The following is a 72089-nucleotide window of genomic DNA, read 5'->3' as shown; positions in this document are numbered from 1 at the left end:
GTGTTTTGAAGATGTGCAGTAGGTCTATCAGGGTGGAGTCTGACAATGTCTTACATGCCAGGCATCGATCTCCCCTCAACAGCCTGTAGGAAACAGAATACAGAGATGGGGTTTTGAAGTGATCTTCATGGGACATATTACTTATGCCCTGTATTCTTTTAGTGAGGATCCTCTCTGGATGTTTCAGTTGTTGGATATGTCAGGTTAGGCACATACCAAAGGGAGCATTGTACTCAATGATAGGTCTGATGAATGCAGAATACAATGGAAAAATTACCTCTTTGGACATACTTTTGTTTACAAGCATACCTTTGTTTACAAGCATCATCGAACCACATTAAAAAGAATCATGTAAAAGCAAACTATGGCATGTACAGCAAACAGCAGCTACTGACACATGAATGCAGCTAGCTGCACAATGTATTAAACTACCCTCGTGCATTAAGCTGTTTAAAAAATTACATATAGTGTAGCAGTTAGAGATGAACACAGCATCTGTTAGCATGTAAAGCATGATTTCAGATATAAAGCATAGTGTCATCCATAAAGCATAACTCTTAAATCATGGTTACTGTAGGTCAAATTCACTGAAAAATAATATCAGGAGGTTGACTGGCCAATATTCAGCATAGATGATGTAACGAACAAGAAAAAAATTATTAAAACAAAAAGTAACGTACTCTAGGAAATCAGATTATTAAGTAAGACAGTTCGCAGTATAATCAGCACACTGCAACTACAGCTTTTCACTGCAATACAGTGTAGACAAAGCAAGTATTTAAGGCCTGAAAGCTGCCAGAATGACCAAAAATATCAAGTGATGGCAGAAACTGTTCCAAAATGTGCCAACACCAAACAACTATAGTCACAGGCACTGAAATTCATAATATTACTACAGCTGCCAATACCAAACAACTACAGTAACAGGCACTGAAATTCATAATATTACTACAACCACCTGGCATCAGATCACAGTGTTCAAAACTAGGTACAAAAAGCACTGACCAAGCTGTAGTTTGTGACTGAAATTCATGCCATTATAGCTTGTGACTGAAATTCATGCCAATAAGCAAACATTTAAAATAGGGAAACATCTGGCTGAGCTAGCAACATTGGGAATGGAGAGGTAAACCAGGAGAACACCAAAGCAAACACTGACCAGAAGTGAAGGATGGGGAGTAGAAACATAAAGACATGCAGGCCTTTGAGACACATAGCAGACAATCTAAGTGGGGACCAGGCAAAAACTTAGAAGTAGACAAGAAATGAACTAGGAAGAATAAAAAGGAAGGGCAGATAGTCAAAGTCAAAGTAAACTTTATTGTCACTTCGATTCACACAAGTGTGAACTGAGCGAAATTATGTTTCTCTGAACTCAATGTGCATACAATACATAGACTACATTTAACATGATGATAATACACAAAAATCTATAGACACAGACGACAAACACAGCAGTAATAAATACTTGCATTATTGCACTGATTTAACAGATTGTCACTCATTTCTAGGTTATTAGCTTATTTTCACTGGAAAAATTGCACTTAAGTGATTGATTTAAGGCCTACATTTATCTTACAGCATAACAGTACAGTTTGATTACTGCTGACTTTGCTGTCTGGGTGCGGCTAAGACCTTGTTACATATTGCACTATAAAGACTTTTCAGTATTGTGGATTACTGCCTTAATGTCCATTGTGAAGGGTACTGTTCCTAGAGTTCAGTAACCTGATGGCTAGTGGAAAGAAGCTGTTTGTGAATCTCATGGTCTTGCAGCATATGCATCTAAAGTGCCTTTCTGATGTTAAATGTGAGAACAGCTTGTAAGCAGGATGAGTGCTATCCCTGGTTATTTTCCTTGCCCTGCTGAGACATCTGGACATGTGCAGGTCTTGTATGGATGGGAGGGAGTTTCTGAAAATCCTTTCAGCTGCTTTCACTACCGTCTGGAGGGACTGGTGCCTGGAAGCAGAGCAGCTTCCATGCCATACTGCAAAACTGTTTTGTCAGTATACTTTCGATGGTGCCCCTGTAGAAGGTTGTGAGACCCGTTATTGGTAGGTTTGCTATCCTCAACCTTCGCAAGAAGTGAAGCCATTTGTGCACCTTCTTAATGATGGCATTTGTGTTGGCTGACCACATACAATGTGCACCCCCAGAAATGTTGTGCTTTTTACTCTCTCAACAGTTTCTTCATTGATTATGAGTGGAGAGTGCCCTCTGTTGGTCTTCCTGTAGTCCACAATTATTTCTTTGGCCTAGTTGACATTTAGTGCAAGATTATTACTATAACACCAACTTATGAAGTGATTCACCTTCTCTCTGTAGGCTGTCTTATCATGATTCCCGATGAGACTCCCAACTGTCGTATCATCTACAAATTTAATGGTATGGTTTGAGCTGTGCTTAGCAGTACAGTCATGGGTTAGTATGGTGAAAAGCAGGGGGCTGGACACATCCCTGTGGAACTCCAGTGTTCATGGTGATGCTCTCTGATGTATTCTTGTCTACGCACACTTTCCGGGTCTATCTATAAGAAAGTCCAGAATCCAGTTGCATAGTGGAGTGCTGATGCCCAGCTGAACCAGCTGATCAGATCAGATCAGATTTTGTGGGATGACTGTATTGAAAGCTGAATTGAAGTCAATGAATAGTAGCCTCACATAGCTACTTTTGTTCTCCAGGTGGTCCAGTGATAAATGGAGTGCCAAAGAAATAGCATCTTCTGTGGAGTGATTGGGTCTGTATGCAAACTGGAGTGGATTGAAGTGTACAGATAGTTTGAATGTTATTACATCATTGACTATTCTCTCAAAGCATTTAATCACAGTGGAGGTGAGAACTATAGGATGATAGTCATTTAGGCTAGCAGGTGGTGACTTCTTTGGCAGTGGTATAATGTTTGTGTGAGTACATTTGTTAGTTGGTCCGCACAGTCTCTGAGCACTCTTCCAAGAATGTTATCAGGTCCAGCGACTTCATAGGGTCCTTCTGACATCAGCAGGGTTGAGGCTGAGCTCTTCCTCGCTCTGGTTGTTGGTAATTTTCTCTGCTGCTGTCTTGTTCCCTTCCTCAAACCTACTGAAGTAGATGTTGAGCTTGTTTAGGAATTCCTTATCATCATCACACTGTGAAGACGGGGACCTGTAATCTGTTATAGACTGGATGCCCTGTCACCGGTGCCTGGTGTCCTTTTGTTCAGAGAAGTGGCTCATGATCTTTTGAACATATTTGTGTTTGGCCTCCCTCACTCCTTTGTTTAATTGAGATCTGGCCAATTTGAGAGCCTCTTTATCACCAGACTTAAATGGCACATTCCTTGCTTTCAGGAGCTTGTACAATTCACTTGTTAGCCAGGGTTTCTGGTTGGCTCTTGTGATGATGCTTTTGGTGACTGTCACATCGTCAACACATTTTGAGATGTAACCCATCACTGATTCAGTGTACTCCTCCAGCTTGATATGTTGGTTTACTGTGGTCGCCTCTTTGAAGATGTTCCAGTCCGTACTCTCAAAACAGTCTTGTAGTGGTGAGACTGGTCTTGTAGTGGTGAGACTGCTCCCTCCGGCCATACTGTCATTTGCTTCACTGATGGTTTTCCCCAGTCAGCAGTGGTCTGTATGATGGTAGCAGCATAATGCCAAGGTGATCTGTTTTACCCAAGTGGGGGAGCGGTACTACCTTAAATGCTAGCTTAATATTTGTATAGACCTTGTCCAGTGTATTCGCCCTTTTGGTTGCAAAGTCTACAAACTGGAAATATTCAGATAGGACTGTTTGCAGGCTTGGCTGATTGATGTCACCTTCTGTTATATGTACCCCGTCAGGATTTTGATTTTGCAAATCATTTATAGACTGATATAGTTTAGCTAGTGCTTCATTTGTGTTGGCACTGGGAGATTTATATACTGCTGTGATGCTGACACTGTTAAATTCCCTTGGTAGGTAGAAGGGTCTGCATTTCAGTGGCATAAACTCTAGGTCCTCAGACCAGTGTGTTTTACCACCTCACAGCTGGTGCACCAATTGTTATTGATGTAGATGCAGACACCACCCACCTTTGGTTTCCCATAGAGAGACTGTATTGTATCTGCACAAAATAATGATAAGTCCCTCCACTTGAACTGCCATTTATGCTAGAGCTCAACCAAGTCTCAGTGAAGATAAATACACAAGAGTTTCTCACCTTACTCTGGTTAGTTAGTTCTAGCCTTATGTGGTCCATTTTGTTTTCCCAGGGAGTGAACATTAGCCAGTAGAATGGATGGTAGTGCAGGCCTGAAGGGGTTAACTTTTAATCTTGTGATGATTCCATCCCTGGATCCTCGTTTATGAGTTCTTTCACATGTCTTTCTTTTCCTTCTCCTTCCCTGAGTAATAAACATTGATTCCACCTTATCTGAGCAGTTTGGATTGTGTTTCAGTATAACTCCTAGCTCCAGTAGCTCATAGAGTGTATTAGGCCTTGCAGGCCCTCCAGCCAGAAGTCCATCAAACCTATGGCACATCGAGCTTTGTAGATGAATTTCCTAAAGTCTCTCCTTGCTGTATGTTAGCTTATCATATGTTTTTGTCCCTGATTTGGTTGTTTTACTGAAAAATACAGTCACACCTCTCAACTGTACAGATTTTCACAGAAGGTCCAGATTTTTGCCTCAAAATTTTGGTCTGCTCCTCATTAACATTTTGGTTTTCTGGCAAATTACTGGGTTGAGCTAAGAAATGAAATTAGTAAATAATGACATACATTTGAGTTTCAGACTTCAAATCTTTTAGAAAATGCATTTTAATACATTCCCTGTTATTCTAGCAACTTTCTAATTTTATAAGAGCAATAGTTAGAATCAGTCAATTTTTGAGCCTTTGTACTCCCATTATGTCAGGCTTTGCATATATTTCTTGACCTAAGAGGTTGAGAGGTATGAATATAACACATGATAAACATATAGGAGGCAATAAGCAAAGACTACAGAAAAGGTGAAGCCTCAGCCATTGAAATGAAGGGGTGAAAATAAAACAAAAGTAAAAAGGAATAGAAATATGGGTTACAAAAGCAACTGATACCATATAGTAATGAAACGATCAAAAAGAAAAGGTAAGTAACCAGTATGTATCAGATGTAGAGTAGACAAAGAAAACAAACAAACAAAAAAATAATTATCAGCAAAAGTGTAAAAGTGGGAGGGATGAGATCATTGATGGGGCTACATGTAAAACAAGAAGAGGAAAAGCAGTGAAACTGATGGGGAAGCAACAAGAGAACTGTGGAATGTAAGAAGTAAGGGAGGGTCCTTATGTTGGTAAAAAGCTCATGAAGCTATGCAGGTGCCTGTGTCTTCAGTTTCGCAGGAGGAAGACTGTTGTTTGTAGTGGGGCTGGGGGAATGAAGGGATGGAGGGTGTACTGAAAGTTAAGCAACAAGCCACACTATGTTTAACCCTTCCATTAGGAATTCAGAACCTTTCCTAGCAATCACAGCTGTAGGGAAAAAGTTCATGTAGCATGTTGGTGTCTGCATCCATAGTTTCTGAGTCTGAAGACAGCTGGTTACAGTAGGAAGGCCAAAGGACTGATTGGTGTACTGGGAAGTTCAACAAGAAAGCTATATTGTGGTTAACCCTTCCATTCAGGAGCAGGACCCTTTCCTTCATAAGCCAGCCACATTGGAAAGGCAGATGTAGCAGAACAAAGTTCACTGTCTTTACCTTGAGAGATGGGGATGTGGCTTCAAAACTGAAACAAGAGAAAAAATAACTCAAAGCAACTCAGGGCACACACAGCACAACTGATATATTCACCAATGCAGGGCTGGCTTATGTGTTCTTCTTCAAGAATGACCACACTTGTGAGAACTAAGACATACTAATTTGGAAGAAGAAAGTGGACTCAACAAGAACATGAAAGGATTTAACTGTCATTGTCTCTAAGCCGCACTTCTGACACCAGTACAATGAACTAATATTGATATGCTTGTCCCAAAGAAGGAAAGACTCTCAAAATCAAAGGCAACAATACCTTACATTCTCTTCTCAAACCTTTATTTGCAACTGATTTGAGATGTGAATGGATACAAACCTATCTTACAAATAGGTGGTAAATATTAGGTGTAGCTTTATGAAAACTGATGGAAGTGCACAGATAACTGTGGCTGATAGTTAAGTGAATATTAATGCATACTATAATCATATACATCATAAAACATTACAGAGAATGGATCTGTGACTCAGAAGAAAACACAGAGTAAGCCATATCTGAAAATAAATATTGTATTCACTAGCAGAATAAGCTTGGTGAATAAGGTCTTTGTAGCTACACGCTATTTCCACTTCAGGAAATACTAATTTTAAAATAATACTGGTTATTTTAACATTTTTTAGGGACTATTGCAGTATTCCTTTACAAAACCAAGTATTTTACATTTATCAGGATCTTACCTTTATATACTTTTATGTATAACGTTAAGAGTTTGTAATTCACTGACCTTAGGACATGCCTGGAAAAGTGATCAGCTTTTTAAGTACTGAGCTTTTTATGCTTAGATTAAGTAGTAAAGTTTTTTGTTTCCTTTATGGAAAGTTAGTGCTAGTGGCAGTGGGTGAACTTGCAATAAATGCTACAAGACGTTCTGAGCAAGCGCTGGATTTAAGATCTAATATGAGTGCTCAGAGGTAAAGGATTACAAGGTCTAAGGGAAAATTTGAAGAGCACACTTGAAGGCACCGGTAATGGTTTTACCTTAGCTAAGCGGCGCTACGTGCTGTGCAAACCCGTGCAAGCACATTTTTTTAAACAGAAAGATGAAAGGGATAGAAATAGCCCAAAATGGCCAACAAAAATACAATTTCTGAGCTGAAACCACTCTTTTAGCGCCAGATAGGCTGCTCAGAGCTTACCACTCCCACTGATAAGCAGAGAAGCTTCCCTCTATCTCAGTAAGGTCTGGGCAGCACAGAAACCTCAATACAGTCCTGAGATCAGCAAATCTGAAATCCAGACTATTCTAGTTACAGAAAGGTGGGAAACGAGCAAGGAGATATTATTTTTTTCTTTCAAAAATACAACAATTAGAACTGCAAAAACACTATTTTAAAGCAGAATAACAACTAGCGCACTTGAATGTGTAGCCTACAACAGTAAAACAGTTGAATTTAACTTAAAATGAGCAAATAAAGTGCAAACAATAAAACTTAACAGAATACAGTTGAAATAAGTAGCAAGACTTAATAAACGGCTAGAATAAAGTGTGGTAAGCAGAAAACAAGCAAAAGAAGCAAAATGGCGGCACTTAAATCACTGAAAGTCTCTCCTCTTTTTTTCTGCTGCTGTAGAACTCTGCAGGACGCCCAGTCAGGATCTTGCTGAGATTAAGCAAGCTCAAAAACCGCTCAAACACATTTTTTAAACAGAAAGATGAAAGGAATAGAAATAGACCAAAATGGACAATAAAAATACAATTTCTGAGCTGAAACCACTCCTTTAGCGACAGATAGGCTGCTCAGAGCGTACCACTCTCACTAATAAGCACAGAAGCTTCCCTCTAGCTCAGTAAGGTCTGGGCAAGTCAGAAACCTCATTACAGTCCTGAGATCAGCAAATCTGAAATCTGAACTATTCTAGTTACAGAAAGGTGGGAAACAAACAAGGAGGTAGTATTTTTTTTTCAAAAATTCAACAATTAGAACTGCAAAAACACTATTTTAAAGCAGAATAACAACTAGCACACTTGAGCGTGTAGCCTACAACAGTAAAACAGTTGAATTTAACTTAAAACGAGCAAATAATGTACAAACAATAAAACTTAACAGAATACAGTTGAAATAATTAGCAAGACTTAATAAAAGGCTAGAATAAAGTGTGGCAAGCAAAAAGCAAGCAAAAGAAGCAAAATGGAGGTACTTAAATCACTGAAAGTCTCTTCTCTCTCTTTCTGCTGCTGTAAAACTCTGCAGGATGCCCAGTCAGGATCTTGCTGAGGTTAAACAAGCTCAAAAACCGCTTGAGCACATTTTCTTAAACAGAAAGATGGAAGGGATAGGAATAGCCCAAAATGGCCAATAAAATACAATTTCTGAGCTGAAACCACTCCTTTAGCAACAGATAGGCTGCTCAGAGCTTACCACTTCCACTGATAAGCAGAAAAGCTTCCCTCTATGTCAGTAAGGTCTGGGTAACACAGAAACTTCAATACAGTCCTGAGATCAGCAAATCTGAAATCCGGACTATTCTAGTTACAGAAAGGCGGGAAACGAGCAAGGAGATAGTATTTTAGTTTTCAAAAATACAACAATTAGAACTACAAAAACACTATTTTAAAGCAGAAAAATGGCTAGTGCACTTGAGTGTGTAGCCTACAACAGTAAAACAGTTGAATTTAACTTAAAATGAGCAACTAAAGTGCAAACAATAAAACCTCACAGAATACAGTTGAAATAAGTAGCAAGACTTAATAAACAGCTAGAATAAAATAGGGTAAGCAGAAAACAAGCAAAAGAAGCAAAATGGTGGCACTTAAATCACTGAAAGTCTCTCCTCTTTTTTTTCTGCTGCTGTGGAACACTGCAGGATGCCCAGTCAGGATTTTGCTGAGGATAAATAAGCTCAAAAAAACGCTCAAACACATTTTTTTCAAACAGAAAGATGAAAGGAATAGAAATAGACCAAAATGGACAATAAAAATACAATTTCTGAGCTGAAACCACTCCTTTAGCGACAGATAGGCTGCTCAGGGCTTACCACTCCCACTAATAAGCACAGAAGCTTCCCTCTATCTCAGTAAGGTCTGGGCAAGTCAGAAACCTGAATACAGTCCTGAGATCAGCAAATCTGAAATCCAGATTTACAGAAAGGCGGGAAACGAACAAGGAGATAGTATTTTGTTTTTCAAAAATACAGCAATTCGAACTGCAAAAACAGTATTTTAAAGCAGAATAACAGCTAGCGCACTTGAACGTGTAGCCTACAACTGTAAAAAAGTTGAATTTAACTTAAAAAGAACAAATAAAGTGCAAACAATAAAACTTAACAGAATACAGTTGAAATAAGTAGCAAGACTTCATAAACGGCTAGCATAAAGTGTGGTAAGCAAAAAACAAGCAAAAGGAGCAAAATGGTGGCACTTAAATCACTGAAAGTCTCTCTTCTCTCTTTTTGCTGCTGTAGAACTCTGCAGGATGCCCAGTCAGGATCTTGCTGAGGTTAAACAAGCTCAAAAATTGCTCACACACATTTTTTCAAACAGAAAGATGAAAGGAATAGAAATAGACCAAAATGGACAATAAAAATACAATTTCTGAGCTGAAACCACTCCTTTAGCGACAGATAGGCTGCTCAGGGCTTACCACTCCCACTAATAAGCACAGAAGCTTCTCTATCAGTAAGGTGAAGGGTAATAAAATGAAAAGTCCTATCTCAATAAAGTCGAATCAAAACTGAAATAATTTAAAGAAGTGAATTTTTTTTAAAAAGGACTGAAAAAAACAGTAATTTTATAAAAATAACATATTAACTGAAAACACAATTAAAAGTTGAATTAACTAAAATAATAAAGTGCTAAAAAAATTAACAAAAACAAAAAAGTAAAGAATCATAAATAGTAAAATTGTAACATAAAAAGAAGAAACTAAGGCTAAATCATGAAATGTGCCTTAATACTAAATGTGAACTTCTGAACAGGAAAGTTGCTGAGGTTAAAAGCTCAAAAGGCTCAAAACATTTCTCAAAAAACATGAATAAAGAATTGACCAAAATGGCCAAAAAAATACAATTGAAGAAAACATCCTTTAGCCAATAGGCGATAAGTCAATCCACACAACACGAATCCCTCATTCAGAAGGCGTCTCAGAAACTAGAACAAGATCCTAAAATCAATGAATGAAACGAATTTAAGGAGATACATTAAATTAATTTAGAAAACTGAAAACAGATTTAATGCAAAAACAATAAATGAACTAAAACTAAAAAGTATTTAAACAGAAAGATAGCAAATTAATAAAAAAAAAGTTGAAAAAAATAACAAATAAAAATAATAAACACTAAATAAATGTAAGTTGAAAAAGAAAAACAAAAGGAGCATAAATGGAGATAAAACTAAACTTCGCTCTATAAACCGTAGGTGCAAGGTTATTGCTGCTCAAAAGCAGAATCTAACATAGTTAAAATAGAAACAGGATGCCAATTTCAAAATGCAAGATGAAACATCTAGAAAAGTGCCTAGAATAACTCTACTGAAACATCTCCAATCAGTAAGTTCACCAGAAACTAATACGACAGAATATAATTATCCAGATACAAATACAAAACCAAACATCTAAAGAAGATTGAATCAAAATATATATAATAAAACATAATTAAAAAAAATTCAAAATTAAAATAAAACTACAGAAAATTTAAAAAAACAAGCTAATAAACTTAAAACTAAAAAGCAAAACAGTTGAAATAAGCAAAAGATAATAAAGTCAAAAAAACGTAAGCAAAAAACGTAAATAAGAACAGAGTATAAAGTAAAAAGTCTCAATCAAATGCACTAAAACTTTTTGATACCAATCATGAAATGCTAGGATTACAGTTAAAAATGCTAAAAATTTTACAGAATAAAGGTAAAATAGCCAAAATGCCAACAATCAATTTTAATGAAACTCCTTACGATAAAGGTGCCAATACCACACAGATACAATCTGAATCCCTCTTTACAGAAGGTGGACAAGACCATGCACTGAGATCAGAAATCTAAACAACTATCTAGTAACAGCAAAGCGAAACTCAAGGAGATATTATTATGAAAATCAACAATTAAAGTTAAAAAATTGAAACGACAAAAAATAATTTTTAAATCAAAAACATAAACAGTGAATTAACTTAAAAAGGCAAATAAATGCAAAAAAGCAAAAAACAGTAAAATATGAATAAGCTATTAAACGAAATAAATTGAAGCAAAAAACAGGAAATAGCATTGAGTAGTAAAACTAAGTACGCTCATAAATTGGCAGAAATTACAGGAAGCCAATAAATGTGCTAAATCAAAAGCCAAATTGCTCCATTCTGTTAAACATTGAAGCAATCAGGATTCAAAGGACAACAACTAAAAATTGCTCAAACCATCCTTTAAAAAAGGTGAGAGAAACCAATACAACAACACAAATTCTACCAATCTCATAAGCGGAAGCAGGACTATACGTCCTTCACAAAGCAAGAGCTCCTTATTCAGAAGGACGAACAAGAAACTGTGTCCAAAAATCAGCAAATTGAATTCAAAAAAGTTATTAAAGCAAAGAAAAATAATGAAGCTACATTAAAAAACAATTACTTAATAACAAAATTTAAGCAAAAAAAAACAGACAAATAGTGAACTTAAACATAAAGTTAATTAAAATGTGGTAATCAAAAGCAAGCAAAAGAGCAATGAAACATTAAAAGAGAAGTCAATTCTTAATCGCTATAGTGTGTAGAAAGGCAAAAGAAAATTGGCAGTTAAAAATAAAATCTCAATTTTTTCAAACTAGGAATAGCAGATTGCCAAATGCAAAAAACAAAAGAAACCATCCTTTCAAAGGTCTGAGAGTACAACCACTCTAGACAAAGTCAATCTTATTCAGAAGGTGGAACAAAGAATAGCAGTGCTAGTACAGCAACTAAAGCAAAACTGTCGAAAGCAAAGAAAGTTGCAATTGAAAAATACAGATTGAATCAAATTATTTTAAAGAAAATAAAGTGCAAACTAGAACTAATATATTTAAAAAGTTAAGAACTTAAAACAGCAAAAAAGTAAACAAAAAACATAGCACATTGAAAAGTCAAACTAAAAAGCTAATTAACTTGTAGCAAAAAAAAAGAAGCAAATGATACTTAAATACAGAAAAACTTGCTTATACAGCTAATAAAATCGAAAGAAAAAGCAAATGAGCTTAAACAGCTAAAAACTCTTGCAATTTCTTACGAGTGAAAGTGATAGCCCAAGGCAATTCAAAAGATAAAAAGCTAAAACTTTAGCACAGACACAATAATAATGCTGAAAGCAAACCAACCCATAAAATAAGTTCTGAGAAACACTAACAGATAGCTGTTAGTATTAAAATCAACTATACAGAAACTGGATCAGCAGAAAGTTCATTAAAATACACATCGAACAGAAATAAATTAAAAATAAAGTTACAATGAAACAGCAAGAAAGTAATTTTATTAAAATTAAAAAGTAAATAAACAATAAATAAGCAGAAACAGTTAAATTGAGTAAAACTAAAGCTGAAACAGTGCTTTAAGCAAAACAAGCAAAAAATCAAAAGAGTAAAATCATTAAAGTTAATACTTAAAAACCTTAAAAACGCCATAAAGGCTGTAAGTAAAAAAAGCCCAAAAAGCATATAATCTACTGAAACAACGTTATGGAAGAAATAGCTCAGAGCCAACAACATTTCTGAGAAACCAGCTCAGAAAGTGGCAACCAGAACTTACACCAATGAAAGCAAGAAACCCTCTATTCATAAATTGGAAGCGAAACCATCTTAGATAGAATCTTAAACATACATCTAACTCAAAAGATAAGAAGATATATATTCTTAAAAACAACATGAACTCATAACTATTAAACGAAAAAAATTGCATAGTTACAAAAGGAGAAAAGAGTAATTAATTAAACAAAATAAAGTGCAACAAACAAAAACATTAAAAAGTGCAAATTAAAAATGTGATTAAGTTGCTAAGAAACAATAAGAAAATAAGAGAATGTGACTTGAAGTAATAAAAGCTACAATACGTTGAATATGTGAAACTGAAAAATGCAAAAGGATGGTAGATAAACAAGCAAAACTAGCAATTTGACTGAAACATAGAAAGATTTGCCAAATGGCAACTAAACCCCAACGAACTTTCTGAGTAAACGACTTAAAACAGAAGTCAACTTCCCAGAAAAATGAAAGGATATTCCCTAATAGAAAAAAAAATTCATCTGTCCAATCTACAAAAATCGAATCTATTACACCGAAAGCAAGAGTCCTTTGTGTAAATACGCAACAAAAAATTAATATCTAAATCAGCAAATTAAGTCGAATATTTTTACAAAAGTGAAAAAGAATGAACTTAAAATTGTTAAGAAAACAAGCAAAAGGAGCAAAATGGTGGCACTTAAATCACTGAAAGTCTCTCTTCTTTTTTTCTGCTGCTGTGGAACTCTGCAGGAGGCCCAGTCAGGATCTTGCTGAGGTTAAACAAGCTCAAAAATCGCTCAAACACATTTTTTCAAACAGAAAGATGAAAGGAATAAAAATAGACCAAAATGGCCAATAAAAATACAATTTCTGAGCTGAAACCACTCCTTTAGCGACAGATAGGCTGCTCAGAGTTTACCACTCCCACTACTAAGCACAGAAGCTTCCCTCTATCTCAGTAAGGTCTGGGCAAGTCAGAAACCTGAATACAGTCCTGAGATCAGCAAATCTGAAATTCAGATTTACAGAAAGGTGGGAAACGAACAAGGAGATAGTATTTTGCTTTTCAAAAATACAGCAATTTGAACTGCAAAAACAGTATTTTAAAGCAGAATAACAGCTAGCACACTTGAGCGTGTAACCTACAACTGTAAAAAAGTTGAATTTAACTTACAAAGAACAAATAAAGTGCAAACAATAAAACTTAACAGAATACAGTTGAAATAAGTAGCAAGACTTAATAAACGGCTAGAATAAAGTGCGGTAAGCAAAAAGCAAGCAAAAGAAGCAAAATGACGGCACTTAAATCACTAAAAGTCTCTTCTCTCTCTTTCTGCTTCTGGAGAACTATGCAGGAAGCCCAGTCAGGATCTTGCTGAGGTTAAACAAGCTCAAAAACCGCTTGAGCACATTTTCTTAAACAGAAAGATGAAAAGGATAGGAATAGCCCAAAATGACCAATAAAAATACAATTTCTGAGCTGAAACCACTCCTTTAGCGACAGGCTGCTCAGAGCTTACCACTGCCACTGATAAGCAGAGAAGCTTCCCTCTATCTTAGTAAGGTCTGAGCAACACAGAAACCTCAATACAGTCCTGAGATCAGCAAATCTGAAATCCGGACTATTCTAATTACAGAAAAGCGGGAAACGAGCAAGGAGATAGTATTTTTTTTTCAAAAATACAACAATTAGAACTGCAAAAACACTATTTTAAAGCAGAATAACAGCTAGCTCACTTGAGCGTGTAGCCTACAACAGTAAAACAGTTGAATTTAACTTAAAACAAGCAAATAAAGTGCAAACGATAAAACTTAACAAAATACAGTGGAAATAAGTAGCAAGACTTAATAAACGGCTAGAATAAAGTGTGGTAAGCAAAAAAACAAGGAAAAGAAATAAAACGGAGGTACTTAAATCACGGAAAGTCTCTCCTCTCTCTTTCTGCTGCTGTAGAACTTTGCAGGATGCCCAGTCAGTATCTTGCTGAGGTTAAATAAGCTCAAAAAACGCTTGATCATGTTTTTTTAAACAGAAAGATGTATAATTGAGTTATACCTTTAATCTTACTTTACAGTTGTTACTATGTATGTAACAGGCTGTGCTTGCAAATGGTCAAATTTAATTAGCACTCTACACAGGTAAACAAAGTCAAATAAATAAATGTAATAATTAATAAATAAATAATAGTTTTATGAACAGCACTGTAGAAGTCCTTAAAGAAGTAACATGACTTATTTTGAATGACCCAATGATACATACTAGGCTTGGTATACATAGAGGGAGGGTGAAAAGAGATAAGAATATGAAAGAATAATTAAAGATTGACATCATATTCAGTGACCTTTAGCCTGATAAGGCCAAGAGTTACGAGTGAGCTATATTCTCTAGTCTTGGGTTTGATTACCTTCGTTTCTTCTTGCACAGAAGCAAATCATTTAATTAGATACTACTCCTGAGTTGATCCTGGAAAGATGCTGGTTAGCCTTGTGGACTTATCAGCATAGCAATCGATAAAAAGGAATTTAAAGTAATAAAAATGCAAAATAAAATCCAAAGTATGGTAATGGATGGGATGTATCTGCAATAAATAATGTGCCAAGGAACTTAGGATAGTCACATTAAATCACTTAGAGGTAAATAAAGGTGATAAAGTAGCAAGAATACTGGAATGCAATGAAATGTTACATACAGCAGCTGAAAATTAAGAAGGAGTAGTTAAACATCTTTCAAAAGTCCATATCTATGAGGAAAGAGAGGGAATGGATTAAATCTATATGAAGGCAACAGTACAGGTACAGCATCGGCATTAGACAAAATCTGCAGACTGGAATACAAAAATGCCAATGGAAGAACAAGGAATGGTATTAAAATAGAGTTATCAGTCTTCAGTGACGCGTTGGATCTTTTTTTAGTGAACTCAGTTTGATTAAAATAGAGTTATCCCAAAACTGTACTCTTACACAGTCAATTATTTCTAGTTACAGGAATGCAGTCTAGGAGATCACTGAGAAGCCAGCCTCAATTTCCCAATTTGCCCCAGAGCACTTCCAAGTTGCTTGCCGAGAGTCACACAGTAGGTGAATCAAACCCAAGATTACAGGAAGCAACTCATTAACAACTCTTAGCCTTAATGCTCTGCACTAACTGCCAGAAACAAATTAAGGGTAACTGTTTAAGGATGTCAGAATATAGTATCATAGGATCATAGAAAATACAACGCAGCTGGGCCTTGTGGGCACTTGCAACTTACCAGTACCCTTCTCTTAGACCTTACCTCCTCTTTCAAGGAGTGTTAAACCAGTCATGGTGGGAGTGAATTTGTGAATACCCACCTGATTGTCTTTTTCCTTTTTAAAGGAAGGCAGTGTGCCATGTTTGATCTGGACTGGAAGTCTGTTTCAGAGAAGGGTAATTATTGTGTGTTGAATCTGTCACTCCACTGAGATTTGTTTATTTGTCGAAGGAGGTTTAGCTCTCTGGACGGTCCTTGTGTTTGCTTGATTGTTTGATTTGTGGAGATGTAAGAGATCTTAGACTACCACATCCATAGTGACCCAAAAGACAAAGCACAGTTTGTCACTAAGGAATCTAGAGGACACTGAATACAGGGACAAGAGCTTCCAGACTTTTTCTGTGATTTTCTTTTTTTTTTTGTTAGGATCTCTGAGGTCTCTCCAACTGCCTAATATTTCCAGTAAGATGCATCCCAAAGGGGGCATTGCATTCTATGACAGACCTAATGAGTGCAGAATATTGAGGTTAGGGACTTCGATCTATTGGAGACACCATTTATGATCAACTATGCCAAACAGAAATATTTCCAAATTATTGTTGCAACATGATGATCAATGGAGAGGGAATTATCCATGCATGTTTCAAGGTCTCTCACAACATCTTCATTTTGGAGTGGGGTGTTTTCTATACTACAAGCTGCTTTGAGGAGTTGTTTACCAAATGCAGCAGTTTTGTACTTCTTAGTGTTTAGTTTCAGTCCATTTTCTGTGCAACAGTTATTAACACGTGTAAGTTCAAGCTGTAGTTTCTGCATATCAGAAGTGGGTTTAGGATGACACCCAGTTTACAGTCATCCACAAACTTTGTTAATCAGAGATCCATGTTTTTAATTTGGAGATCAGATAGGTATATGCTGAATAGAAGAGGTCCTAGTATGAGTCCCTGAGGGACTCCAGTCGTTTTCATGCTGTCTGAGGATGCACCTGCCACCTCATTATGTGGATTTTGTCCCTCACCAATTTGCTATCCACCTAGCTGCATACAGATAAATTTGGAACACATTTAGTTTGTTAATCATATTAGCATGTGTTAAAGTATCAGATGCTTTGGTGAGGTCATGATATGCTGCATGAACTGCACGACTGCTGTCCACGGCTTCTGTTACTCTCTCAAAGAAGTTTACCAGATTCATTAGATGAAATCTGCCCTTAGCAAATCCAAGCTGCTGGGGGTCAAGTCTTATAAGATTTTTAATATCGTAGTTTTTCAGACCAGTTATGACTCATTCCATGGCCTTGCAGATAAGGGTTGTCAAGCTACTGGGTTTGCAGTTTCAGGGGTCTATGATGGAGCTGCCCTTGTAAAGTGGCATCACACATGTTGTGTGCCATAACTCAGGGACAAAGCCAATGGCTGAGCTCAGACTGGATAGCTGTAGGAGCAGGTACACCAGCATGAGTTTATTGCTGTTGAGCAGGCATCCAGGTATCTTATCGGGTTCCATGCCAAGCTATCTATTTCTGTCCCTAAATACTCTGTACTGTAAATGTAATCATTATGTCTGATATAACTATATCTGTCTAGCTGATAAAACTTTCCTTAACAAATAGAAATGATCTGAAAAAGTTGTAAAACACCTGTTTCTTTTCTCCTGACTCCATCTTTTCTTTGCTGGTCATTTCTTTTAATTTAAGATCTATCTATCAATATATATAGTCATTTCTTTTTTAGGATATATCTATCTATCTATCTATCTATATATATATATATATATATATATATATATATATATATATAGACATTCTCTTTGCTCATAGTATCCTGTACTATATTTTCTCTATTATGCCTGTTCTCTATTTGCGCATTTTTTATTATTTTTGTACAATATACTTATGTTATTGTCTTTTTCCTATCATGTACATATATTGTAACTTAGAATTTTCTGTTTTATTTTGATGTTATTTTGAAATGTTCACAAAATATTATTGAAGTCTTTCTCTCTAGGCTTCTGCTGAAAATGAGTTATGTGCCCTGTTGGACTTTCTTGGTAAACAAAAGCAATGGCTAAAATAAATAAATAAATAAAATAAGTGAGAGTAGAACAAGTTTTGAAAATATTTGGGCAATTCTTTAGATTAAGATACAGTAAGATGCGCAGTGGCAAGCTATGCCCTTGACATGACATTTTCATTGGAAATTACAAGTATTATCATGTCCATAATATGCACTATGCACTACTTTGCCTAAGTGCGTCTCCTTACTTAATTTCCTAACTAATATTATGTTTCTCCACATATATAAGTTCAACCATATATTTGTCTATATTCAAGTGTTTAAAGCCTTGTTCTATTTGATACTATGTATGTATTTTTGTTTTTAAATTTTTATCCTGTAAATGTGTTAACACTCATTTTTTTTGTCTATAATTTCTGTTACTTGAAGTGATGACTTTGTATGTAAGGTTAAGCTGGAGCTTTTCTCCCTGGGCCTCCCGCTGGAAATGGGCACTGTCCCAGTCAGACCATCCCAGTAAACAAATGTAAAACAAACAAATAAATAAATAAATAGAATTAATAATGGAAACTAATTAAATATATAATGCAGTAAAAAGTGAGAGCAACACAGTTAACTAAGTTGTCAGCAAATGACTAGCAAAAAAAAATATTTGTTACTCAGATCTGCAAAATGTACCTATACTACTTAGGTGGGTAACAACAGAATAGATATCAAAGTGTATGAATAGAAAATGTACCTTCACTACTTAGGTGGGTAACAGCGGAATACATATCAAACTGTATAAATACAAAATGTATCTGTACTACTTAGGTGGGCAACAATGGAATAGATATCAAAGCGTATGAATACAAAATGTACCTGTACTACTTAGATGAGTAGCAACAGAAGACATATTGAACTGTATGAATATAGTGCATGCAACACATTTTTCATCACTTGCTATTTTTACAGGTTGCTTAAGGCACTAATTTAAAGTATCTGATTTTGAAACTGTATTTTCGAAAATTTATATTGGTTACTAAGTAAAAAGGCATAAGTCATGTCTGTTGTAACTAGATATTGTACATTTTTCACTTGGAGTTGTTTATTTTGCACAGACTAGAGTCCATATAAATGGCAGTTTATTCTTTATTGGAGTTCATCTGCTTCTGTAGCTTAGTGCTTGTCTGAAAAAGAAAGTGTCATCTACAAGATACTGCTTTTTAAGCTTATAAAACTTAATAAACTTAAACTCAATAAAAAAAAACTTAATATTGATTGCGCTGTACAATGAGTTATCTGTGCTGATATGTAGTACCGACATTGTTCTGATTAAGACAGTTTTCTTGGCAGTATACTTAAAATCAGCCTGGCACTTAAACAAAAACACAGCAAGCCATGCCCACAGCGACTCAAAGCAGAATGGTATGTCTTAATCTGAACAATCACCGAAATTTATTTGTCTGGGGCTAAGGCTCTACAGAATCAACATTTGTTTTTTTTTTACATCTTGAAAAGTTTACTTCAGAGTGGATTCAATTTTATATGGTAAATGACTTATTTCCTTCAGTTGCAGAAGACAGAAGCATTTCTAATTGTTTTCTGAAATGCATATATTATATAGCTGGGTTTATATTTATTGCCCAGGTTTAACATTCATGAACTCTAGGCATTGTATTTACGCATATATATTTATTTTATTTTTCAAATGAATAAGGTAAGTCACAGACTTTGCTGTGTTTCATTTATTATCTATAGTGATTTTGGGAATATACTTGATGTAATTGATACTGTGCTTACTAAAGCCCTGCCCATCAACAGCATTGTCCTACCCGACTGATAATACAAAAGCATGTTTCAAAGTTTTTTTTGCAGGTGTCAAAATATGGGAGTCTTCTGTACTTCTGATCTCTGTATATACAATCTATGGAGTCACAAAAACTTGAAATAAAAGGAAGTACATTTTTCCATTTCCTCTGAATTTATCTGATCTTGGAGGTAGTATGTTTAGAAATTGGGGTTTTGAGAGTAGAGCACCCCCACATCAGGTTTGCACTGGCCACAGCCCTTTTATGTATAGTAGCTTGAAACTTTCCACACACATGAACATCCCCTGCTTTGGTTTTCTCAAGCAACAACACAGACTCAAATATTCACCCATTTCATTTTGGACAACAACTTAGCACATTTTAACTTCTTAAATTTTATTTTTACATTAGTTTCTGTCTTGGTTAAAGCTAGTACATAAGGCACAGGCTACATTTAAAAAAAAATTGAGTTAACATTTCATTCTATTTAGATGGCATGAGTTCTTATCATCCTACATCACCAATTGCTTACGAGTGTTTAGCATATAACAATTGTGATAACTTATCATTTGTGGCAAGTTTGTTAGTATTCTTAGCTGCTTCATTCAACTTTTTAACAGAATGTTAGTTCAGTTCAGATCAGTGTTGCTTATCCACTTTAGCATTTTGAATGCAGGCACAGATTTCACTTTTGTGATTTACCACCATGTAATAGGCATAACTATTTTGTCTACCTAGGATACTTTTTTGTATACATTTCTATTAACACATTAAGATCAGCCATTGGTATGTTAGAAAATCACAGAAAAAAAGCCAGGTCCATCTTAACATTTACTCCTGCCACTTCTGGCTCCCGATCCAAATAATTTCTGTCTTTTCAGTTCAGATGCTACAGCTCTAAATGCATCAGTCATACTCTTCATTCAGTATGTTTGTCTTCACTCTCTCTGACCTTTATTCACTTCCTTCATCCACCACCTTGTATGCATATGGCTCAGTCTTGCCACCCTAAACCTTGTGTTTGGTATTTTCTTTTTTCTGTTATTCTTACAGTTGCACATTCTGTCATTGTAATTTGTTTTATAGTATATTCTGCAGGCATTTTGTTAATCCAGCATGTTATCAGATTTATATGACAGTATAGTACATCTTAAATATGCTTGTTTCTTAAGACTGCTAATAAACAGTCAGTTAACAGCACACTCAGTTGTATTTGCATGCCATTTGTTTTGATAATGCTATGTATAAGGTTTTGCCAAGCAGCAGCTGTTAATTTCAGATGACTCTTTTTTGTAAATGTTCACAGCATATGCTACACACAGCTCTATGTCGGCACATTTTAGTCCTCCAAAACTATAGTGCTGAACTAGTCACTGCCACTCTAATATGTATTCAGGAATGCTTTCTTGCCTCATTTTTTGCTCACATCAACTAAAGCATTATGCAGTTTAACAGGAGTATCAGATTAAAATGGTACTATAAAGTTTCTGTTGTTTTGTTAAATCATTTTTCAGATGGCTTATTTGGTGCTTCCTATTTAGCAAACACCTAGAAAGCAAATTTTCCCTATAGAATGGTCCATAAAACTGTACCCTATAAAGCAGTACATACAGAGCAAATATCTTGTGTGTCAACAAGCTTAGAGCAGCTAGTTGGGAGTCAAGTGGCACTACCTATAGATTTAGTAGAATTCAGTACTGTGTAAACATTAGTCAGTAGAATGTAACACTATTTAGCATAAACTGCTCCAGTAAAGCACCCTTATTAGTCTACAACAACAATGCACACTTAATAAAACCCCAATATGCCACCCACTTGTAACTCACAAATCATTGGACCTGACAGCATGAATATGCAATTTCCTAACCTCTTTGTAGCCAGCTTGGCGGATATGGGCAGCTTGAGACAATGTAGCAATTGTCTCCTATTTACTGACTGTGATGTCTCCACTCTGGGTCAGTAATCAAGGGGTCTAAATCCCACAACTGACACTGGAGAGAGGCATTCAATTTTAAATACAAATGGATACACTCAGTATTTCCATATGCAGACCTCTCTGCATCAAGCACAATTTCCCTTAAGAGCACCCAGGGAACACCCTCAGTATGGGCGCTGATTTCTCTCTATATCTTTCTAGACCCCCAATATCATGTGGATATTGAACTTTTGTAGCATGTAAGCAGTTATCACTAAAGGTGTGCATTCTCTCAGCAGCCACATGGTGAACATTCAGAGTTTCATATCACAACAGTTTTTATTTTTTTTTGTTAGTTTAGTTTAGTCAGGGAGAGCAGGCAAAAATGTCAGCAGAAGATTATGGCAAGCTGACAAAGAACCCGTTGGCCAAGGTGTGTGAATTCAAAGGACTGGCATATGCCAACCTGACTAAAGAGGAAATCATTTCAGCCTTAGTGACAGCTACAACACAGACCAGCAACCAGGAGGATAACCAGTCTGGTGATGGGAATTTACAGCCCTCAGAAACAGGACAGTTCACCTTTTCCTCAGAGGACTTAAAAATCTATATGGAGTTAAAGAGACTTGAACTGGAGGCCGAATGTATGGAATTAGAATCAGCAAAGAGACTGAGGCAGGCAAAACAGATGGAATTAGAACCAGCAGAGATACTGTGGTGTTTGGAGGCCGAAGAAAATGAGAGACTGCTCAATTTTGAGGCTGAGGAAAATGAGAAGCAGCGTCAACATGAGAGGGAGATGCTGATTCTTTGCCAGGGTCATGACGATAATGAGGAAGGTAATAACTGATCACCAGAAGCAATAAAGGTCAGTAAATTTCTTCCAGAATTTACAGAGGCTGATAATTTTGACAGTTGTATTCTTATATTTGAAATAGTATGTAAACAGAATAATGTGCATCTGTTTTTTAGGCTTAGTGAATTGAATCCTTACCTCTGCTCTGATCTTTGTCTCCAATTTGCTTCCCTGTTTGTTCTGTTCATTTTACTTGTTGCTGCACTTGAAAAAACTCTAACATAGAGCCTAGCACTGCTTGTGATGTTTGGAACTTGTCTAAAAAGGCCTAGCTGTTGCTTCGTGGGAGGGGGCTTCAGTTTGGTCTGATCTGGCTAGAGTTACTGCTGCAGGGCTCTGTTTAGTGTGTTTTTGATTTCCTGTTTCTCTGCCTTAAATAGCCAGTGTTTAAACCAGTTGGTGCTTGTTTGCTCAAAGCTGCAGTGAGTTAGGCCTTCTGCCCTTGCTCTGCTGTTTTCCAAAAATCTGCTGTGAGTCTACAAAAGATAAGTGCTTATTTTCAACTGTTTTCTGCACTGCTGATTAACTAAAACAATATTTGCTGCATATCTGTTTAAACTGTGCAACTGTTTTTTAGGCTTAGTGAATTGAATCCTTACCTCTGTTCTGATCTTGTATTCATACCCACCCACTCAACTGTTGTTGTGGTCTTAAAGCTTGGTGGCTTTTGAGTTGCCTGCCTTAACTATAAATTTGATATTGGACACTCCTCCCAGTCCCATTGCATCAGCTCATTCTACTGAGTACGGTGAGATAATTTGTGAAGGCCCACCCCTTTAGCTTCTTAACCTATTGAATTATCTTCTCACTTTCTACTTAAAAAAATATTGTGCCTCTTCCTACTTCATTTTGATGCTTGTGCTTAGGTGTTCAACTGCATATAGTTTGCCGCATTTGTTACTGCTTGTCGGTAGCCTGATTAAATTGATGACAATATTCTACTGAATTGTTGCTTTATTTAGCTGTATTTTACTGTTGTGATTGTGATGTAATTTATCACATTTGCACTGTTTTAAAGCAATTTACTGATTAACTGCATTTCATTAATGTTTAACTGTATTTCGTTGCTGTTTACTGCAATTCATTACTGTTTAACTGCATTTTACTACATTTCATTACTGTTTAACTGTATGTTTTCATGCTGTGAGTTCTATTTTTGTCTGTAAATGGTTAATCTGTGCTTTTTGTGAGTTTTACTGTGTTCTTAACCCTTAAATTGAGTAGCATAGTCTGGATACAGGTTTGCTGCAGCCAGAGCTGTTTGTTTTTGCCTTCTGTATTTCTGGCAGCCATCTAGTGTTTGCCTTCTGTGTTTCTGGCAGCCATCTTGTGTTGGCAGGGGCCTATCTTCCCTGCTAGTGAGAGTAGCAGGGCTGCCTGGACCTTGTCTGGCACAAGCTCATTGTTAAAGAAATTAGGGATTAGCAGGATTGGCTAGATTTCTGTGTTACTAGAATCTTCTATTTTTTATGGTATTTAAACCCCACATTTGAGCTGGTTTGGGCTTATCTGCACATCATGCACCACAGCTGCACTGTTTTCAACCCATTGCAATGTATTCAAGCTACAAATTTTCCCTTAGTAGCACTTGTGTGATCACCTAGTAGCACTCCTCTTAGACCTTCCACCCTTTACTCTCTTAGCTCTCTCTGACCTCACTCTCTCATATTCTGACAAATATGGATGGACAATTTCCTATGGTTTCTCTTGCTAGTCTGGTTGATATGGGCATCCTGAGACAGTGCAGCAACTGCCTCGTGTACATGGACAACCCTCTGCTACTACCACTTAGGAACACAATTTGTGAGAGATGTGATTACATTAAAAAACTAGAGTCTATACTCTCTCTCTCACAAGCCAGTATATCTGGCCTTGAGAAGGTTGTCAACACAAACATCACAGCTCAAACACTACCCATACTTACACAACACACACCCACATATGTAGAGATCCTCAGCAAAAACAAACCCAAACAAAAGAGACCTCTGAGGCAAAAACACAGGCAAACTCCACTTCACACCACACTACACCACACACCACACATAGTCTGCACACCTGTGTCTCACAGCCATGAAGGCCTAAACATAAACCAAACATATTAGTCATAGGAGACAACATTGTAAGGCACACAGATGTGACCCTCACCAGGATGGATAAGGAGAGAGTCACTGTTAGTTGTTTGTCAGGTGCCAGAATCCACCATATCACTCATGCACTCAAGTCTCTCAACAACAAGTATTATTATGATTCTGTCATAGTCTGTGTTGCTGTGAATGACTTGAGATGTACTTCCCTGAACTATATGAAGAGAGACATGATCGAGCTCGCTGAATATATGTCCTAGGCAGTTATGTTTCTATCCTTAAGCAGGATTATACCATCATCCAGAGTGATGCCTCAATACAAACAGAAAATGATTGACTTTAACAATTGACTAACCCCAGGATTCAATAAGGCTTTTTTTCTATGCAGGAATAGTGTAGCTGCTCCTGCACAGAATATGGCTGCCGAGCGATCCAGTAAACAAGCCTGGGGACATGTATGAGCCTGCTAACACTATTCTGCCACAGACATGACTGGACTATGCTAATAACCTCATTTGCTGGTGAAAACCATGCAAATTAGGTCAATTAGCAATCCAGTAAGCAGGCAAGCATCCATGGCAGAATAGTGTAGCTTGCAGGAATGTATTCGGCTACTAGCCAAATACATTTCTGCAAAAATCAAAACGGAGGCATGACAGCTCAAAGTAAAGCATGTATTCTAATCCTTAGTCATGCCAATGGCCAAATATATGGCAATTGGCATGGAAAAGTATTGTAAAATTATAAAATACAAAGTCTGGCCATTTAAGCATAAGGCAACGACGTGCAAATGGGATTGTGCCAAAAATAAAAAAAAAATGAAAAGGCAATTTTAAGTGAAATCTGTATTTTGCCATTATAGTCTATGGCATGCAGAATCAAAACAACAGCAGGGAACAGTGGTTTTTAAGGGGAAAGGCTCTGGTGTAGTGCTGTAACTAGGGACTAAGGCATTGGGGTATATTAATGAGGGAAATTTGCTGAATCACAAAACGAAGACAAGTGACAAACTGTACCTAACTGTGTAGGAGCTATAAGGCAGTGGTGTAAGCAGGAGAAGCAGCTGACATGAAAAGGGTGTGCGTCATGCTTGATGTAAGCACATTGGAGCTCCACGACTCACATTTGAACTTAGCTAAGCATAGCTAAACAAGGGGGTACGTCTGAGGCTATATTGACTTATTCCATGAAATGAAGAGTGTGTTCATGTCCAGGGGAGGGCCATTTCTCACTGTTTACCTTATCTAAACAGGTTTGCACAGTGCGCACTGAGTCTAAAACAAAAAACAAACAAAATAAAACCCCCCAGAAATAGCAGGACTGTTTACATTTGGGCACCAGGTTTGCATGGCACGCCTTGGGGCTTAAAAGTGGCAGAAATGGGAAGGAAAAAAAGGCTAATAGCAGAATAAAATCAATCAAGTACAAATAAAATAGCAAATAGGTGGAATGCATCATAGCCAGCCAATCATACAAGTAGCATCTGCAGCACAACAGTATAAACTGTGCAAACACCTTTCAGTCTGGTTTTCCCACAAACCTTGCACCATTGATGTACACATGTGGGGGAATTTTAACTGAAAAATGTTAGGGGCTGCCATTGTTTGATCCATCAGTATGTGCTAGAAGCTGTGGGTGGTGAGGAGGATAATGCTGACAACCGCCCCAGACTGAGGAGGAGGAGAAGAGTGTTCAGACACAGGGTAACTTACCAGGAGCTACATGATCTCGAGATAGTTGAGTGCTACAGGGTAGACAGAGACATACTTCAGCAAATCATTGAGCTGTGCTGGCCTCAACTCAGATCCAGAGCCAATAGAGGGGAATCCATCCCAGTGGATATCAAGGTATGTGTAGCCTTACAAATACTAACTACAGGTACTTTCCAAAGACCTACTGGGGACATGATGGGGGTCTCACAGGCATCTGCATCCAGGGTACTCCATTAGTTCCTGGATGCCATACTACCACATGCCGGTGAATGCATTTACTTCCTCAACACCCATGAGGAGAGGACCAGCAATATGCTTCTCTTCCACCATGTAGCAGAATACACAGAGGTACTGGATGTGATAGACTGCATGCACATCCACATCAAAGCACCACCTGGTGAACAGGGTAGGGTCTACATAAACCACAAGGGCTTCCCCTCTATGAACTGCCAGGTCATGTGCAATGCCCAGGGCATTATCCTGAATGTGTGTGCTGGCAGCCCTGGAAGCTATCACGATTCTCACATATGGCATTTGACACAGCTGTACCAGGCATTTGCCAGTGGGGACATCCCATATTGCCATCTGGTGGGGGATGCCGGCTATGCACTGGAGCTGTGGATGATGACACCCATCAGAAATGCACACACACTCACTCAAGAATGCCATAATGAGGCACACGCACAAACCAGGATCATTATAGAGTGTGTGTTTGGGATGGTCAAGTCAAGGTTTCGCTGCCTTTACATATCTGGTGGAGCCTTGCAGTACTCTCCCGCTACATGTGCACACATGTTCATAGTATGTGCCATGCTATACAATATGATCCTGTGGAAACAGCTGCAGAAGGAACAGCACAGGGAAGAGCCACACAGCCTCCCCACCATTGCCAAGGTCCCAACAACCACAGAAGGACTCAGAGGAGGAAGCCCCTGAGCCTGCTCCTGTAGGCAGACAGAGGTGTGGCCAGTATTCCCAGGCCTTGGCAAAGAGGCAATGCATAGCACACACACTGACACTGTAGGGACCCAGGGACTGACACCTCTCTCTCTGACTCGCACACACAGTAAAATGGATGACACACACATCACATTACCTGTAACTTATCATGTATAGGCAGTGTACTGTGTGCATTCAACATAGGCAGCCCTCAAGCACCATCCTCACAACTGCTGCAGGCACAAGGCAAGTCAGTATTCTTAACAATAAATGAATGGATTAGTATGTTCTGGTAGCATATCTATGGTATTGCTGCATGCATGCAATGGAATGGGGTGGCCTACTGGGATAGCAACAGACAACTGACAGCTATGTGGGACACCAGGAAATGTCTGCACAATACTGGCTTCCCCACGCTATGCAGTATTATTCAAGGTGACAAATCCCACTGCAGTATATGTAGGGTGCTAACTAAGGTGGGGGTCATAGGTCACATGCATGGATGTCAATGTGGGTATCCCATACTCACCCCTCAGACTCACCCAGCAAGTCAGCCATAGAAAACCATAAAGGAATGTCTAGCAAAGGCCCACAAATGCCAGCAACTATGGAATACTCCCCTACAGACTTACACAGTGATATTATAGCAGGCCTTGCATTTGCAGTAAGGTTCTGAAGGGTAAGAAGTCTGAAGCTCAGTTGTATACCATTACAATCTAACCTGTGGTCTCTAGTGATATGCCTCTATTCTTCAAGACAAGGCACGATACTATGCTAAATGGAACCAAAATATAAAGCCAAATATCAGCACAATCTGTGCAAATGTGTACCATTGACAGGTGTGCCCCCCACACCCATATTCCCATAGAAATGCAGTGACATGTAAGTTTGTAGGGTAATAGCAGCAGAGCACACATTGCCAGAGCTGTCCCAATCAACATGATAACTTGCTGCATGTCCACAATATGCAGGGGTCAATGAGCTATGCATATGTGTGGGGAATACTGTCAAGATGTGGCCAGCAACTTCTCACGGCTGCTGTGTCCTAGTTGCCTAGGTACAGTACTGTGGTAGACAGGGCCATGTTCCACAAACTGCAGTTTCAACTATCTTGCATGTCAGGTACACCTATAGTGGGAGTTGCACACACTGTCCAGATGTCAATATCCATTTCAGCCAGAAAGCTGGATAGGTCATGTACAGGGGGCCACACATATGAACAGTATACAGGTTGGAGTAACTTAGCAGTGCTGCATCATATTCGTGGTGTCTTTACTCCGAAATAGTGGTTGTCTGGCAAATCATTGGCAAACCATGAAAATCTAAAGTCAGAAAATAATGATGGATTGCAGTGTCTCAGACTTCATACCCTATAGAAAAATGCATACTAGTGCAAAATCTGTTATTGTATCACCCTTTTAGATTTGTAAGGCCAGTAGTTACAATGGTCTGTATATGTAGGCCTTTGTCACCCAATCACTCATGGCTTAGTCCAGATGTGTGGCTCACATACGTAGAGAGATATGTTGCCTAGTAGCACAGCAGTGTGTTCTGTCACTTACCATTGTCACTCCAGGGGCATCCACTGCCTGGCAGCCTGGGAACATATGAGTGACAGAACGCACTGCCTTGCTACAGATGGCCTGCATCAGTCTCAAGGCCTCTGGGAAAGGCCCATGCCTCAACCATAGTGCCTTTGCAGGGAATGTCATGGGGTACATACTACCAACATAACACAGTCAACAAAATGCAAATGTAAGCCCATGCTGCTAAATGCTAGTAGCATACCTCTCAACATCATAGAGGAAGAAATCTGGACAAAGCCATACATAATGGTGGGATAAAGGCCCAGCTATAGGGACACATTTGAAATATTGCTCTTATAATGTTAGAAAGTTGATAGAATAACAGAGGGGGTGTGTAGTAGAATGGATGTCATGAAGGGTGTGAAGTCTTAAACTCTAATGTTCTGTCATTATTCCCTGACTGCAACCCTGAGTGATTTGCAACAAATGTGCTAGAAAACCACAATGTTAAGGGAAACCGACCAGATATATGAGGCATGAATCTGGATAATCTGTGAGAATCTGTACAGTTGACAGGTATGGCCACACCAGGATATGACCTTTCAGGTAAGAAGAATACCACACAACCAGGAGATCCCCAACCAGTATATTACCAAGGTGCTGGACCTTTTACACAGCTTCATCAGTCAATCGGCTGTAGCAACACCTCCTATGTGGCTGGATTGTGCAAGAATGTCTAGCCTTTCCCTCAAAATATAGGTCTGTGCATCATCCATATTGTATTTCTCTGGTAAATTACTGTGTGATGATCCGATTATATCTGTCAGTAGGTAATAACACACTACAGTACAGTGTCAAACATTACATATGTCAGAAACTGTCTGCTAAAACAAACCTTGTAACTCAAGCAACTCACACATTGATAAGAGCAATAGTTACTGTACCCCCTATGTTTGGCCAATTGTTTCCCCATATTGCTAGCCTATCACCAAATATCTTGCACAAACAGGTTACAAGGTATGGCTGTGGCACACAACACCCCAGACTGGAGTATGGATTCCCACACTTACTATAGAAGGTCATACTGAGCATACTCCTACACTTAGAGAAGTAAAGTCCATGTCTGAAACCACATCGGACTTATATATAACTGTATTGAGCAAATGTCTTTGCATACACACAGCTAGGTAAACCTGTCTCCACACACACCCACCAGACAGGATTACCTGCACCCAGCTGTAGGTGGCACATATGTGGTATATCTGCATCTGTTGCATGTGATACATACTTATATTTATGGGCAATATATTACATGTCAAGCATATGCACACATAGACATGGGGAAGAGAGGGACAGAAAGTGGTAGAGTGAGACACACAGGGAGACACATACACACACACACAGTGAGTCATACACAGGGATACCCTGAATGCTGTAGAGTGATGTCCTGCTGCAGATAGTTGCATACCAGTTGTAACCACTGGCATGTGCCAGCATGAAGATGAGATTCATTGTCTGATGGTACTGAGGTGGGGGTTGGAATATCACATCACCTACCTTTGTGTGTGTGTGTCTGTAGGTCTACGTATTATGATGCCTTACCCACCCAGTACACTTCCCATTTCCCTACTTTACAAGATCTGCTAATGTCATTCACCTTAGAAGTACGTTTAGAATGGCTTCAGTCCTGTAAGTTCTGTAGTGCATGTGATAAGTGTGTAACACTAGCATACAAGTAATCTAGATAGGTAGGGGTTCTAATCACAGTCCCAGCATATGTAACAGTGTGTGTGTGTGTGTGTGTGTGTGTGTGTGTGTGTGTGTGTGTGTGCATGGGTTTGTGTGTGTGTGTGTGTGTGTAGGAATAAGTGTTTTAGTTCATTCCCAGCCAGTACACCTCCCATTGCCCTACATCACAAGATCTGCTGATGTCATGCACTGTAGAAGTACAATTAAGCTGGCCTCTGCTCTATAACCTCTGTGGTGCATGTGATAACTGCATAACACTATAGCACAAATAACTATTTAGGTAGCGGTTCTAATCTTAGTCCTGGCAAATGTAAAAGTGTGTGTGTTTGTAGGTTAAAGATTTTGAGCCCAGTCACACCCAGTATACTCCCCATTGCCCTACTTTAGCAATCCTGCTGATGTCAGTCACCTTAGAAGTACTTTGGGGCACCCCACGGCCCTAAAAGCTCTGTGGTGCATGTGATAATTGCGTAACAGTATAGTACAAATAACTAGTTAGGTAGGAGATCTAATCTCAGTCCTGGTAAATGTAAAAGTGTGTGTGTCTGTAGGTTAAAAAATCTGAGCCCATTCACACCCAGTACACTTCCCGTTGCCCTACTTTAGCAGTCCTGCTGATGTCAGTCACCTTAGAAGTACTTCTGGGCAGCCCACAGCCCTACAACTCTGTGGCACATGTGATAATTGCATAACACTGTAGTACAAATAACTAGTTAGGCAGGGGTTCTAATGTCAGTCCTGGCAAATGTGTGTGTGTTTGTGTGTGTGAGAACAACATTCTGTGGGGGTGGGGATGTGTTTGGGTGAGAACCATATCCATTGGGGGTGGGTTTTCCAATTTTTTGTTGTGGTCCACCCAGTACATGTCACAATTTCCACTTTACAATGCCCACTGTTGTCATCCACTGTAGAGGTAGCTGTAGAAACTCTGCAAAACTATAAGCTCTGTGGCACTTGCAATAACTATGTAGCAGTATGGAATAAATAAGATAGGCGGACCTTCTAATCCTTGGATGCCATTGCCCATGCAGGAATTATAGACAAACACACTCAGCCAGGCAGTAAACCCGATATCACTAGGTGGCTTGCAAACTGGCTAACAGATAGAACCCACGGTGTGAAAACAGTGGACTCCATGTCAGACTGCCATCCAGTCATGAGTGGAGTTCCACAGGGTTTGGTCCTGGGTCCCCTCGTGTTCAGTTTCTATGCCTCTGAAGTCCAGCCCAACATGGAGGGACTCTGGCTGACAATGTTCGCAGACGACAGCAAGGTAGTTGCTATTATTATCTCCCCACATGATGTTGACATCCTGCAGAAAGGCCTCACTGAGACCTATGACTGGTGTCAGAACCCTGGGCTTAAGCCCAATGCCAGAAAATGTGCCATCATCCCCTTTGGGAACAACTTTGTTCCCATGAATCACCACATAGATGGTAGTCCACTAAACACTGAAGTAATTAGAAGAGAACTAGGAACACAGGTTGACAGCGAGCTCTCTGTTGACCACCACAGTGCCACTGTGTTCAGAAAGTCCTTCTATATGGCACATCTCATTATTAAGAGTGTTGCATCCAGGAAGTAAGAGGTCATTGTCTCCCTCTACTCTCCCCTCATTAGGCCAATCAATGAGTACAATGGCCCATTTGGCATGTACCTCACTGGACACCTGCAACAACTGGAGAGGCTGCAAAAGTACCTCACAAAGAGGATCCTAGGCCTTAAACACTTGTCCTACATGGACATACTTCAGTAACTAACTATTCTCTGTCTCATATTAGCTACTTAGAGGCGATCTCTGCTTGACTTACAAAGCCATGTCTGACCCAGCTCTGTCAGGAATGCTACATTTAAAGAACTCAATCTGTCCACACCACATGCCCCAGAGACCTCAACCCCATTTCCACAATCAACAGAACATGCTGGAGGGACAAGTTTATAACCCAGGGACTTCCCATTTATGGAATAGACTTCACATACATGTTAAGCAGAGCACCTCACTGGCCCTCTTCAAGAGAAATCTGGATGAGTGAATGGGGAATAGAAATCCTACCCAGGGATCACTCCAGTAGCTATACTCATTAGACACACGGGGGACTAACATCAGGTGGCATGATGCCAGGGTAATCCTATGGGCTAGGCTTGTAAAGGCTCCATGGCCATTTGCCTAGTACACACCTATGAACCTATGTATATATGGATCTCAGTATTGGCAAAAGTGTATGTGTCCATTAGTGTGTATAAATGTGTTTGTGAGTGTGTAAACATGTAGGTGAAAGTAGCTTGAGGCCCTTCTCATGCAGTACAGCTCACATTGCCATACTTTACAAGAGCTGGTGATGTTATTCATTTTATAGGTACTATGGGACACTTTTCACCCTGTGAGCTCTGTAGTGTGTGCTGTAACTGCATAACACTAAAGTACCAATGACTGCATAGGTAGGGGTTCTAATCTGACTCCTAGCAAATGTGTGTGTGTAAATGTGTATATTTGTAGGATAAAGCATTTTGAGGCCTCACTGTCCCAGTACACTACCCATTGCCATACTGTACAAGGGCTGGTGATGTTGTTCACCTTAGAAGAACCGCGGGACACTCTTCACACTATAAGCTCCGTGGCACGTGTGATAAATACATAACACTGTATTAGCAATAACTAGATAGGTAGGGGTTGTAATCTCAATCTTGGCAAATGTATGTGTATGTGTGTGTGTGTGTGTGTGTGTGTGTGTGTGTGTGTGTGTGTGTGTGTGTGTGTGTGTGTGTGTGTCTGAGAACTGTATCCTGTGTATGTGTTTTATTGAGAACTATATCCATTGGGGGGGTGGGTTTTATATTTTTAGGCCATGGTACTCCCAGTACATGTCCCAAGGTCCACTTTACAAGGCCCACTGTCTTCATCAACAGTAGAGGTATCTGTTGACACTCTTCAGCCCAATAAGCCCCATGCTGCATGCAGGAACTATGTACCAATATGGACTGAGTAACAAGATAGGCAAGGCTTCTAATCTCAGTCCTGGCAAATGTGTGTATGAGTGTATTTGTGTTTGTAAGTGTGTATAACTGCAGGTTCAAGTATTTTGGGTCCATTCTCACCCAGTAATTCACCCATTGCCATACTTTACAAGGCCTGGTGATGTTGTTCACCTTAGAATTACCTTGGGACACTCTTCACCCTGTAAGCTTTGTGGCACATACGATAAATACATAACACTGTAGTAGCAATGACTAGATACGTAGAGGTTCTATTCTCAGTCTTAGCAAATGTGTTTTTGTGTGTGTGTGTGTGAGAGAGAGAGAACAGTATCCTGTGTGTGTGTGTGTGTGTGTGTGTGTGTGTGTGTGTGTGTGTGTGTGTGTGTGTGTGTGTGTGTGTGAGAACAGTATTGTGTGTGTGATAACTGCATCCATTGGGTGGCTGTGGTTTACAATTTTAGACCATGGTACTCCCAGTACACATCCCAAGGTCCACTTTACAAAGGCCGCTGTTCACATCTACCATAGAGGTATTTGTAGACACTCTTCAGCCCTATAAGCCCGGTGCCACATGCAATAGCTATGTAACAGTATGGAATGAAGAACATGATAGGCAGGGCTGCTAATGTCAGTACTGGCAATTTTGTGTGTGTGCATTGGTGTGCATAGCAGTGTTTGTGAGTGTGTAGATTCATAGGTGACAGTCTAATGAGTCCTTCCACACCCAGTACACCCCATTGCCATATTCATAAGGCACGTGATGATATTCACTTTACAGGTACCTTGGGACAGTCATCACACTATTAGTTCCATGCCACCTGCGATAACTGCATAACACTGTAGTACCACTATATAGATGGGTAGGGGTTCCAAACCCAACACTGGCAACTGTGATTGTGTGTGTGTGTGTGTGTGTGTGTGTGTGTGTGTGTGTGTGTGTGTGTGTGTGTGTGTGTGTGTGTGTGTGTGTGTGTGTGTGTGTGTGTGTGTGTGTGTGTGTGTGTGACTGTGTGTGTGGGAACAGTATTCTCTCAGTATATCAGTATTGTTAAAGCACCTTTGATTTAAATACAGCATTCAGTCCTCTTGGGAAGGTGTCTATCAGCATGGCACATCTTGACTTGGTAATATTTGCACACTCTCCCTTGCAAAAGCCCTCCAGCTCTGTCAGATTGTGAGGGCATCTCTTGTGCACAGCCCTCTTCAGGTCCCCCCACAGATTTTCTGTTGGATGTAGGTGTGGGCTCTGGCTGGGCCAGTCTAGAATTTTGAATGTCTTCTGGTGAAGCCATTTTTTTGTTGATTTGGATGTATGGTTTGGGTCATTGTTGTGTGGAAAGGTGGCATTCCTCTCCATCTACAGTTATCTAGCAGACACCTGAAAAATTTGGGCCAAAAGGGACTGGTATTTGGAACTATTCATAATCCCCTCCAACTTGGCTAAAGCCCCAGTTCCTGCTTATGAGCAGCAACCCCAAAGCAGGGCACTGCCATCACCATGCTTCACCACGGGGATGGTGTTCTTTTGGTGGTGGGCAGTGTTGTTATTGCGCCAAACAAACCTTTTGGAATTGTGGCCAAAAAGTTCAACCTTGGCCTCATTAGACCATAACACATTTTCCCATATGCTTTTGGGAGACTTGATGTATTGTTCATAGTTTAGGCAGGCCTGGATGTTGTTCGGTGTGAGAAAATGCTTCCATCTTCCAACCCTACCCCATAGAAAAGACGTATGGAGAATACAGGAGATTGTTGTCACATGTAGTACAGAACCAGTACTTGCCAGAGATTTCTGCAACTCCTTTAGTGTTGCTGTAGGTCTCCTGGTAGCCTCCTTGACAAGTCTTGGTCTTGTTTTCTCAACAAATTTGGAGGGACATCCACTTCTTTGCAATGTCACTGTTGTCCCATATTTTCTCCACCTTTTGATGGCTGTCTTCATCATGTTCAATGGTATATGCAATGCTGTGGAAATGTTTTTGTACCCTTCTCTGGGCTGATACCTTTCCACAATGAGATCCCTTTGAAGCTTTGGAAGCTCTCTGCGACCATGGCTGTTGCTGTAGCAGGCAACTGAGCAAATGTCTGGAAAAGCCTAGTAGGACCACTGACTATTATTCGCTGCTAATCAAATAGTCTCTGTAATTGATGGCAGGTGTGTACCCAAGAAGACATAATGCTGTAATTAAATCAAAAGCTACTTCAAAAAAAGTATTAGCTTTAGGCTGTGCATGCTTATGCATCTAGCTTATTCTACATGTTTTATTTTTCATGCTTGCTCCCCTAACAGATTTGTTTATCAATTTAATTGTACAGGTTATAACTATAGTTCACATTAAAGCTGGGAAGAGTTGTGAAATGTTTTTTTGTGGTCTCATTTTTGTATGTCACAAACACCTGACATTTTAACAGGGGTGTGTACACTTTTTATATACACTGTATGCGTACTTCTCAAATATGTCCCTGGTCTTGTCCCTCTGTCCTCCTAGTTTTTCAGTCTTTGTCCAGATTTCTTGCACTGACAGGTTGTGAGGTATGCTATGGATATGTTACACCTCCTGCAAATGACAACTCTGATGCAATGCAGTTAACTCCACCACAAGTGAACATGCACATATCTCAATATGGCTAAGAATAACAGTTGTGTGCATGGTAAAATGCATGACTTTAACATGCCTGGGGTATTGGTGAGCCACATCAGAACAATACCATACTCACCGGCTTCAGGCTGCTGTCCCACATCCAGACAAGAGGTACCTATGTAGTTGTGGGGGAGGGGTATTGTCAGCAGACTCATATGTGGCATTGGTACAAGATGAATGCTACTTTTCTGCACATGTAGAGTACAAGCTCTGATACTACACAATTTGCTGTACTTCATCATAGATGTGCACTTGTGTGCTTTATAAAACCCCATGCAGAAATGCAGTTTGACCTGATATATGCATCTAGATACTCTACGGAAGCCACTATGAATACTACAATATTCAATTGATGTGCACTGGGTCCTTACCTGGACACTCCTTGCCTGTTGTCTGGGTGCCAGCCACCTCCACGACTTGTGTTTGTTGGCTTTGCTGGCATGTGGTGGCTGCCCCAAGGTTGTTAAGGAGCTCATCTGTTGGTGTAAGTGGGGCCTATGTAGCAGGATCCTCACCTGTGGTAGAACAGTCCCTGGCCACGGCAGCAGCCCTTTGCCAGGCATGCCATAACAGGTCAGTCGCCCGATGCCTGACCTGATCTTATTTGTGTTCATGGTGGCCTAAGTTGTTTGCTCTGGGGACAAGCTCATCCCACAGGGCAGTCCACTCCTGCATATTCTGTTGGTCACGGCCAAACATCACCCCATGGTGGTTGATTATCATCTCTGTGATGGCTGCAGTTTCAGCTGCAGTGTACGTTGGCTGCCTTGCATGCTGCATTTCACCTGGAAGACATAAACAGGGAAACACATCACAGGACCTCATACATTGTTCAACATTATTTACATAACCTGCACATCAACATTGACTAGTATTAGCCACCACTTACGCCCACATCATACCCCTGTCATCTATCAGCACAGTATGAGCTTGCATTGCACTCCTGGTCCTGATGTGTCATGTTCCCCCCAATGAGGGCCAGTAAATTGCATAATCCACCATTCATTATTCATCTTTGTGTAGAGGGATGACAGTGGCTGTCTTCCTTGCAGATGGGATGTCAATGGTGCTCTGGCTTTGCTTGCGTATAGTGTGTAATGGAGCTGGGAACATTTGCCTGAGTTCATGTAGGATGTGGACAGAGATGTTATCAGCTCTCCTGGAGACATACATTTGTTGCCTTTGATTAGGCATTATGGATATGATCCCTGATGATGAGGGGAGGGGTGTGGGTGCTGTGCATATCCACCTATACTGATGGTGGGATGGGAGGGTGATGTTTTCCCTTAACCTGTCTGCGGCGAGTTGGCTATAGCTATGCTGTGTGTGTATATGGTGTGATTGACCACCAGAACAGGGTGGTTTGGGTTGTTACTTCAGAGATTGGAGATGTGTGAAGATAGCCTTGTGATTGGCCTTTGTGGATGTGTCCAATTTGTACTCATAGTTAGCCTTACAGTAATTTACCTGTGACCTCATATGCTTGTTCAGACACAGGTTGACTTGCTTCCAAGTTGGTGCCTGCTCCTACTTGGCCCTGTACAGCCAATATAGTGACTGATTATTTGGTTTGTGTATTGCTGCTGTCCAGCAAAGGGGATTACTCTACCTTGGTGGAAGGAGGTTTTACGAGTCAGATATTGCTGAGTCTGTACAGCTATGTAGGTGCTGATATAGCTGTTTGTAGTGGGCATGGACACAAGGTCATAACACAGTTGGACAACTTTCCATTTTCAACCTGATAATCATGCTTATTCTAGTACCCATGTCTGTGTCAGGGCAATGCAACAGCCAGTAGCTGTAGAAAGTTATGTCTGTTGGATGCACAGAAACTAAGACTACACACATGCACAATGTGTACAGCTTACTTACCTGATGTTTAGCATCTCATGTGTGTTGTTTTGAGGCTTCCAGCTACACCTACTCATACATACATGTCCACAGGTAATACCTGATATACATTTCAATTCTGTGTCTGTATGGCACACTGTATTTACACTCTTGCTGCTCAGTCATACCTCACAACCTGTTAGAGCGGGACATCTCACACATAGATGGGGGAAATGGCACAAAATTAGTGACACCTTATTAATATTGCTGTAACACATTTGAGTCAGTTGATAACACAGTAGGCTTTGCATTCACAGGCGTACCCTGGAGTACGTCCGACACTCATTTGTATGTTATTATGTTCTAATGTCAGTCTTCACAGATTTGCCAATGATTTGCAAGACATAACAAAACTCCATGAGTAATTGACTACAAATATGATGCACACATATGGTCAGTGTGCATAACACTGGAGAGTTGAATGGTATGAGCTCAGTATATCACATGCAGTTCAACAGACACATCTGTGATAGTAGCTTACTATGCACATACCCTGTATAGGTATCTTAGATTTGTGAGACAAACATGTGTGTCATAGTTGTATTCACAAGTAACATATGGATATTTACAACATCCCACTAGCTGGCCTAGTAGTGTCACAGTCAGTATTGTTCAACAGACACTCCAGTAGTAGTCATATATGAGCTGTCCTTTCCTGGAGTGACTCAAGGGCCTGAGCTGTGATCTATGTCACTGCAGACAGATCCAGATGCTATGGCCATAGGTGCTGATCAGCAATATATCAGTACAGCAAGTCTTGTTGAGACATATTTGTTCAACTTCCTATTTTCCATTATTACATATCCCCTACTGCATTCTATTACATGCTTACTTGTTTGACATACCTTTTTTTCCAAAGTATTGTTGATTTTGCTTTCGATTTGTGTTTCTGCCTCTCTCTCTCTCTCTCTGTCTACAGATGTAGAGGTATACATATGTTTTGCATAGGCAGCAGCTTTCCTTTTGTAGGTAATCCTCATGAGCAGGTGATGGCCTGTGCACCAGTTGGTGTCCCCCACTTGCTAATTGCATGAAGAACAGCTGTGTTGTTATTCCTATAGCCAATGGCATGACAACGCACTCATATAACTGAGTACTTCATGTGGCCATTGCCCCTTTTCCTTGCCTGTGAGGTGAACATCATGGAGGTGTGTGGACAACAGCATCACAGAGGGTAGTTGGAAATACATCTTACAACAAAAAAATGTGGAGACAGCCCAACAAAATGGGGGAGAAGGTTCCAGACTTATGGACAGAATGTAAGTATTGCTGTTATACAGTTGGATTAATGCTAGTTTAACAGGGTTTGTGTAGACATGGATTTTCTGCATGATTTTAAATCTGACAGTGTTATGTGGTTGACATAACTCTCAACTGTAGGGCTATCCACAGAATGGCCAGAAGTTTGACTCTTATGTTTAGTCTGTTCCTCAGACAGTTTATGTCCTTGGCAACTCAGTAGCATACTCTGGGGATTGCAGTCAGTAAATGCTAACATCCATTTGTGTTTCTGACTTCATAGCCCACAGAAAAGATGTGACAACAAACCCTGTAACACCAGCAACTTTTTCAGTTTATAACAGCAATATTTCAATTATGCCTCTGTTTTGGGCATCTGTCCCCAAGTATGTCAGGCTTTGTCCAGATGTCATGCAGTAAGAAGTTGGTAGTTATGGTATATCATTATTTAGTGCCTTCGTTCCTGATATCATACCAGTGATGTATCAGAATGGCAGACATGTTATGAGGAAGAAGCCATATATATGAGGATAAAACCTGGACATTCTGTGGGAATCTGTACAGTTGAGAGGTCTTTGTATGTCTGGCGATTGTTAAGAGTGTCAGGATTGTATAGCAGTGCAGTGTGTAAATGTTAGTTGGGCTGTGTAGGGAGGGGGTAGATGTAAGTGTCATTACTCCTCTTCTATCCAACTGTCCATGCTGCTCCAGTTTCTGGTGGTCTATCAGCTGTATATGTGTTTAGGGGCATACTGAAACATGTCCCGTACCACATCAGGTTTCCTACTACACTGTGACTTGGGACACTGTATGTAGGGGTAGTGTGTGAGTGGCAAACATGATATTTTTGTTCACATAGTTGTTATACTCTAGTGTTCATTCGCCTTAACAGGATGTCACTGTGACTGTGGTGAAATTGGTTGTGTGTATGCACTGTCACACCAGTGTCTGTTTTTCACTACTGTTACATCCCTGTAGTGCCTGATATATTTGCAAATGCATGTGCAATTCCCCATAGCTGATTTGGGATACTGTTGTGTCAGTCTGACTGTAGTTTGGGCGGTGCTTGGTGACATGCTTAGCAGCTCAGTGTAGTTTCCCTAATGTCATGTTATGTCCAGATATGCATAGGGTGTCCAGTTGTCTGGCTCATATCTTTGGTCTGGTTCCCATACGTGTTGTGTACTTCTGACAAATCAGTGGGATGATGTGAGGATAAAAGTCGCTAACTACTGAGAAATGACTGAGTCTTGCACTTGTGCTATTTCAGTCAATATATGTTAGAACAGACATTGTTACTGCAATAAGTGTCTCAGTTTATCTATTCAAGCAGTTCAGATATGTCCCTATTATCATGGCTTCCTCCCCCACTTTGTCAAGCTTGTTCCAGATTAGTTGCACTAAGGGGTTCTGAGCATACCTGTCAACTGGCTGGATTGTTTCAGAATGTCCAGGTTTATTGCTCATATTTTTGGTCTGTTCCACAAATTATTTGTATTTTTCTGGTAAATCACTGTGATGATCTGATGATTTCTTTCAGTAAATGATGGCATACATTTCAGTGTCAGACCTCATATCCTTCAGAAAATGTATGCTGACACAAACCCTGCTACTCTAACAACTTTCTACATTTATAATAGCAATATTAAACATACATCCCTAGTTTTGGCCCATTGTCCCCCAATTTTGACAGCCTTTGCCCTGATGTCTTGCACTAAGAGGTTGAGAAGTATGGTTCTGAGGTATGACTGTACTACCTGTTATGTATATATATATATATATATATATATATATATATATATATATATATATGTGTGTGTGTGTGTGTGTGTGTGTGTGTGTGAATATAATAAAACGAAATGTTAGCAGCAAAACACCAAAGCAACCCTTCCACTGCTCCAAGAACCAGTCGATGGAGGAACGTGATAGATAATTTTAATGCTCTTGTCTAAAAACTTTTTTAAAAACTTGCTATTCAGCACAATACTTCGACAGAATATAAAACAAATAACAACAGTTTGAATCAAGCGCTTTCACTTGGTCCCATTGCCAAGCTTTATCAAGATAAAACATCAGTGAAAATCTGGCTGTATATATGGAGTCCATTAACCATCATGTGATAGCTGTACTAATTAGGCTTTAAAGCTATACATTTAGTTTCAAGCCAGTCTATTTTTCATCCACTTACCACTGTTATACAATTCACTAATACTGACATCCATAAAATATAAAACTTTATACAAAATTCATTGGATCAAATTATCTGTGTATTGTCATTAAGTTAATTCATAAAAAAATTTTTGTTTTTTTAAAATATACCAAAATCTATAGATCTATGTATAAAAACTTATTTCAAATATAGAACCATGCATTTCTTATAAATAAATCTATATACTATATGTTGAATAAATAAATATTATATAAATACTAAAAAAGTTTGAATATGTATTTTCAATTAGCTTGATACATATTTTCTGAACTGTCATTCAATAATGCAACACTTATAAAAATTACTTGCAATCAATGTATTGTTTATGAAATTTATGAATGTATGAATTTATTAATCCACTGTACTAAGAACATATTTTATTCAAATGATTAAATATTCATATATAGTGACCTCTCTTTACATGTAAATCACAGTCTGGCCATTCTTAGTTTAAGAACACTCTTTATGTTTATACTGTCGTTTAGACTGGGACTTGTGGCAGCATCCAATTTAAGCTGCCACAAAAGTTCCTTGTATTTTAAACGCGTTTCCCAGTCTCCCCCTCTACTATCTGTTTGCACCTGTTCTAACACAATAAATTTTATAGACATTTCAGGACATGAAATTGAGTGTTTATAAAAGGCATTTGTGTCTTTTTTTCTAGAGACCTCATACATATGCTTGTAAATTCTCTTTCTCAGAGACCTTTCTGTTTTGCCTACATAAAAACTGAAACACTTGGTGCAATGTCCCAAGTAAACTATACCTTGCGTTGCACAGTTTGCATGAATGTTGGCTTTAAAACAAAAATTCCTGGAGGGGATGTATAAGAAGTCTCTGTTCAAAATGTGTATACATTGCTTACAACTTCCACATTTATAGGTGCCTTTTTTCAGATTCTTATTGTTACTAATTCTTTCTTGTGGTTGAAATTTCTCAAATAGTTCCTTTATATTAGTATCCCTACGTCTAGTAAACTTGGGATGTTTCGGAATGTATTTGCTTAATTCTTCATGTCCTGTTAAAACCGGCCAAAATTTACTGATCACTTCTTCGATTTGTTATGAATCACTTGAATAAGTGTGTATATAATTATTAGGAAAAGCAGCATTATTGATTTCACTAGATTTCACTTCTCCAGTCTGGCCTAAGCCTAATAAAGGGGGGAATTTGTTCTCTCTATGTTCTATGACTTCTTTAATTGTCACATCTATCAACTCTTCAGGGTATCCCCTTTCCAAAAACATATTTTTTATTACCAACAATTCTTCCATGAAGTGTTCTAGAGTACTTGACATTCTTGATGCCCTTACCATTTGCCCTTTGACTATGCCTTTCTTTTGATAGTAAGGGTGACCACTTGCGTAATGTAAGTAGGTGTTGGAAAAAGTGGATTTTCTATACAATTTAGATGTAAACCTGTTATTGACATGATCCTTAGAAATTGTAACATCCAAATAATTCATTTTTTCATCACTCATGCCATACGTGAATGACAAAAAATTGGTTGTGGAATTGATATATTCAAAAAATTCCAAAAATTGTTTCTCAGTACCGGTCCACAATATACTTATGTCATCTAGAAACCTCGTGTAATGCTTAATGCATTCTTTCCATTGAGTGGAAAAGATATAATCCTGTTCCCATTTATGTAATATTATATTAGCATACATGGAGGCACATGGTGCTCCCATTGCCACCCCCTTCTTTTGTCTGTATGTTTCTCCATTAAAAAACATGAAATTATTTTTTAATATAATCTCCATGAATTCTACTAATAAATTTATAGTGTTAGTTGACAAATTTGATTCTTTAACTAGTATTTCATTAAACCATTCCAGTCCCTGCTCATGAGGTATACTTGGGAACAAGTCCACAACATCAATGGTTATTAATATTAAATCTGCTTGGAAGAATTCTCTCTGTATGCTTCTTAGAAAATTCCAAGAATCTTTGCTTATGTATTGCAATGTTGTAGCAAAACTTTTTAACTTGAAGTCAACAAACTTGCCTATAGGTTCCAAAATCTCTCCTTTACCTGAGACTATCGGCCTAAACTTTAATGGTTCTAGACCTTTATGTGTCTTCGGAATTCCAAAAATTATTGGGATTTTGGGTTTGTTGACATTCAGATAATTATAGACCTCTTCATTTATAAAACCTTGGAGTAAATGGTCCATTAAAGTGTACTTGATTTTGGAATAAGCCAAGTTCACTTCATTTCTAGATACCAACTCGTATTTTTCAGAATCTTGTAATAAATCAAACAAATGCATTTCATAATCTTGTGTATACATTAAAACTAAGCCCCCTCCTTTATCTGGTTTCATCGTTCTACATTTTTCTTTTCTTAGGAACTGTATTAATGACATTTCTTCTGGTTTCATATTCGCCGGAACTCTTTCCGCTTTTTTACAAATGATCTTTCTTATTTCTTTAGTAGCCATCTCTTCAAATACTTTTAGACATGAGTTGGTTGGGGGGTTGAAGGTACTGGCCCTAGTTAATGTAGTTTTATTGTGGGAATTTTTATTGTGTGTGTGAATATATTTTTTCATATATTTGTATCTCCATACACATAAATATGTATATATCATCATCATCATCACCATCATCATCATCATCCCCCTTTTTCCCATTTACATGGGGTCGGGGTATCGTATTAACTGTCGCCAAATCTCTCGATTCAGTGCCACTCTCCTGCCTTCTTCAACACTCATGCCTGACTGTCGCAGATCTTCTTTCACACAATCCATCCACCTCTTTGCTGGATGCCCTCGCTTCCTCTTACCTTCTTCCTGTCTGTCCCAAATCTCCCTCACCAGATTGTCTTTTGCTTTTCTACACATTTGCCCATACCATCGTAATCTGTTCTCTTTGATCTTTTCTGCAATTGGAACTACTTTGGCTTCTGCTCTTATGTCCTCATTTCTTCGCCTGTCCTGCAGTGTGCATCCTACCACTTTTTTCAGGCACTTCATTTCCATCACCTCTAGCTTCTTCAACTGTTCTGCCTTTACTGCCCAGGTGTCTGTACCATACAGTAGTACTGGTCGCACCACTGTCTTGTACACCTTACTTTTCAGCTTCTTTGGCATTCTTCTGTCATAGACTACACCTGATACTCTATGCCAGTTGCTGCAGCCCCTCTGATTCTAGCTTTGACCTCTTCATTCAGACTACCCTTCTCCTCAACCACCCCTCCCAGATACTTGAAGCTGTTTACCTATTCCACTATCTTCCAATCTATCTCTATTCTCAGCTTCTTCTGATTTCCCCAATCTGCTGCCATTACCACTGTCTTATCTGTGCTTAGTTTCATCCCATGTACCTTCAGATTTGCATTCCATTCTCCTATCCTTTGCTGAAGTTCTAGATCAGAGTCTGCCTGTACTGCCACATCGTCTGCATATAGCAGCTTTGTTGCTCTGACCGCTCCAACCTGTTTGCTGATGTAGTCCATTGCCAGTATGAACAGCAGTGGGCTCAGAGCTGAACCCTGGTGTACACCCACTCCCACTGGGAACCCCTCAGTGAGACCAAACACTGTTCGTACTTGAGTCACTGGGTCCTTGTACATAGCCTGTACTAATTCTACCAATGTTTCTGGGACTTCAAACCACTGCAGTACTGCCCAGATCAACTTTCTTGGGACCTTGTCATATGCTTTCTCCAAGTCTAGGAAAGCCCAGTTTGACTCTCTCCTCGTCTCTAGTTTCTTCTCAAGTATCTGTCTCAATGCAAACATCTGGACAATTGTGTTGCATCCTGATCTGAATCCGAACTGTTCATCTCCCATCTTACATTCTACTATTCTGCGTATCCGTTTATCAATCCCCCTCTCCAGAACTTTCATGCAATGCGGTAGGATTTTGATGCCTCTGTACTGTCCACAGTTGTGGATGTCCCATTTGTTCTTGTACACTGGCACGAGTATGCTTATTCTCCAGTCATCTGGGATACGCCTTTCTCTCCACACTGCAATTAGTACCCTCAGGAGCCATTTCTCCTCTAGCTCACCCAGCATCTTTATCATATCTGCTGTGACCTCATCTGAGCCTGCTGCTTTCCCTGACTTCATTTTCCTTAGTGCTGCTCTTACTTCTTCTAAGCTGGGCTCCTCTTCTACTCTCATTGTAGGCTGTTTCTGGGGCAGTTCTGCTTCTGTGGGGTTTTCTTCATTCAGAAGCTGCTGGAAATACTCCTTCCATCTGCCTGTGATGTTCTGTGGGCTAGTAAGCAGGTTGTTGCTGGAATCCCTTATGAAGGGTGTCTGACTATCTTCTTTATCTTTCTGTCTTTGCCTTGCAACCTGGTATAGTTTCTTTGTGCCCCTTACTGAGTCACTTTCCAGAAGCTGATAGAGTGCCTCTGATGCCCTATTCTTTGCTATTGCAACTTCTTTCTTAGTTTCTTTGTTAGCCAACCAGTAGTCCTTCCTAGCTTGGTCAGTCTTTTCAATCTCTCACTTCTTCCTGCACTCCTTCTTTCTTTTGATTACTTCCTGCACTTCTGCATTCCACCACCAGCTTTCCTTATGTACCTTATTTCCATACCTGGCTGGCCACATATCTTTTCTGTAGTCCTAACACATGCTGTTTTTAGGCGCTGCCACTGTTCTTCAACTCCACCTATTTCCTCCTCTTCTTGGGGTGCTAGAGCCCTGAGTAATTCCTTGAACTGCTGTACTTTCTCTCCAGTCAACTTCCAGGTCTTCAGCCTGGTCTCTGTTGACCTTAGAGCCTTCTCTGACCACTGCTTGCAGCTGATTGTGGCAACTACTGGTTTATGCTGTGAACCGACTGTTTCACATAAATATGTGTATATATATATATATATATATATATATATATATATATATATATCTGTATATGTATATATACAAAACCTGAGTGATTCCACAGAGCTTTTTGGGGGGATATCAGTAATGAAACTGAGACATCTGAAGCAAGATGGATTATCCGGTTGCAGGCTGATAGAGGCACTGGACTCAGTGCCAGAGTTCCACTAAAACCGATTTTGAAAAATAGGGGAATTCATAGATAAAGGATATATAATGATATAAATGTTAGGTGATATAACTTCCCCATAACATAGAAGGAATTTATTAATGTTTCTGTTGGTTTTGAAAATTCATTAATGCTGTTTTTGTTCTTCTTGGTGATATTTATTGTAGTTGTATTAATAAGATATTTTATATATATTATAAAATTATGCAATTGCTAACTGTTTTATAAAGCCATACTAATTATTAGGAAGGTATATATACAAATATAATGATTTTAAATAATAACATGTAATGTTTAAACTATGTCACTTTAAAATATGGGAGGGGAGCTTAAATAATTTGAATGATTCAGTTAAGAAAAATGTGGTATATATAGGACTGTTTGTGCTTTGTTTTATTGAATGGTCTGAAGAAGTGGGAGTTATTCCCATGAAAGCGCTCACCTATTTTGAATGAATAAACAGTTGGATTTTTTATTACTACATCATAATTTTATTACTGCATTGTGATATCCTTCAGCATTGTGTATGACCCTTGGAGAATTGTGTGCTTTTTCCCTGCAGTTGAATGACTCTACTGCATATGTTTGAAAAATCATCAGAAATTCCTACAGCTCAACTGGTGTAGTTGTACATTACTCTGACTGTAGTGTACAGGGTCCAAGGTTTCAGACCTGGCAGGGCTGATTATTTTGTTGCTAGGCAAAACAGTGGCTGATGGAGACAGAGTAATTAAAGCAGTTTTAAGCAGTTTTAAGTGGCTTTAAGTGGGTTTACATGGGTTTGCATGACACTAAGCAATGCCAAGAGACAGGTAGCTGTAGAGATGCTTAATCCATTTTGGCTTCACTTAGCATTGCGCAAACTCACTTACTCCTGCTTACACCCGCACTAATTTCTTTAAAAGAAAAGAAAAAAGGGTGATAGGAAAGTGGTGAAAAAGGGGCACACAGAGGGGAAAACAATATGAAAGGTAGCTAGGGATGTGCAGAACTGGTGTAGGGAAGGTCCATAGCTGTCCATTTCTTATACAGCAACAGCTGTGCATCCGTACTGAATTTGGAGGTGAATTTGGACACTCAAACCCCAGAGAGAGGGGTGAGTACAACAGTAATGTGTTGTGAAGCCAATTGGACCGGATGACATGTGTCCAGTGGACACATGTACATAATGTACTGCTATGTATGGGGACAATATGTTTTTTGGGACAGATGCCCTTTTATTTAGGTGAGAGTGGGATGTTGCGGAAGGGTTGTAGGTACGTCTGGGAAGGTAGTTTTGGTAGGTAGACAGACAAGACAGCAGACAGGGGTGGTGTACAACACATGTGGGGGTAAACACCTTGGATGGGGAGGGTGGTTGGGAATCAGAGGCCCATGAGCCCCCATATGGATGCAGTGGGACTGACTTGCCCACCCACAAGCAGTCACCACTGCATCGTCACAACTGCAAACTGTAAAGGGGGAGCAGGGGAGATGGTGACCTGAACAGTGATGGCTAAGTGGTTAGATATTACCAAGGAGGATGGCACTGCAGGAGTGCTACAGTCACTACTCATGTTGGTTAGGACCAGGTACAGGATAATTCTACCTGTCCTAGGAGTGTTGACAAGATGTCTTGCAGTAAGAATTTCAGAGGTATGTGATATCATTATTTAGTGACTGCCCTCCAGGTATCAGACTCCTGGAAGTGGTATGCAGCAGTGGCCATGGATATGGTCACACACCCTGGACATTCTGTGGAAATCTGTATATATGAGAGTCATGTATGTCTGGCCATTGTGAAGAGACTGCCAAGACTGTGTAGCAGTGTAGTGTGTAGATGTTTGTTGGGCTGAGTAGGGAGAGTAGCAGATGTGAATGTCATAGATCCTTCTTCAAGCTGACTGTGCATGCTCCTACAGCTGCTGGTGGTCTATCTGGTGTGTATGTTTGGATGGGCAGACTGAGAAATATCCTGTAAAACCTCATGATTCCCAGTAAACTGTGAGTTGGGCCAGTATATGTTGGTGTAGTGTGTGACTGGCAATCAGGATATGTTTGTTCAAACAGTCATTCTACTCTAGAGTTCATTTTGGGTACTGGTATGTTGCTGTGACTGTGGTGCAAATGGTTGTGGGTGGACATTTTTGCACCATTATCTGCTTTTCCCTACAGTTCCATCCCTGTAGTGTGTGATATATTTGGGTATACATCGGTAAATGCCTAGAGCTGTTTTGGGGTAGTGTCGTGTTGATCTTACTGTGGTTCAGAAGGTGCTGGGTGACATGGTTGGCAGCTGTTATGGGTTTTCCATTCTGTTACATAACTGTGGTCATATCTCTCCACTGTCCAGATGTCTAGACACTGTCCAGATGTGTGGCTCATATGTTTGGTCTGTTGCCCATAACAGTTGTGGGTTTCTGAGGAATCACTGGGATGATGTGAGCATTGACATCAGTAAATAATGACATTCATTTGTGTTTCAGACCTGGAATCTATCTGGAATTGTAAGTTAAAGCATACCATGCCACTCTAGCAGACTTCTACGCATATGACAGCCATATTTCAAAGATGTCACTATTGTTTTCCCTTTATCCCCCCACTTTGTCGGGCTTTTTGCAGATATCTTACAGTAAGAGGTTGGTTTTATATATATATATATATATATATATATATATATATATATATATATATATATATAGTTATGTATGAATACATGTACCTATATATATTTTACATATATATATATATATGTATATATATATAGATATAGTAGCTATATGTACATATATATGTATATGAGGGTACTACGGATATATAATTCCCCCTTATGTTGAATGCCTGTTGTGCATGATATGTTTGTGAAAACATTACAAATTCTTACAGCTAAGATGGTGTAGAGGTATGTTGTTGTGAATGTAGTGCATAGGGTCCTGGGTTCCAGGTTTGGAAGTAATGACGTTTTTCATTAGTGTTAAATAACCAGAATGAAATATTATGTTTGTAAAAGCATTACAGATTCCCACAGCTCAGATGGTGTAATGGTATCATTGCAGATCCCACAGCTCAGATGGTGTAATGGTATGTTGCTGTGATTGTAGTACACAGCATCCCGAGTTTGAGACTTGGTCGGGCTGATTATTTTGTTGCTGGGCAGAACAAGAGCTGATAAAGACAGAGTGATTAAAGCAATTTTAAGCAGTTGCAAGCAGGTTTGCATGGTTTTGCGTGAAGGTAAGCGATGCTAACAGAAGGTTAAGCCCTCTTAGCTTCACTTACCACCGTTTACCCCGCTTATACTCGTGATAATTTTCATTAAAGAAAAGAATAAAGGGTGATAGGAAAGTGGTGAAATGGGGGCAAGCATTTATTTTATTTATTTTACATTTGTTGACCGAGAGAGTCCAACTGGATTACAAGTCCATTTTCAGTGGAGGCCTGGAGAGAAAAGCTCCAAGAGAACATTTTTTTACAAAACATAGTTTTAAGGACAGACTTTTGACATGCAATTTCCATAGAAGAGACTTTGACATATATATTAATTAACAGATAGGATACATTCATTCCCTACAATATAATATTAAATTTTAGAGGATTTTCCTAAGTTTAGGATTCTTGTGATAGATTTACTATCAGAGTAAAAGCAGAGAGACGCAGAATAAGGATCCGAGAGAGCAGATGATGCTCGCTATAGTTGAGAAGGATAACAAATTGATTCATTATATGTCTTCGCCTGGTTTTAGTTGAGAAGGATAACAAATTGATTTACAATATGTCTTCTCCTGGTTTTAGTTGCTTATGGAGAGCTCAACATTGCTGGGGTAGTTTTCCCTAACTCCTGGAAATATGGGATGAGAGTAGATTAACAGTCCTAAGTGGGTACAGTACTATGATTGGTTGGCTTAGCAGAGTTACCTAAGTTAGGTGAAGTGTTCTAATGAGATATTAGCCAGGAGGATACAGAAGCACAGTCGATTATTCAAAAAGTGAGTTTTAACAAGTTTCTTGAACTGTGATGGGGATTTGTTGTCAGTTATGTGGGCAGAAAGGGGATTCCAGTTTTTTTCTATACAGTAGCTATAGACAGACTTACCAGCTTCATTGTTATATTTGGTTACTTTGAGGAGGTTTTGTGTGCTAGACCTCAAGGGCCTGGCGGTTGTATAGGGTTGCAAAAGATTTTGTATGGCTGGGGTGTTTTCAGAGTTATGTATTATTTTGTGGGCTAGCGATAGCTGATTGAGTTGAAGTAGTAGTGGTAGTTCTAGCCAATTGAGTTTTTTAGGCATTCACAGTGATGTGTTCTGATGGGAGAGGTTGTAGCGAATTTGGCTATCTTATAACAACTATCAAGTTTGTTTAGGTCGGATATGCAGAGATTTGTAAGCACGGGGAAGGCATAAAGCAGGGTGTAAAACATTTGGAAAACTAGCTAGGGATGTGCAGGATGGGTGTAGGAAAGAACCATAGCTCTACATTTCCTCTGCAGTAACAGCTGTGACTAATGTATAGAATTTGAAATTTACAGCCTCACACCCCACAGGGAGGGGTGTTGGTGACAGACATTAGCAGAATAATCTGTGGGTTGATTGATTAGTTTCAGTGTAAATGGGGGCGAAATGTAGAGCTATGTATGGGCAATGCTTTTTTGTGGGACAGATGCCCTTTTTTTTTAAGGTTAGAGTGGGATATTGGGGAAGGGCTGTAGGTATGTTTGGGGAGGTAGGTTGGGTAGGATAGGTTGCATTTGCAGACAAACAAGACAAACAGGACAGCAGACAGGGACAGTATATGACACATGAGGGGAGTAAATACCTTTGACAGGGAGGGTGGTTTGGAATCCGAAGCTCATGAGCCCCCAAATGGATACAGTGGGACTGAGGTCCCCACCCATGGGCAGTAACCACTGCTCCTTCATGGCCCCAAAGGGGACCATGCTGGGGGCTGTACAGGAGGGGCTGCCTGCCCCTCAAGGTGTGCCAGGCGGCCTTCACTCTGGTGCAGCTGCCCACCCTACTCTGCTTGGATGGAGCTGTGCACCAAACCCTGGAACTGACTGCGGGTGACAGGCTCTTGTCTGCGCCCACTCCCATGGGGGGGGTATGGGCCCCATCCCCTGAGGCAGTTCCACCTGAAGGTGGTGCAGGACCAATGGATGAGGAAGTCCTGGGTTGGGTATCAGACATGCTGGGGCCTGGTGCCACGGCCAGATGAGGTGGGACAGGCAGATCTGCCAGCATCTGCCTTCCCAAATGTGCTATGGATTTGAGGTTTTACAAAGTATGTTGGTTAGTCATGGACATCACATTTCAGGATTAATTATAACAGCATGAGTGGGTGTTCCAATTAACCCCAAAAAACAGATTTGAAACAGTTGCATAGCAAACAGAAAACATGCATAAATGGAACAACACTATGCATTGTAACAGCATGCCAGTAACATTAATGGCAACAGGCCACCAACAATGGTATTTGAACAAGATATGTTAACATGCAAACAATAAAATATATGAACAATAATAGAACACAAGACCCAACATTAGGTTTGGAGAACAACATACACATAGTATATGAATTATAGTATTGATCCAGATGAGGGGTAGGGGAGAGACAAAAAGTCCATTAACAACTGTTTATGCTTCTATTTTCTACAACACTAGCGCTCAATATTCTATGGGTCTGCCCTCACTTTACATCTACCTATGGCCCATAGCTTCTGTAGCACAAACATACCTATTAAACTGTCAGCCTGGAATAGTATGGGGCAAACTGTGATGACTCTGGGTACATGACTAGCAGGGACTCGTACATGTCAGGGTTACATATCTGGCACAGAAAGGGTACCCTGAACTGCTGTTATGTGAGTGTGCTACTGGCATACTTCAACTGGCTTCCTATCTGTGTCCAGGATTATTGGCAGCAGTGACCACTTGCTGTGACAACGTGACACTTGAGAGACATGTATTGGGAACGGTTTACCTTTACATGTGCGTATTGCACAAGGGCGAACAGAAATTTTCCGAAAGGCAGTTTGCAAAGTTTGCAAACACTGAACAGAAAAAGGTTTGAATGTGCAATGAGCGAATGCACAGTGAGAGTCGCTCATTGCACATTCGACATTCTGGGGCAAATTGCACTATAGTAGGGATCGGGAAGTGGTTTCTTTCCCCACTGTAGTACGATCTCGGAGTTAGAATAATAAAGTAGGGGGGTGTGGGGGTGTAGGGGGGCTTGCCCCCTTGCATTACACTTTATCTAATTTTTTTCAACATTAATGTTCGAAAATCAGCGAATCGACTTTTCGATTTGCTGATTTTCGAACATTTACAACTGTCGCTGTCTTAAGTTTCGTGGTTACGATTTGCTCATATGAGCAATCGCACCACTGTGTTTTGCTGTTATGAAGGTAAACAATCGGGAATTTCTGGAAGAGTGCATATTGTATGTACCTATCCTGCTGTCATTTGCAGGATTGTAGTGGGACAGTTGAACAGTTGAACACAGTTTATTAGTATACCCTTCATACAGCTACTACCAACATTTCCTTACCTGTAAAACCTGTGGAGAAAATATCTGTTAACACTACCTGACTGTTTTTACATTTATTCCCAGTTCCTTGTGTGTAGATATGCACATATCTTAGTACCACTCTTGGGATTTGAACCATGTATTTGTGTGCAAAATTAACAACTAAGCTATTTCTCATCACACTGGACTACTGGGAACTGTTGTTTTTCTGTTTCACTGGTTTCTGCTCAATAGTCTCTTGGTTAGACAGTCTGAACTTGTAATCCTGTGATGCATGCATGACAGATAGTTATTGTACTGTGCATTAATCTTTTGGAGTACTACAATCTGGGTGGGGATCAAAGGTTAACACAAGGCAATGCTGCATGGAACACACTTTGATACTTTACACTTTACTATTCAGGGTTCAGAGCTTAGTGCAGTATATATTTCACATCATTTATATCTTGTTTTACAGCTCCACCATCTACAGTTTTTCTTAACACCTGGTTCACAGAATAACCTCAGTTAATGTATGCTGTCACAGGCATATTTGCTGTGAAGAACCTGTATACATTCTATATGTCTACAACAACATGCCAGCGTAACCACAACAGTTTTTTTGTAGGGATCTTTATTACACATCAGTATTAGTCAGACAAACTTTTGTATTTATTCAGTTAACACAGTAACAGTATACCTAATAGCAGTAAGCAATGTATTCATTCTTAGCTATTTGCACAATATACTGCTAAATAGATTTGTACTCACCAGACTGTCGGTGCAGCCTCAGCAGTCTGTTGGCATGGGTTTTGATATTACTAGCCCTCTCTGCTGCAGCTGTAGGAGAGAAAAACAAACATTATGCATACCTGTCTATCACATTCTCAGGCTAGTATTTGCTACAAACTACTTGATAGTGATACTTACTCACTACTGGCGCATTCCATGCCCATGCATCTTGGATCCACTGGGCCAAGAGCGCCCCTTCCTTCACTTTAGGTCGGCATAGTGGTGCTGTACCTGCTCACCAGTCTGGGGGATGCCAGTAGCACTGGTGAGGTCATGTGCAAGATGGTCCCAGGCCTCCACTTTGTATTGTGAGCCCTGGTACTGGGCCTGCAGCAGTCTCTCCTCATGGTTTTCTACAGTGAGTCCAGCCATGGCCCTGGTCTCCTGAATGCTCCAGCACTGCATCGGTAAGCTCGCTCCTTCACCTACACCAGGCATAGTACCTACACATATGAACTATAACAGATTCTGGCTGTATTCCCACCTGCACAATTTAAATAAGGCAATATTCCTTCCCTTTGCTGTCACTGGACCATTTTGAATATGTTAAGCTCTGCTAAGCAGTGTGCAAATCTGCTAAGCTGAGTTGAACTGTGCTTTAAAGGGTATATGCTGAGGACTGCTTAACAGTGTGCAAATCCACTTAGCTGAGCTGCCTGATGCTAACCATTGCTCACTTTTCATTTTTAAAAAATATCAGAGCAATGACTTCATCTAGTCAGTATATATGATTTACTTTACTTGACATCCCACTATGTGCTTTCATTACATTAGCAAGTGGTGTGAGTATACTATGGGACACTTGTGTATACATGGGTGGCTTCACATGTTATATGCACTCACACTTCTATTTTACACCAGCTACACTACCCTGGGTGACAAAAACGAGTTACTACATCATTTAAGTTGAAAATAGTAATTTTAAAATGCTTTTCCATATAAAAACAACTTGCTAGTCTTGGTACTTGAACCAAGAACAGCTACATGTAAAGCCGGGACTCTAACCACTACATTATCTCAGTTTGGGGATTTCAGCTGTGTATTTTTATTTATCTCCTATGGGATGTTTAAGCAATGCTGAGCCGAGAGTCATAACACGCACACCTGCTCAGCTATGCTTAAACATTCCTTAGTGTGGTAAAAAAAATATTACATTATTTCTGGCTTTCCACAGCTTTCTTGCTGTAGGAGGTTGACAGGTATGTGAGGCAGGCATCTGGGCATTCTGCATAAACCTGTAGAATTGATGGCTATGGCCATAAGGCACTTTCAGATGGCAGACATTTCTGTTTTAGTCTTCATACCCTGCAGGAAGCCCTTGCTACTGCAAACCTTTTATTCTGTCAGCTTTCAGGTTTGTCAGTGCAATATTTAAAACATGTCCCTATTTTTGTGGCTTTGTTCCCCCCATTATTTATGGTTTTGTACTATTTTATTGCTCTAGGAGGGTGAGAAGTATGTTAGGCAAGCATCTGGGCATTCTGCAGACACCTGTACAGTTAACAGCTATGGTTGTATGATGCTTTCACATGGCAGACATTTCTGTTTCAATCTTCATACTCTGCAGGAAGTCTGTGCTACTGCAAATCTTTTATTCTTCCAACTTTCAAGTTTGTCAGTGCAATATTTAGGATGTTTCCCTATTTTTGTGACTTTGTCCCCCCATTATTTATGGCTTTGTACTGCTTTATTGCTCTAGGAGGGTGTAATGCATGTGAGTCAGGTATCTGGGCATTCTGCAGACACCTGTACAGTTAATGGCTATGGCCGTACAGCACTTTTGCAATGCAGGGGGTATGTGATAGCACCTGTCACATACCCTCTGCATTTCCTTAATGATCTACTAACTATTTCAGTGTCCACAGACACTGACATAGATATTTTATTAGCTGTCAGTGTCCATGGACACTGACAGCACTTGCAAAGTGCCATACGGCACTTTTACAATGCAGGGGGTGTGTGACAGAACCTGTCACACACTGCCTGCATAGTTTCTTGCTCCCCTAGCTATTTCAGTCTCTGCAGACATGGAAATACTCCTTTTAATTTCACTTCAGTGTCCACGGACACTGTGTTTAATGTCCGTGCACTACTTAAACACGCCCCCTGCACTCGTTCACTGTTTGTGTCCATTTAGCCTTAACAGCAGCGCGGCCTTAATGAATAAGGTTGGGAGGGTGGCTTAATGGCTAAGGTGTTTGCCTTACAAACACAAGGTGCAGGGTTTGAGTCTCACAAGGAATAATTGGCTAAGCTTAAAATGGCTTGCAAGGGCAGTTAGCTTAGTACTAAACTATGAAACTATGAAACTATAATATGTAAGATGGGCTGCTGTTAATGCTAATGCTACACAGACACAAACCACTCCGTGCAGGAATAGCACTATTCCTGCATGGAATTTATTGAATCCAGGGGTAAGTTTCTGGTGTCATTCCAATGAGATCCAGTACCTGGCAGCCTAAGAAGACATATTCAACAGACCACAATGTTTTGCCAGAGATGGCTTGCATCTGTCTCCCTTGGGCTTCAGGCTTCTGGCAAAGCTGTAGCCTCCCCATAGTGCCTTTTTTAGGCAATGCCATGTGGTCAAAACTACCAACATGAAAATTTCATCAAAATGCAAATTAAAGGTCATGCTGATAAATGCTATGAGTCTAAACATGAAACTGCACTCATTGTAAGCATTCTTAACTATGGAAGATGCTGACATTTGTGCAGTCACAGACACCTGGTTCAAAGTTGTGGAGAGCACCCAAGCCATATCAGGTTACTCATCCTATCATACATTCAGACCCCAAACTGTGGGAAGCAAAGCAAAAGGAGTAGGAGTTGCAATATATATTAAAGACATACACACCTCCAGACTGGTCAAACATTATGACAAACAGATGACACTCCAGGTAACCATTGACAAGACCCCTATTCAAATCATAGTTAGCTACAGGCCCCCAACTTTGATTCAAGATGCTCACTCCACCTATCTGGACTTCTTTGAATCTAGCAATATTCATCTCTTTACCCTGATCCTGGGAGACTTTAACTAACTATCCAACCATAGACTGGAAGAACTACTCATGCTAAAACACAAATGCCCAGAGATTCCTTGATGTCATTAATGCAAACGCCTTGGACCAGCTGGTTGACACCCCCCCACAAGAGGTGATAATATTTGGACTTGGTATTAACCAACATGAGTAACCACTGCAGGCATCCCTAACATGAGTAACCACTGCAGGCATCCCTACAGTGTCATCCTCCCTGGTAAGATCCGACCTCAAAGCAGTCACTTTCGAAGTCACCTTCTCCCCTGACCCCCCCCCCAGCTAGGATCAAACAAAAAAACTTCTCCAAAGCTGATTACAACCTCCTGAGGGAAGGTATAAACAGCTTCACAGCCCACTCCCCCTCCATAGGAACTGGCAGATATTTCCAAACCTATACCAAAGTACTATACAAGCATTTATATAGCTGCATGGAATCAGGAATACCCAACAGGACAAAATCATTCCCCTTAAGGAAGAATAAACCTGTCTAGTGGACATCTGCAATAAATAAACTTTATAATAAAAGGAAAAAATTGCTGTCCAGGACCAAGAAGGAGCAGGTGACTAATTGGAAGCAATCTCTCCTTGGCCTGAACAAGCAAATAAGAGCACTAGTGAAATACTCCAAAGCAAACTTCGAATTCAAACTGGCCAGAACTACTAAAGACAATCATAAGGCCTTCTTCATATATGTCCACAATCTCACAGGAAGCACTCAGATCTGCTCAGAACTGGTGGTCAAGGACACCGCATACACAAATGCTGTAGATATAGCCAACTTGATGGCAGACTGGTTCAGTGAAAACTTAACCCCTTTATCCCCCCATCAGTAAATTAGGACATCCCCAGCACCTGCCCCCTTCCCGTTATCTCTAGGGAGCAAGTCACCACTCCCCTCTCAAAGGCAAAAAATACAGTCTCCATGGGACCCAGTAACATGCAAGGCTGCATCCTACATGAACCCAGGGAGGAACTTGCAGCACCATTAGGCACCCTATTTAACTGAAGCCTGAGTACTGGCTTCATCCCAGCTGAGTGGAGTACAGCCACTGTCATCCCTTTGCACAAAGGTGGGGCATACACTGATCCAGGAAATTATAGACTCATCAGCCTAACTAGCCTGATCTGCAAGGCCATGGAACAGATTATCATGGACTTCATTAACAAGGACATTGGCAACCTCTAAACACTTGATCCCACACAGTTTGGTTTCATCAAGGGGATGTCATGCCTGTTAGATTTGGTCATCTTCTTTGAAACAGTCACCAAAGCCATGGACGAGAGGAAGATGGTGCACACTGCCTACACTGACCTGGTCAAAGCCTTTGATACTATTCCTCACTCGGGTATAATAGATAAACTCTCTCAACTAGCCATCAGTCCGTATATTACCAGATGAGTTGCAAACTGGCTCACTGATAGAACCCACCTAGTTAAAGTAGGGGAAGCCACCTCAAGCAGTAGACCTGTAATGAGCAGTGTACCCCAGGGAATGGTCGTGGGGCCTCTGTTGTTTGGGATATACTCTTCTGAGATGCAGGCCAAAACCAGTGGGCTATGGCTAACCAGGTTTGCAGATGACTGCAAGCTGGGTTCTGTCATTAATTCCCCTAGTGATGTGGACATCACTCAAACAAATGACTGGTGCCCGAAACATGGCCTCAAACTGAATGCCAAAAAATGCATCATCACCTCCTTTGGGGAGAGTGATATCCCCACAAACTATCACATTAATAACAAGGTCCTAAGCATGCAATAAGTTGTGAGGGACTTGGGTACCCAGTTTGATTTTGATTGCAAACTGACTTTTGACCACCACATTCCCTCCATTGTACGGAAAGCTTTCTACATGGCCCACCTCATTAGTAAGGGTATCTCATCCAGGGACAAGGAGGTCATAACATCCCTGTATTCTTCCCTTATAAGACCTATTATTGAGTACAATGCCCCTTTCAGCATGTACTTCACAAAGCACATGCAGCAGCTGGAGAGACCACAGAGGTTCCTCAACAGGAGAAATCCAGGGCCTCAAACATCTACCCTATAGAGATAGGCTAAAAGCCCTGTCCCTCTACTCAGTCTCATACAGACTCCTCAGAGGTGACTTCTGCCTGGCATACAAAGCAATCTCAGAGCCCGCTTTGATGGGAATGCTGCATATCCACAAGTCAAGCTCCACTCGAGTAACACACATGCGCAACCTCAACCTGGTCTATGACATTAATAGGACTTGTTGGCATGATAGATTTGTGTCCCAGACACTCCCCCTTCTGTGGAATAGACTCCCACTCCACATCAAGCAGAGTACCTCATTAACTCTTTTTAATTGCACCCTGGATGGGGAACAGAAAATACACCCCTGGGATTCTACCTGTATCCCTGCTGGACAGGGGCATTGGGTGCTGACTTGTCAGAACATGGGCTAAATTCTTGGGTAGGCTTGTAAGTGCCTCAGGCCCAATAGCCTAGTAACTTCCTATGATCCTATGTTGACCAAGCACTCTGGGTACGGTTCCTGACCCCCTTACTCCATGGTAAAGCTGTAACTACTGTTTCTAAATTGTATGATATTGATTGTCTAAACTATGGAAAAGTCAAGAAATTTTTACTTGAATGCTTTATGTTAACACCTGAAGTTTACAGAAAAAGGTTTCATGAGCATAGACACAAGACAGATGAAAATGTATTTGATTATATTGCTGAGTTAATCACTTATTTCATAGGTGGGTGAGTGGGTGTCAGGTCACCACTTTTGAAGGGCTGGCAGAACTTTTGGTGAGGGAACAATCCCTTAGCAGTTTGCCTGAGGACATGAGAATCTGGTTGGAAGACTGAGAATGTAACTCTGCAGATGAGCTGGAGAAGAAAGAGGATCTCTACTTAGCAAGCAGAGCATCACAACACAGGAAAGGGATACCCAGTGCCCCGCATGGATACAAGGGAAATCATGGTGGGCAGCCTAAACCATGCCAGTAGAGTCTGCCAATAACAGTGGAAGCCACTAGTTCAGGTACACTGCCTGGATCAAAGGTTAAATGTTTTAAATGTAACCAGTGGGGCCATGTAGCATATAGATGTCCATAGGGGCAAGCTGGGGAACAAAAGGGGGGGGGGCAGCAAGTGGGAATAACAGTATGTCAGTGGTAAGTTGTCTAGTGACAACAAGGGGTACCAAACTATCACAAGGGGTTATATCCTATCTTAATGGATGGAAAACAGGCCACCTCTAAGAGAGACACAGACTCTGACATAACCATTGTGAAGCCTGCAGTATTTAAAGAAGAACAGTACTTACTTGGGCAGTCCACTCCACTCCAGTCAGAGCTTTAGGAGGGACCCCATTCCAAATGCCTTTGGCCAGGGTTCACCTTGACTGGGATGGTGGAAAATGAAGCAAGCAAATAGGTGTGTTTGAGGATATCCCTGTAGATGTCTTGATAGGGAATGATTCTGATAATGTAGTACCTTATGTGCCAAGTTACTAAAGTGGCGCCTGGGATTGCAGGTATATGATATGACAGTGCAGCACTGTAGTGGGGTTAGCAATGCCAGTGCAGATGGGTCTCAAGATAGGGCATGGGATAATGTATTCCCAGGTAGGCTCATTCCTCTCAAGCAAATTTTCTCAAGTGGCACTTGAAAAATTAGCCTGAGTCTTCAAAGGGGAGAGAGATGTGACAATAGGAGTTATTGCCAGCCATGCCAGAAGTAGGGGAGTGTATATGTAACATATGGCACAGCTAGCTGGAATTTTGTAAATAATTATGTCATTTCTATATCAAACTGATTTGTACAGATGCTTGTACTGAAAATGTATTTGTGAGGTTTGCTTGTGTTAAAATGTATCAACAGTGTGCCCTGCTGGAAGGAAAATAAATGTACATGTATTATTGTAACTGAAATAAATGTATACATTGTAACATCATATACTGGGAGAGAATAGGTTAATCCACCTGACTTTGAAAAATTTATTCTTGAAATTAAATTACTTTATGGGTTAAGCCTTAAAGATGTTATTCCACAGTTTTGAATGGAGCCAGAGATGCAATGTCTGTGCTAGAGAATAGGTTGCAGTTGTAGGAAGAGTGAAATGGTTTTAGGACTTCCAGCAGCTGCACCACATCTGAGTAGTACTCTAGCTGTGTGTATTGTAGCACTGGTAACTTCTAGTGATGGGGTATAGAGTGGGAAACAGAGTCAGATGACCAGATGGATGTGATGTAATTCTGTACAAATAATGTTTTAATATTAGAGGAGACTGAAGTCTCAGGAGCATTCTGTATTCTGTCTTGGATCTGACAACAAGGACCACACACCCATCTTGCCTTGCTCTATTCAATAAGTAGGAACAGTAACTCTTTTAGTCAATCAGGAATAGATAGTGAGTATAGCTAAATATTCCACTGGACTCAGTATGCCCTGCACGGCGTGCATGATTAGTGCAGGAGCTCACGCAGGCAATATGTCTGCCGTACGATTCAGGAACAGCCTGCAGGGTCATGCACGAGAGCTCCTGCACTAATCATGCACAGACTAAGACCTGGTATGCAGATCACCCCATTTGCAGGAGAAGTCCATACAAATGAGGTGGTTTTGCAATCCAGGAAGCTTGCAATAGTCCGTGCAAGACTAGTACTATCTGCAGAAATGTACTCGGTTAATAACCTAGTACATTTCTGCAAAATCCAAAACGGAGCTATGACAGCTCCAAATAAAGGCTGCATATCATTTAGGAAGCATGCCAATGGCCAAGTATAAGGCCATTGGAATTGCAAACAATAAAAAAAATGAAAAAATCAACTTTTATTTTTTTTTAGCCGATCTCGGCTGTTTAAGCATAGGGCAGCGGTGCGCAAATGGGATCAGGGGTGGAATAATAAAATAAACCTAAAATAAGCATTCTAACTAAAATCAGTATTCTGCCACGCAAGTCAGTGGTAGGCAGAAGACAATCTGGCCAGTGAGTAGTGGTTGCTAAGGGGGAGGCTCAGCGTGACACATGTAACTATGTATTAGCAGGCAATCCTATGCAAATGAGGGGAAGGCCAGAGAATCCCAGTTTTCCCCAGCATATGAGTCAGGTCCCAACAGTGTAATAGTAGGAATAGCTGGGTGCAAGCCTAGGAGGTAGGTGACATCATGAGGGGTGTGTCAGGCGTACTGTAAATGGATTGGAGCCCTGTTACTCTGGTTTGCTTGACTCTGGTTTGCTTTTAGCTTAGCACAGCTAAGATAGGGGGTTTGTCTAAACCTGCCTAGCACTGTTTACAAAGTGTAAGCGGGTGTGCGCGCCACACACTGGGTTTTACAGGAAGAAAAAATAAGTTAAACCAGGAAATAGCAGCAGTGTGCACATTTGAGCACTCTGTTTGCGTGGCGCACACACGGGCTTAAACAGGGAGGCAATGGAAGGGAAAACAGCAGTAGGAAAGTATTCAAGGAAAACTAGCGTAGCTGACAGGTGAAATGTATCAGAATCAGCCAATTACACAGGCAGCAGACCAGCCCAGCCTAGAACACTACTATAAGCTAAGCAAACAACTTCCACTCCAGTTTTTCCCACACTCTACACCACTGGTGTATACAAGCGGGGAAATGTTAACAAACAAACCTACAAAGTGAGAAGGGCTGCAGCAGGCAACATAGAACAACATGTGCAAGAGGCTGAGGGTGGTGGGGATGTGAATGCTGCCGAACACCCACAGTGAGGAGACAGAGAAGAGTGTACAGACCCAGGGTAACCTACTAGGGGCTACATGTGCTGGAGATAGTGGAGCACTATAGGGTGGACAGAGACCTCCTACAGCAAATTGTTGAGCTGTGCCGGCCACACCTGACAGACCAAACTGACCGAGGGGAACCCATCCCAGTGGATACCAAGGTATGTGTAGGCCTAGGTATACTAGCTACAGGTACCTCCCAAAGCACAACTGGGGATATCATGAGGATCTCACAGATATCAGCATCCAGAGTATTCCACCAGTTCCTGGATGCCATGTCAGCACATGCCAGTGAGCACATATATTTCCTCAACACCTGTGAGGTGTTGACCAGCAATATGCGTCTCTTCCACCAAATAGCAGAATACCCTGTGGTAGTGGGTGCTATAGACTGCACACACATATCCATCAAAGCACCACCCTGTGAGCAGGGTAGGGCCTACATTAACTGCAGGGGCATCCCCTCCATCAACTGCCAAGTCGTACGTGATGCCCAGGGCATTATAATGAATGCGTGTACTGGCTGCCCTGGAAGCTATGATGATTCCCACATATGGCATCTGATGCAGCTGTACCAGAGATTTGCCAGTGGGGACATCCCCTATGGTCACCTAGTGGGGGATGCTGGGTACACACTGGAGCCGTGGCTGATGACACCCATCAAAAATGCACACACACCTGAACAACAGCGCCATAATGAGGCACACGCACAGGCCAGACATATAATAGAGTGTGTGTTTGGGATGCTCAGGACACAGTTCCAGTGTCTAGACACATCCAGTGGAGCCTTGCAGTATTCACCAGCTACATGTACCCCTATTGTTATGGTATGTGCTATGCTACACAATATGATTCTGCAAAAACAACTGCACCAGGAACAGCATGGGGCAGGGCCACACAGCTCCCCACCAATGCCAAGGCCTGCACAGGCACAGAGTGATCCAGAGGAGGAACAACCTGAGCCTGCCCCAGTAGGCAGAAGGAGGTGTGCCCTGTATGCCCTGGCCTTGGCAAAGATGCAACGCATAGCACATGCACTGACACAGTAGGGACCCAGGGAATGACACCGCTCTCTGACTTGCACATACAGTAAAAGGGATGCCAAATATGACACTATCTGTGCTCAACCATGTATAGGGAGCGTACTATGTACATCTGACATAGGCAGCCCTCCAGCACCATCCGCAAGTCTGGCACACCCTCAAGGTAAGTCAATCAACCTACCAATTGCCAAATAGAGTAGAATGTGTATGGTGTGGATGTGAGCATGCAAGGGAATTGGGTGGCTGAATGTTATGGCAGCAGACAGTAGACACCCATAGTGGCACCATGACATGTGCAACACATACTGGAGTCACCATAGTAGCCAGCACTACACTGGGTGACAAAACCCATTGCAGGAAATGTGCTGAGTGACATCTGTGTCCATATGACCCACACATGCTAGTCAGGATGGTTCACATACCCAACAACAGTCTCAGCCAGCAGGACAGGTGTAGACAAACCCAAACAGAGCCTGTGCCATAGCCCCAGAATGAAGGCTATGGTTAACCTCCCCCCCAAGCCTACACAGACAGACCACAGCAGGGCAGGCAGTGGGATGTAAGTTTTGAAGGGTAGGAAGTCAGACAATAATATGTAGGGCAACCAAAGCCATGATCTGTAGTACACTGGTATGCCTCTAGTCAGCATGATAGTTAGCAATACAGAATGAAATGGAGTACCTGACATACCAGTACAGTTATAGCAAATGTGTACAAGTTTCACGTGTGCCCCCCATCCTACATAGTAATGTAATAACAGTCAGGTATACCCCCCCAACCCTGTGTAGAAATGTAGAAATAGTCAGGTGTGCTCCCCATCCTACATAGTAATGTAATAACAGTCAGGTGTGCCCCCCACTCCTGTGTAGAAATGTAGAAACAGTCAGATGTGCCCCATCCTACATATAATGTAATAACAGTCAGGTGTGCCCCCAACCCTGTGTAGAAATGTAGAAATAGTCAGATGTGCCCTCCCCATCCTACATAGTAATGTAATAACAGTCAGGTGTGCCCCCGCCACTCCTGTGTAGAAATGTAGAAACTGTAAGGTGCGCCCCCCCCTGCTATGCAGAAATGTAGAAACAGTCAAAGCCAAATCATCAATGGATACCCTGCAGAGACAGCATGCTACCTGTCGGTGGACAACACAAAGGTCAGCACTGCAGCACAAACTACCTTGACACGATCCACACATTCAATACAGACAGCTATACTGGGCATGCTCACACACTTAGAGAACTGAAGGCAATGTCAGTCAACAACATACTGAAAGGTCATACTGGGCAAGCTCACACACTTAAGGCCATGACTGCAAACACCAGTGGACCAGACATATCTGGCAGTTGCAGTTGTTAGTGCAGACACTCATCAGTATGCACCTCTCATGGCTTGCACACACAGTGGATAGGAATACAGACATATATGTAAGGGCAGCACACTATAATAAGCCAAAGGTAGACATACATAGATATGTGGAAGAGGGTGACTGCGACAAGGAGCCATCCAGGCCTGTTCCACCCAGCACACAGCCAAAGGGCCCCAAACACATGAGGTGCAGATGTCACTCACAGCAGATACTATCCAACAGTATCTGTTAGCATTACAGACTGTGTGGTGCATGTGACAGCTGTGCAACATGACTGTACAAGGAAGTAGTCATCTAGCAGCTGTATACACTTACCTATGACATATGGCCCTGTGTGTGACTGCATGTGGCGTGTCAACCCCTAGATGAATGGGTTATGGCCCATGCACACACCACCCTCCCCATAGATCTACTAAGACAAGCCTGCTGAGGTCATCCAGTGTAAAATACACCTTTGGGAGAGTTGTAGCCTAGTAATCTCTGTGGTGCATCCCATAACTGCGTACTGCTGTAGTGTGATAAACTAGCTAGGTAGGAGTTCTAACCCCAGACTTAGCAACTGTGTGTTTGTGTGCATGTTTGACTGTGTAGAAAGCAATGCTTTTTAGGGTACTCACACTCCTTACAATTCATATACTCAACTTTGGCAAGGCTGATGATGTCACCCACCTAGAAATAAACCTCTGGGAAAGTCATAGTCTAGTAATCTCCGTAGCACATCCTGTAAGTGTGTACTGCTGTTGTGTGATGCTGATGTCTCCCACCTAGAAATACACCTCTGGGAAGGTTGTAGCCCAGTAAGCTCTGTAGTGTGTCCTGCAACTGCGTACTGCTGCAGTGTGATAAAGTAGTTAAGTAGGAGTTCTAACCCCAGAGATGGCAAGTGTGTGTGTGTGTGTGTGTGTGTGTGTGTCTGTCTAACCCTGTCTGTGTAGAGAGCAATGCTTTTTATGGTTCTCACACTCCTTACAATTCATATACTCAACTTTGGCAAGGCTGCTGATGTCACCCACCTAGAAATACACCTCTGGGAAGGTTGTAGCCCAGTGATCTTCTTAGCACGTCTTGTAACTGTGTACTGATGTAAACTGTGGTAAGGTTCCAGCCCCACCCATGGCAGTTCTGGATGTTTTGTGTATGTTTCAATGTCTGTGTACAGAGCAATGCATTATAGGCTAGTCACACTCACTACCTTTCAAATGGCCTACTTTGACAATCCTGCCGATGTCATTCATTGTGAAATACACCTTTAGGGAAGGAGTTCCCTACTAATCCCTGTGGTGCGTCCTATAACAGCTCCATGCTGTAGTGTGATATAGACCTCTATTAAGGGTTTTATACCCACACATGTCAGTTGTGGATGTTTTGTGTGTGTGTCTCACTGTCTGTGTAGGGAGCAATGCATTTTAGGCTATTCATACACAGCACATGACAAATGGCCTACTTTGGCAATCCTGCTGATGTCATACATTGTGAAATACACCTTTGGGGAAGGAGTGCCCTAGTGATCCCTGTGGTGCATCCTATAACAACTCTATGCTGTAGTGTGATATAGACCCCTGTTAGGGGTCTATACCCACACGTCAGTTGTGGATGTTTTGTGTATGTATCACTGTCTGTGTAGGGGGCAATGCATTTTAGGCTAGTCACACTCACTATAATTCAAATGTCCTACTTTGGCAATCCTGCTGATGTCATCCAATGTGATCTACACCTTTGGGAAGGAGTACTCCAGTAATGTCCATGGCTCGTGCTAGAACTACGTAGTGCTGTAGTGTAATAAACTAGTTAGGTAGGGGTTCTACTCCCAGACATGACGTGTGTGTGTTTGTAGCACGTATCCTGTGTGGAGGTGGTTGTGACTGTGTGACACCAGTGGCCAGTGTGGAGCGGGTTTTGCATATTTCTTATATGGTGGCCCTAGTATATATCACAATGTTCACTGTGCAGGGATAACAGATGTGAAATAGCTAAGAGGCTGGGGTGCAACGCCATACCCATACATGTGACATCAAGGCAAAGCAATCACAGTTAGCAACCCCAGTATTACCCAGACCACACACTCAACCCATGTCTCATACACACACACATGCCTAGGCAACAGCCAGTATGTGGGTAGTACACTGCATATTGGCCAGTGATAGTAACTATGGGGTGATAGGTGTGGGCTACAGAGGGCATGGCACTCTGTCCATCTGTCCAATATGCACGTACATGCAGACAGTGCACCTTCCCCATGTTCCCCAATGGACACCTTAAACACCTGTGGTGCCATCACATGTAACCCACAAAGGACATACCATGCCTAACAACATGCTCTGTATTGACAGATGCCACTGACACCAGGGAATGCCGTTAGCATGCTATCAATTTAGGTGCAGGGTAAACCTGCTGCCCATTACCAGTTCCTGCCACATGTGGGCAAGTCTGGCACATCTGATGATAATCTGTGTTCACAACATGGGCCAGACACCCCAGGTGCAGTTCCACATGTCACTGTACATGCATGTGGGAGGTGTGCTCATCCCAGACACCATCCATGTCATGGACTAAGGAACACATACATGGCAAGCGATGCACAGCATTGGCCACACACATTAGTCACCCAGATGACTGGATGGGGGATACAGTACCCACCTGTGTGTGCAAATGCAGACACTACAGCCCTGAGCCACAATGCAGACCATCATCATGTGGCCTGATGCCAAGGTCGACCCATTACCTAGCGTTGTACAGCCGTTTTGCACAGTCGACCACTACATACCCATGCAGACATGCACCCATGCATGTCAGTACTGGCACCCTGTGTGTTTGTGTGTGTGTTGTATGTTTCTGAAAATATCAGATTTATGTGCATCTGGCATGGCTTAGTGGTAAATCACTTTGTTTATGATGTGCAGTGTCCTGGGTTCAAGCCTTGCAAGAGCTGTTTATTTTGTTGCTGGGCAGAACATGACCCATTGGATACAGAGTGATTAAGGCACTTTTGAGCAGTTGTAAGCGGGTTTAAGCCTGTTTGCGCAGGGGTAAGCACTGCCCACACAGGTTAAACAATTTAGAAGCTAAGTGAGTATAAGAAACTGTAACCGGAAGTTAGCAGTGCTTACCTCCATGCAAACCCATGCAAAACTGCTTACAACTGCTTTAAAGTGCCTTAATCACTCTGTATCCAATGGCCCGTGTTCTGCCCAGCAACAATATAAACAGCCTCTGCAAGGCTCGAACCCAGGACTCTGTAAACCATAAACAAAGTGATTTACCATTAAACCATGACAGATGTACATAAGGCTAATGTTATCACAAACATATCATCCAGCACAATCATTCAGCAGTACAGGAAATGTACTTTAACATGTAGATGTATGTGTGCGTGTGTGTGTGTGTGTGTGTGTTTGTGTGTGTGTGTGTGTGTGTGTATATATATATATATATATATATATATATATATATATATATATATAAAAAACTAAATAGATATATACCTCTCTCTCTCCATGCATACATGTATACATATATGTCAAAATAAATATATATATATCTATATATATATCTATATATATCTATATCTATATATATATATATATATATATATATATATATATATATATATATATATATATATATACACAGTGGCCTCTAAATACACTCTTCATGCAATCCCTAGGGGAAAATACCTGGATTGACACTATGGGTGGTATCTGTCACATAACAATGCATAACTGAAATTATCACAATCACACTGATGGCAGTAAGCAGTAGGTCAGCAATGTTCACAAGTTGAAATGCATGGTAATGTACATACGCATACCTTAAAGCAGCTTACTACTGCTATTCTTCACATGTTGTAACACCCTAGGATACTTATGGTGCATACCCCTCATACACTGACTTACAGGGGCATAGCACACTGTTACGTACACTGACCTCTAGACTGCAGAGGTGCATACATGTGCTGTGCAAATGAAGCCCACATATATATGGTGCATATGGTCTGTACACCATTATTTATTGACATCATACCTGATATAAAGCCAGTCAGATAACAGACTGCTGGACATGTTGTGTATAGTAGGGGCTGTTTCTGAGGACTTGGACATTATGTGTTTTTGTGTACAGTACTGTAGTCTGTGTACGTAGGGCAGGGGTCTGGAGCCTTCACTATCCAAAGAGCCATTCCTGACCCCTCACCCACCAAACTAAATTCATCAGGAGGCACAACAGCTATCTGGCTCCTACAATGAAGATAGCAGAGCATATACGGTCTCATATATAGTTATACTAAATATAATATACCTAAGTGTATAAGAACAATACCTAACATATGTCCATAATTGTGTTCCTGTGTTGTGATTGCTTGATCTGTGTGTGTGTGAGTGTGTGTGTATGTGTGTGTCTGTGTGTGTGTGTGTGTGTGTGTGTGTGTGTGTGTGTGTGTGTGTGTGTGTGTGTGTGTGTGTGTGTGTGTGTGTGTGTGTGTGTGTGTATGTGGTGTGTGGTAGAGTGTCCATTAATCCTCAGAGGTACAAGGAGCCACTACAGCAGGGTTGAAGAGACACATGTGGCTCCAGATCCACAGGTTGCAGACCCCTGAGGTAGGATGATTGACAACTGTATGTGTATTGTGCTTATGAACCATGGGCTCTGTAAAGAATGTGGTAGATTCCATTGTTCTCTGTCCTGTTCCATCTGATGTTACATGCTGCTCCAATGTTAACCTTGTGTATCATATGTGCCTGTGGCTACGTTGACATTGGATGTGGGTATGCATTTTCTCACAGGTGTCTGCTACGCTGTGCTGTGACCTGCGTGTTGAGCCCGCTATAATTGCAGGTACATGTGTATTCCCCCATACAGTATGTATTCCAGTGTTATGGAAGTCTGCCTGTTGTTTGCCCAGTGCTTTGTGACATGTCTAGCAGCCTACTGTAATTACCCAGTGTGCTGTTATGTCTAGTTACTTGCAAGACATACTGCAGCCAGGCCAGCATAACTGTTGTGTATTTCTGACAAAGCAGTGATATGCTGTACAGATGTATGTCACTATCTACTGGGTAGTATGTGGCCATGTGTACTCAGCACCACCAGGTATTATATGATAGAACAGACTGGCATTTGTGCATGCATACACTGTGTGGGCATATGTACTCCAGTATTGTCGTGATATACCCATGTACATGGCTAGTAACATCCACATTGGAAGGTGTGGTCCACATGTCTCACATGAATGGGACATGTGTACACTCCTGGACTGATCACAGAGTGCCAGACTGCCCACATATATTGGTCATATCCCTGCTGTAGTCCACAGGATCATTAGTGTGCTAGCAGTGGTACTGTACTATGATGCCCTCAGGATGTCTGTCCGTAGCCAATGGTGCACATGCCTATAGAAGATGTGACCTCCCACACCCAACATGTCTGTTAAGACACCCCTATGACAGTAACAACAGTCTACATGTATACCTGCAATACATCCATGACATCCCCTTGCACTAAGGGGTTGGGACTATTGGTGCTGAGGTAAGACTCCACTCCATGTTCTGGACATATGGTAAGCATATATCTGTACACATATATCCACATATCTATATAGATATATACACATATACACATCCACATACATATATGGATATATGCATATCCACATACATATATGGAGATATATAACAAGTGGCTAAGCTTCTGATGTCATTCAAAGGGGATCCAGTATCTGTCTGCCTGGGACGACATGATTGACAAACCATGATGCTTTGCCAGATATGGTCTGCACCTGTTGCCCCTGGGATTCGGGTTACTGGCTACAGTGCCTTATTTAGACAAGGTTCAAAGGACAAAACCACCACCATAACAGATACAAGCATGCAAAACTGAAGGTAAGGCTACTCAGTGCTAGATGTCTAAACCTACAAAGGCACTCTCTTGAGGCACACATACAAATGGGGAACATCGATATCTGTGCAGTAAATGGGACCTGGTTCAATGCTCCAGAGAGCACACCAGTAATAACAGGCTATGTGGCACACCTCATCACTAAGGGGTTTTCATCCAGAAGAAGGGGGGTAGTTGTCCCACTGTACTCATCCCTCATTGCATATATCTCATATATGTGTATATATATATATATATATATATATATATATATATATATATATATATATATATATATATATATATATATATATATATATATATATATATATATATATATATATACCCCTGAATATATTTGTCAGTGTATAGATGTGTGTGTATATCTGCACCATTGCAATATGTACTCCTTCCACATTGTACATTCCTTATGCTAGAATGACATTTCTGCTTGATATGTTACAAATATTGCCCTGACAGTTTACAGGTGAATTGGCTTACTGTTAAAGCATTGTAGCTGTGTTGTGGAGGGTCCTGGAGTCAGGAACTGTATGTGCTGGATATTGGATTGCACAGCATATCTGTTAGGGCTGTGGAGGGGGGCAACACAGCAATAATTAACAGGTATCCCTCATTTGTGCCCCTACCCCCTTAATGGTGCATATGGTCTGTTATGTTATAGTGAGTGGTTCAGGATGTTGTTCCCATGTGGACATGCTATACACATTTCTATCTGTATATATATATATATATATATATATATATATATATATATATATATATATATATATATATATATATATATATATATATATATATATATATATGTGTATATCTACATAATTATATATGTAAAACCCCTATATATATTTGTGTATATATATATATATATATATATATATATATTTGTATATATATATATATATATATATATATATATATATATATATATATATATATATATATATATATATATATATATATATATATATATATATATATATATATATATATATATATATATATATATATATATATATATATATATACACAAATGAACATATTTATCTATTTTATCTATCTATATACAATTGATGTTATATGATTATTTGTGCCATAAATATATATATATATATATATATATATATATATATATATATATATATATAGCTATCTGTCTACATTTACAGATATGTATTTGCCCATATGTCCATGCATGTTTGGCTCATAATTTTGGCCTGCACCGCATTCTCTTGGCAATTGACATGGATGATCTCAAAATTGAATTCAGTAACCACTGACGACACCTTTGTGCTTCAGACTTCTACTCCTTCAAAATATGTGTTTTAATACAGATAACTGTTTAACTAGCAACATTTTAAGTGTATGAGAACAATATTTGACATATATCCCTATTTGTACCCACATTTTGGCACACTTTGTCCAGAATTCTTGCATTAAGAGTTTGTGTGGTATTATATTACTACATTTCCTGTACTGTTGAATAATTGTGCTCGATGATATGTTTGTGATAACATCAAATTTATGTATATCTGTCATGGCTTAG

The sequence above is a fragment of the Protopterus annectens genome, chromosome 2.part2 (genome assembly GCF_019279795.1).
Source record: "Protopterus annectens isolate FY-2018-M chromosome 2.part2, PAN1.0, whole genome shotgun sequence".
In the NCBI taxonomy this organism is placed as follows: domain Eukaryota; kingdom Metazoa; phylum Chordata; order Ceratodontiformes; family Protopteridae; genus Protopterus; species Protopterus annectens.
This window is presented reverse-complemented; position numbering follows the sequence as displayed.